Genomic DNA, 62,444 nt, shown 5'->3' with positions numbered 1-62,444 from the left:
TGCGGACGCTTTAAGCAGAATAAAATTAGATGAAATCAATGTAATTAGTGACAGAGAATCAGAAAAAGCACAAGCAGGTACAGAATATAGTAGTAGCCTTAATAGCAACCAAGTTAGCGAACATGAGGAATTAATTCCAATATCCAATGATCCCATCGATATAAAACCAATTCAATTTTTCTTCTATAGCCATAATTTACCGAGTAATATTGAGATAACTTTAGGTCAAAAGAAAATTTATGTAATACATTTAAATCGCGAAAAAGCTAAAAACGAATTAATTAACGTATTGAAAGATTACGCAGGTGAAAATCATATTTACGTATTTTGTAATGACGAAATTTATAAGCTTTTAAGTCAAATTTATTTAAATCATTTTAACAGAAATTCATTAAAAATAACACGATGCACTAAAAGAGTAGAAATAATAAAAGACCGTGAAAAACAATTAGAAATTATTATACAAAATCATGAAGGTAAAACAAACCATCGCGGAATTACAGAAACAATTGAAAGAATAAAAAGAAATTTCCATTTGAAAAATTTACAACAACAAGTAGCTAAATTCATAAATAACTGTGAAATATGTCAAAAATGTAAATACGAAAGACACCCAAACAAACCGGCATTAGAAATTACAGAAACACCTTCTAAACCATTTGAGATAATTCACATAGATATTTTCAAAATAGATAATTTTCAGTTTCTAACCTTAATAGATAAATTTTCAAAATATGCACAAGCATATAAAGTGCAAGACAGAACAGCAATTGAAATTACTCGAATGTTAATAAAATTCTTTTCAAATTTCGGTATACCAAAACGGATTATTTCTGATAATGGCACCGAATTTAAAAATAAAGTTATCGCGGAATTAATGAAATTATATCAAATAAATTTACATACTGGTACCCCAGGTCATCATGAGTCTAACGCGGACATAGAACGTTTACATTCAACGTTAAATGAACATTTTCGAATATTAAAATTAATACATCAAGATTTAAATAAAGATGAAGCTATGGACAGAGCATTATTAGCTTACAATTCATCTATTCATTCTAGTAGCAAATTTACCCCATTTGAACTTATTTTTGGCAGAACAGCTGCAAACGACCCTATAAATTTAGATTATCAGGCAAAACTATATGAAGATTACATACAACAACATAGGTTATTAAGCAAAGCATTATATGAAAGCTTATCTAACCGATTAATTCAAAACAAAGAAAAGATTACAGCTAAAGTAAACGAAAAACGTAAAAGTCAACCATTAAAAATCGGTATGACAGTATTCTGGAAAACAGCAAAAGGGAAATAAAACCAATGTCCTATATCATGGTCCCTATACCATTACAAAATTGTTAGAGCATAATAAATGCGAAATTCAACCTTTAAATCCAAAAGCCAAATTAAAAACAAAAATTGTACATTCACAAGAGCTTAAGATTCATCTTTTTCCAGATGTATCGCATCAATCGAGCGAGTCACCGATCCAAACGGAGTAATCGCGATAAATTTAGGCACAGCGTACAACACCTTAAGTACCGCTAAAATATTTATTAGAATAGATTTAAAACGAGTTTTAGAGATAAATCGTTATTTAAGTAATTATGCATTAGAATTTATTAAGGAAAATAAATCAAACAAAGATAATAATTATAGGATTAAATTACAAGTAATCATAAAATTAAAAGATACTGTTCACAATCAAATTAATACATTAATGCCAACCTCTAGAAAGAAAAGAGGGCTAGCAAACTTTTTAGGTTCAGCAATTAAATTTATTACGGGAAACTTAGATGCACAAGATGCAGAAAAATATGATAATATTATAAATGATTTAATTAAAAATGGAAATATGATAAATAAAAACTTCCAGCTAATAAATGAAACTACTAATAAAATAAATTCAAACTTCATAATTATTGAAAAACATTTAAATAATTTAATGGATTCTAATGAGAAATTGTTCACATTAGATAAAATAAATACATTAGCTGAGAATCTCCTCTCTTTTTCCAATAAATTACGTGATTTGATTGAAATAATTAATCTTGCTAAAAGGAATATTCTTCATGCTATGTTAATAGAGCCGAAAGAATTAATTAAAGCAATACAACAATTTCATTTAGATGAACAACATAAATTTCCATTTAACGTTTTAGTAGAAAACACTCTTATTATTGAAAGCTTAATTCAAATCAAAGCATATTGGTACCAAAACACATACAATTTTATTATTCAAGTTCCTATTGTGGAAACAGTTCAGTGTCAATTGTATAATTTGTACCCTATTCCAATAATAATTAAAAACAAAACTTATATGATTGAAAATAATTATAATTATATTGCTATTGGTAAAGACGATTATTTGTTAATAAATAAACAATGTAAAGAAATTATTCCAAATCAATATTTATGTACAGAACAAACAAAACAAAAATCTAAAGATCAATGTGAATTCGAATTAGTTACTCAATCAAAAATACAAAATTGTGCATTTAAAAGAATAGAATCTCAATCATTAACATTTATTGAAACTCCACAAATGTATGTTATAATTTCTAACAAAGAACAAAAATTGAGAGAACAATGTAATAAAAATGTCAAATATCATGTATTGTTAGGTACCTATATTATAAAAAAAATCAAATGATTGTAAATATCAAATTAATGAAATTATAATTCAAAATTATGAAACAATTTTAAAAGAATATCAATTTTATATTGGAATGATAAATGTTACTAATTCAGAAAAGCATAGCATTGTTAAATTAAAGGAAATAAATATAGAATTACAAGAAAAACATTTAAATTTAGAACATAACAATACAGCTCATTATGTTATATTATACTTTGTTATTGTTATTGTATTAATACTGTCAGTGATCAAATTACGAAAATATTATTTGAAAAGAAAATTATCAAGAAGCCTAAGAATAGAAGATAAATCTTCAGTCGTCCTTCAAGATAAGAAGTCCGAACTTAAGGAAGGAGGAGTTATGTGGTAGCAGGTGCCCCGTCATAAACAAATAATAATAATAAGACGTAGAATAGTATTTTTATAATGAATAACTTTCTCATATTACTTCTTTTTTGTAAACAGATAAGAAAAGAGTATAAATAAGGTTCGTTTCCGAATAATAAAAATCATTGTTAATTCAATATTCATTAAGGTAACTTCATAAGGGTCTTTTGGTGTACGCGATTACGAAACAAATAAATAAGTTATTTTTTAAAAATACAACCTCCCGGCTGTAACTCATAACTTATATATGTAAAGGAAAATGTTTAATTTAATAAAAAACTTCTTACTTGCTTGTGAATTATTTATTATTAATGGTACCGGTTTCGATTACACCTAGTCATCATCAGCCAAATCCTGTATAAATGGAAAATATAAAATAGAAGAATCACATTAAAAATTTTTTTCTTATCTAAAAAAACTTACGTCAGAAAAAGAGTTGTTAAAATTTAGAAAATGTAGATACAACACAAGTTTAAACATATTAAAATATTATTAAAATGTTAAAAATTAAAAATTAAAACTGTCACGAAATAAAATGAAAACAGAAACAAGAACAAAACGTCGGGACGAGCACTTCTTATAAAATGGAAGACTTTAACAAAGAAATACATTATCTGAACGAACCGGTTATTTATTGTATAAAGACGTGTGTGTTGTATGTATATACAAAAATTACTTAAGAACTTATTTAATAATTTGTATTTAAAATAAATGCACTAAGAAATAGTTATTAGTTTTTAAGAAGGAGTATAACGGAGTATATAATATGTCAATTTGATCATTAAGAAGGTTATTGTTTTTACATTTTTTGTGGATATCAATTTCTAATAATTCTAATAAATCCATTTTAAATCCCTTCTCACATTTATGTAATAGTTTTGTTTTATCGAAGTCAATTATATGTCCTGTTGTATGTATATGTTTGTGAACGTTTGAATTTGTTTTTGTTTTGTGTTCATGCAATCTTAAGTCCAGTCTAGTAGTATAGATTCGCCGATTCAAGAACCTCCTCCTCGAACCTGCGTTCTAGGAGGAGGTTCTTGAATCGGCAAATTTTTTGGGGGTCAGAGGAGGTTCGATGAGGAGAGGAGGTTCTTGAATCGGAGATTCTTTTGAGGGTCGGAGGAGATTCGATGAAGAGAGGAGGAGGTCAATTAACTTGAGAAGGTCATGTTATTTTGACGAAATTATTAAAAATTTATCTTTATTAAAAATTTATCTTTATTAAAAATGTATCTTTATTAAAAATGTATCTTTATTTAGGTTATGTTATTAAAAATTTATCTTTATATGTAACCTGTTTACCTAGATGAAAACAATTACTATGTTTATCCTTCGACGCTTCTCAATGAACTGGTAATGTTTTCGATATATCTCTTAACTTATTGTACACAAAGGTATACGGTTTTGGGACATGTAGGTATACAAATAAGTGAGTCATGATCTACCTGCGGGATATTTTTTAAAATTTATTGTGTAAAGGTATACGGAGCTTTAAAATATGCGAGGAGGTTCTTGAATCGGCAAATTTTTTGGGGGGATACGTTCGAGGAGGAGGTCAATTAACTTAATACTAGTAAGTGAGTCATGATCTACCTGCGAGATATTTTTTTAATTTATTATGCAGAGGTATACGGAGTTATAAATATACATGTATACAAACGCACTCGATGCATCCTCCTCCTCCCCAATAAGTTTCAGGAGCGGTGAGGGTTTATAAACGCCTGCGAAATGTGGTATTGACGTAGTTCTTTCATAACAAGTAGAAGTGTACAACATTAAATTGTAAAATGGTCGTGTGTGAGGATTGTGGAAAAAGTTTTACTCGAGTTGACAATTTAAAAAGACATCAACGATTATCTTGTATTGGCAAGAGAATCAAGCTTGACGCACCGCAAATTCCAAAAGCAGTAAAATGTGAGGCTTGCGATGATTATGTAAATAGACAATGTTACTCTGCACATTTACGAAGCAACGCACACAAGCGTAACGCTTTTGTTATAATCGATGACGGAGTGGAGAGAATAGCTGGAGCATTCGGTGACAAAATTGTCAGTTATCGAATAAGTGAAGAAGGTTTTTTTGTGGATTTGGATGAATTTTCTCATAGAATTCGAGAAAAAATACTAAATCTAATACAAAGCGCAATCGATATTCACCGAAATGTAAAATTAAATATGGAATGTTTTGGTTTGTATTTTTTACAATCAAAGGAAGACTGTGAAATAAAATCATTCAATACGAAAAATAAGGTAGTATCATTAGCGTCGGATCTGTATAAAATATATAAGGAATTTATTGATGAAATTTCATCAAAAATGTCAGAATTCCAGGAACGAGATTCAGGTAAGCGTAATGTGACATAATATACCTATATATTATAAAATAAATGTTTCAATATTTTATTTAGGATGGACTTTAATGCAAATTCTCTATATGGAGTTAAATTTAAACAAATATAATCCTATCAGAGCATCTAATTACATCGATCTACCATCACAAATAAAAGCAAAGCGTGCTGTGATAAATATACAAAACGCGGATGATGCATGTTTTGCATGGGCTGTAACATCCGCACTACATGAACCGAACGGTTTACCACAGAGGACATCTTCGTATCCGAATTACCTAGACTGCGGCTTAGACTATTCAAATATTGTTTTTCCAGTTAAATTACGAGATATACCTGTATTTGAAAAGCAGAACAAACTATCTATTAATGTATATGGAATAAATGAGTATTTTAAAGACGGTGTTATGAATTATGACATAATTACAATGTATATATGTCGACAAAAAGAAGAAAGACATATAAATTTATTATTGGTTACAAATGATTCCGGGAATAGTCACTATTGTTGGATAAAAAATCTGTCTCGATTACTATCATCGCAAGCATCGCAGAATGGTCATGAAAAGTATATTTGCGACGGATGCTTGGTATTCTTTACGTCAGAAAATAAACTTATCCGTCATCAAAGTGACGATTGCAGCAAGGTAAGGGCAATTTTACCAACAACAAATTTAAAAATAAATAAATATGGAAATGAAGAAAAGGAAAATATACTACAGTTCGAAAATTTTGAACGACAATTAAAAATACCGTTCGTGGTGTATGCAGATTTTGAAGCATTACAGAAACCGATCGCCGATGCGGAAGCAACAGAACTTAACGATGATAATTCATACTCCGTCAAATGTTTCAAACACGAACCTTATGCATTTGCATATTATATAAAATGTTCATATGACGAATCATTGTCGAAGTTTGAAATATATCGCGGATGTAATGCTGCTCAAATTTTCATGAGCAAGTTGGAACATGACGTTCTGAATATATACAAAAATTATTTAAGCCAACCAAAAGAAATGCTCCCATTACCACCTATTGATAGATTAATACATGAGATGCAGGATATCTGTCACATTTGTTCGCACAAAATAAAAGAAGGTAATAAAGTGTGCGATCATGATCACCTAACTGGGTTGTATAGAGGACCCGCACATGCTGTATGTAACATCAATTATCAATTACCAAAGTTCATACCGATATTCTTTCACAATCTTTCGAACTACGATTGTCATATGTTTGTGAAAGATATGGCATTAAAAGAAGAAGACGTGGACGTTATAGCACAGAATAAAGAAAAGTATATATCATTTTCGAAAAAAATTATCGTAGGAGAAAACATTGACAGCAAGGGAAAGCTAAGGCGGGTTCATATGAAATTGAGATTTGTGGATTCATTTAGGTTTATGGCTTTATCGCTAGAGAAGTTGGGTTCATTTTTGGAAGACAACCAATGCGTTCAAATCAGAAAATATTTTAGGAACGAAGAACAGTTTCGACTTATACGTCAGAAAGGAGTTTTTCCGTATTCCTTTGTGGATTCATTCGAAAAGCTGAATCTTACCGCTCTGCCAGATCGAAGTAGTTTTTACAATACTTTATGCGACGATAGTATAACCGAAGAAAATTATTGTCGTGCACAAACGGTGTGGAACTTATTTAACTGTCGCACTTTAGGCGAATATAGCGACATTTATTTAACGTCTGACGTTTTACTTTTGGCGGACGTATTTGAGAATTTCCGAACCATCTCGATGAAGTATTACTCTTTAGATCCATGTCATTACTTCACAGCGCCGGGCTTCGGTTGGGATGCATTATTACGAATGACAGGGGTAAAATTAGAATTATTAACGGACATAGACATGTTACACTTCTTTAAAAATGGTATTCGCGGTGGATTAAGTATGTGCACTAAACGCAGTGCGAAGGCTAACAATAAATTAATGATGGAATTTGATGAAACCAAAGACCCATCTTATATTTTGTATCTCGACGCTACGAATTTGTATGGACACGCAATGAGACGAAAATTACCGACGGGGGGATTTCGATGGCTATCAGATGAAGAGATTCAAAAGTTAGATATTTACAATACGGAAGACGATTCCGAAAAGGGTTACGTGTTCGAGGTAGATTTAGAGTATCCGGAAGCAATACATGATGAACACAACGATTTGCCATTTTGTCCAGAACGGATTGTACCCCCAGGTTCAAAAAATGCAAAGTTAATAGCAAATTTGGAAAATAAAACAAAATACATCATTCATTACGTGAATCTAAAGCAGTGTATCAAGTTCGGATTGAAACTAACGAAGATTTACAGAGTATTAGAATTTAAACAATCCAACTGGATGCGGAGCTACATCGATTTCAATTCCGATAAACGTGCGAAAGCTAAGAATGAATTTGAAAAAAATCATTACAAAGCAATGAATAACATCGTATACGGTAAGACAATGGAAAATGTGGAAAAGCGAGTGGATATAAGACTAGTTACCCACTGGGAATGTCGTCATAAGAAACCGGGCGTGGAAGCCCTAATAGCTAAACCAAATTTTAAATCTTCGAAAATATTTTGCGATAATTTGATAGCCGTTCAATTGAACGTCGCGGAAGTTCGTTATTGCAAACCGCTGTATGTGGGTTTCAGTATATTAGAGCTTTCGAAAACCGTAATGTACAGCTTCTTCTATGATTACTTAAAACTTAAATATGGAAATAACATAACACTTTTATACACCGATACTGATTCCCTAATCCTAGAAATTACTACTCCCAATGTATATGAGGATATAAAAGAAAATATTGAATTTTTTGACACGTCCAATTATCCGTTAGAGAATATACACAATATACCTCGCGGTCGATCTGTGTTGGGAAGAATGAAAGATGAATATCCAAACAGGTGCATAACGTCATTTGTTGGAACAGGAGCTAAGGCGTACTGCATCACCTTGTTGAATGATAATGTAAAGAAGGCTAAAGGAGTAAAGAAATATGTTATAGATAAACATTTAAGCGTGACCGATTATAAACGTGTGGTTGAATGTGGCGGATCGGTTCATAAAAAAATGTACATTTTTAAGTCAGAATTTCATACTATGTATACCGAATTAAAGAATAAAATTGCTCTTTCATCGTGCGATGATAAACGATACATATTACCGAACGGATGTAATACTTTGGCGTGGGGTCATTGGTTGATAAAAAGATTGAATGCGAATAAATGAATTTAATTTAAAAAAAATTGTAAAGAATAATAATAATAATGTATTTGTAATGTTCGATTGTTAATAAAGTCTTGTAAACTTTTAAATAGGTCTTTATACGTTTTAAAGAACGTTAGTTTTTGAGATCCAAGAATTATGAGACGGACCTAATCCTAACCATTTCACAAACACTTGATTTCCTTTTCGCCGTAGCACTTTTTCCACCAAGTAGACGTCAGGATATTTAACTTTTTGTAATTCCTCTCGATAAAAACCACCCATAATTTTTTCATTGGATGCATCTTTGAGCAGATATGTTGTTGGGAAAGTATTACGAACAGAATGTATTGTAAACACTTCGTTAGACCAATTGGGAGTATAGTTTTTGGTGAAGGCGTGTCGATGCTTGCTCACTCTGACGTGATCACCGACATTAAATTTTTTGGTATAAGGATCGACAATTTTTATGTAATTATATACAGTTTTTAACAGTGTCGATGCGTTTCTGTTATTTACCTCGCTAGGTTTCATTCCTATCGTCCTGTGAACTTGGTTGTTATAATCCAGAATTAATTTGGGAAGCAATTCCAACCAACGATAGTTACCTTGCATACTAAATTCTTTCCACATTTTTTCTTTTATTGTTCTATTAAACCGTTCAACAATAGAACTCTTTAAATTGGAAAATGAACTGTAGTGATTGATGTGATATCGTGACATGAGCTTTTTAAAATCCTCATTGTAAAATTCTTTTCCGTTATCCGTTTGCAGATTCTTCGGTATGTTTTTCCGCTTTTCCGATAGAATTGTTTCCATAGCTCGCGTAACTTCTTTGCCAGTTTTGTTTTTTAGTGGTACAGCCCATCCATACTTTGAGAAAGCATTAATAACTGTTAGAATATATTTAAAATTACCATTTGCTTTTGAATAAGGTATCATCTCCACTAAATCAGCTTGAAATAAGTCCGTTAAACCTTTTATAATAACACGTCTGCGTTTATACTTTTTCCTCGCGGACGCGTGCAACTCGTTTACGACGGACCTTTTAATATCGCTCATTTTCTGGATATTTCAATGAGCAGTTCTACCATAAATGGTTTCTTGAGTAAAGTGGTCTTCGTTGTGGGTTTGCAAACTATTTTATCTCCAAAGAAGAGAACATTTAACTTTTTATTTGGATCGAAGATACTCCCGTTAATAATCATTTCAACGTCTCCTTCAAATCGGTATTTCACTATTTCACCAATATATAAAAAGTTTATATATTTACTTACGTAACCTAAATTTTGAATAATGTAATAATTATCCGTTGTATCCGTAGTTCCATCTCTTAGATATCAATTTTTCTTCTTTTGGAGATAAACTTCGTTTTGGAATGGATAGTAAAGGCGCAGTGTCAAGTTTTGCGACAATATCCTGTAAGGGCCTTGCGATGGGTGCATATGCGGTTTCCGACCGAATCCTTGACTCCTCTAAGTCTTCTTTTAAAGAACGAATTTTGTCTCTCACGACTTCTCGTGCCGCGATAAGTTCTGCAGCTATCGTCTTGTTCATTGTATGATGTATGTGAAGTTACTACGAACTGTACAGCTGAAGTCGTTAGTTTTAAACTTCAATGAATTTATCAAAACCCTTACGGTAACGTCCCTTAGATACACTACAATCTAAATCAATAACTAGGATGCCGTGTCTATTCTCCCAACAAGCATCGCTAATTTCCTTTAGCCGATGAAACTCCATATCGCTCATTATGTGATCTTCAAATACGTGTTTTAAATTTGTTAAGTCTTGTTTAAATAACACCAAAAAGTTACAATTATCGCGAACTAATTGTTTTGGAATTGCACTATAACTTTGACAAATTAGAAAACAATCAATGTTTTTATGTCGACCATACGAAAAAAATTCCTTAATGACATTTTGACCTGTACAGGAAACATCGTCAAATACGACTACCGAATATTCTTTCGCATCTTCCGGTCGAATGAACTCGTCTATATTAGAAAATTCATAGTAACCGCAATCTTTTATAGGTTCAATTAAACGTCTTAAAAAATCGTACTTATTTTGGTATAACGAATTAGAGCATAAGTACAAGTTTAGGAAGCGCAACCCATTACGTGCAACTAAAAGCGATAACATAGCATTTGTTTTTCCGACACCTGAGGGTCCTACAATTAAACCTCGCTTACATTTTCCACCAAATAAATTGCTGTGTCTTGTAAAGTGTTCTTCGACCGAACCATTACTAAAATTTACTATAGGCAGTGTTAGAAGTTGCGGTAAACATTTTAATTTCTCGTCGATCATGATTCTCGTACTAAATGAATTGGATAAGACTGAATGAAAATATAGCAAAAGAAACTATATATACATATATTTAAGAAGAAGAATAATAATAATAATAATAATAATAATAAAAATAAGTATAATACCTTAACCATTTAACCTAACATAACCTAACCTAACCTAACCTAAGGAAGAGGAGGAAAAATGGTTACCACTCCTCCTCCTCTTCCTGTTCATCCCGCACTTCATACGGGGGCGGAGGCGCTGCAGGTGTCGGTGTCGGAGGTTCTATCCCAGTCGAACAATGGTGTATGTGCATGTTTTGAACATGCACCTGCCCTCTCACCACTGCCGACTCTGAGACAATACTGTTTACCTAAGAAGATTATGAAATTAAAAACGTGCAAAAAAGATTATAGATATAGCCTACCAGCTGAAACAGGGTATCTACTTTGACCTCCAAAGACGCAACTCTTCGCTCCAACGTGAGCACCCTCCCGAAGTTGTTGCTACCGGACATCTTTTTTAGCTAGGAAGGGAAGTTATTAGTATGTAAAGAAGACAAAATGAATTCTGCTTTTTTCATTTCAACGGTTAATGTTGCAACGGTGATGTCGAGTGACGTTGTTAAAGAGTGGTTAGAACTCGACGCCAGCCCTTCCCTAAACTGTGCAAGTTCTCTCAAAGAGGTCTGCAATTGAAGTACCTTTGCATGAAGGTCTTTATAAAAATTTTGATACAAAATATTAATTTCGGTCAAAATCTCCTCTTTGGTTGTTTCTACTGCTGCACACATTGCATTTGAAAAAAGGCTGGCAGGTACATCGGAAATGACTGAAGTAGCGGGAATTGTGTCCACCCTTAAGATTTGTACTTTCGGGCTTAATGAGGGAACTTCTATGGTAGGAATGTTTATGTTAGTAGGGGGAGTGGGAATCGACGAAGCTTTAGAAGAAGAAGCCTTAGAAACAAAAGCTGCATTAATAGCTTTAAGGTATGTCCGGTTTTCGGTGCAGTGTTGGGATACCGCCATTAAAGAAAGAGAGTCGTTGGACTCATCGCCGCTAGCCACTTCCGAGTGTGTCACTTCAACCTTTGACAGAGTCGCAGGTTCAACTGACACACGCTTGTGTTTGGTACTTCGCGAACGAGCACGGGTCTCCCGTCGAAGCTCTCTATACTTATCTGGCGGTAACCACACACCTGCACCCTTCTTCCGGTGTTCACGGTTCCCCGACTTTCGACGAAGTGAAAGTGAAAGGTGTTTCACATTCTTATCGTCGACTTTCGAGGAACCTGCGATGTTTGGAAGCGCCGTAGCTTGCTGCACATTAGATTCAACGTTTGGATCCATCGGCTGCTCATTAGGCTGCACGTTTGGATCCAGAGCCTTCTCAACAGTCGACATGTTCAACAGGTTTATGTCAAAACTGTTTAACAGAAAGGATTCCTGGCTGGCGAAACCCGGAGCAGTTAAATCAATTTGACTAAAACCGTCTTGAGACATCTTGATAAGAAAAGAAAATTAATTAATTTTATTTTAATAAAAAAAACATGTATACTTACATCGCTTGATGAAAAATACAGTTGCACGTTAAAATCTAACTGCAGAGGGTGCTTGTCAACAAAGTGCTGAATGATAGGATATGAATGATAAAACGTTCGAAAAAATAAAGTTATGCTTACCAATAAAAGTTAACTTGAAAAAATAGAAGGAGCTATAGGAATGAAAAACACAAGATTAAAAACAATATATGTCAAGAAAGGAGACTATACTTACCAGAAAAAAGTTGCAAAGTTGCTGAAATTACGATGTTAAAAACTGATCGGTCTAATCGAACTGATCAGCAGTAAGCTCCTGTAGGAATTGGGAAAAAAATATCAATTTAACATAACAAACAAATAAACAAGTTGTACTCACAAAAACAAAGTAGAACGAGCTGTCATGATGAAATAAAGCAAGAATATATTATATAAACATGGAAGTAGAAAAGGTTACTTACCAAATAAAACACAGCAAAAAAAAGAGAAAGCTGAATGAACAAGGATGTCTAGGAGTGGAAAAAAACAATTTTAAATATTATATAAACATGCAAAACAAATATAGTTTTACTCACCAAAAAAGAGAAAGTTGTAGAAAGAGCTGTAGTGATGGAGAGAAAATGAACGTTATATAAACATGATAATAAAGAAGGTTGTACTTACCAAAAAAACTGAAGAACACAAACACTTAAGTGACTTTCAAAGGCTGGGAGGTGCCTTCTTATAGTAGAGTAATGAAGGGGGGCGTGGGGTGGGGCGTGACAAGGGGGAGGAGTGGGGAATGGGCGGAGTTAGAGTGGGGGTACTTTTTTTCTGGCTCTAGTTTCCTGGCAACCGGGGGGGGGGGGGGGGGAATTTTAGATTTCCCCCACTCCCATCCCCACTCTTCCATCTCCACTTTGGGAGGAGCCTGAGGAGGAGCATGGGAGGAGCATAGGAGGAGCTTCAATAAACAATCCTTTTCCCTTTTTCTTTTCTTTTTTTTTTTTTTTTTTTTTTTTTTTTCTTCCTTTTTTCTTCCTTTTTTTCCCCTTTCTTTCTTCCTTTTTTTCTTCCAATTTAATACTTTTTCAATGTACAACCCAAGTCATACCAACCCAACCCAATGTATACATACCATGTATTCATTTACATTAACTATTTTTTCTTTTAAATTAAAACAACTTTTTACACTTTTTACAATCTTTTATTATTATTAATTTACAATCTATAACTGACAATGTTTATATACTAAACCATACATAAAGAACAATCCTTTCTTGCCGATGGTGGACCATCAATATGCGTTTCCCAATGAGGCAAATTATAATGTTCAAAACAGGGCAGCTTGCTTTGTAATCGCTCATCGTTTCTATACTTCAACGGTAATTTAAACCAAACCGCCGCCAAATCTAATGGCTTTACTTTATTGATATAATAATCGATTGGTAAATAACATAATTCGTAGTTTTTAATATTCGCAAAAGATAAATCAGATTCGTATCTTTCCATAATATCCCACACTTTATTAATTATAAAAGTTGAAAGTCCCAATCTGGTAACTAACCGCCAAAGACGTTCCATCTTGAACTGCTCTACCGCTACTACCCGTCTGCCTTTCTCAATTCGTTTACATATAGTTATAGATGTCTGAATACGTATGAAAATAAATAAAAAACATTCGATAAGGAGCACATACTTGGTCTCTTTTTATGATAGGGACACATCGGCGCACCAACCTCCAATTTGCATTCATTTTCCGGCAATTCTTTTACCGGTATTGTTAAAATTCTTCTTAAAAATGTAGCTTTCTCACGTCCTTTTACGTACGCTACTTTTGTCGAACGACACAAATAATAAACGATCTCATCGAAACGAGACGCAGGAACAAACCCGTCGTTCCAATCAATACAATGATGATGACTCATTAACCAATTCGCCGTATTGCGAAATTTGGTAGATAGTGAAGAAAAGCTTCGACTAGGTTGAAACACGTAATGACTTATACAATGATTACTGTCGTAAGAAGCCAGTTCCTTTGGGATAAATTCTTCATCGTTTACCGTGAAACCTTGAATGTCCAAAATAATAAAATCCCTTTGAAAAACCATAATATCCATAATATACCACTATATGCAAACGTTTCCTTCGATGTTTAGAGATACACTAAATGACGTTGCTTCAACAGTACCACTATATTAATTGCTTAACCATTTTCGTAAGAGGCGAATACACAAATGCTCTGTCATGCAGAATTAATGCGTAAGCTGTCGTACCTTCCGGAATTGGATTTTTCGTTGAATACTCGATTTTTATTTCTACTCCGCTTTTATGTATTGCTTCCTGTTGATACGTGCAATCGATTCCAATTAACGGCGCGTAAGTTTTAAATTCTTCCGGTGAAAACAAAGGTTCGCTTTCTTGATAGTAGTATGCTTGCTGAAATCTTGAATACATATCATACAAAATCGCATAGTGATTGTTATCAAAATCCACATTCAAATTATCGTACGGAAAACGTTCTCCATTCAAGAAAACGGTTACGTTCGTTAAGTTTATATTATCAAATAATGCCATGTTTCCTTTAAATATACCCTTTCGATTTGTTTGAAATCCGATGATTATAAATCTAGGCGTTTCCAATTGTGGAGCAGTTTTGACGGCCCAAGATTGCTTCGTAGTTTGAGGTAATTGAGGGTACTCGTGTATTTCCCACGATCGAAAAGGAACGTGAATGTCTACGTTTCTTTCTGATAGTTTTGTTAATGCCAACTGTTCGCGTAATCCCACCGCCACGTGAGGAACTCTCCATATAATTTTATTAATGATCAATTTCAATTTTTCGTCGTTCGGAGCGGCTGCTGGTTGAAAGATGACGTCCGTATCATCGTGTCCGCGAATTAGCACAAGTTCCTGTCGAACGTTCATCATGATCTTTCTGAAATCTTCTGCGAATCCTAGCAACGATTTTAGCGGAACGCTAAGACCGAAATTTCCATTTTTATCTAAAGCCTTTGAAACACCCGCTATATCATCTTTCCAAGGTTTTATGTGCCAACCGGCGTTCGCTAATTTCACCACCTCGTTCTGTGTAGATGAGAAATAACCCTTCATGCATGAGCTTATACCGACGTTCCGCACACCATCAACATGTACTCCGTTAATAAGATATCGAATATCGCTAAACATAAATGCAACGGGATTGTTAACCAATTGCCCCGTTGCGCTGGCATCTTTTGTTATACTTCCGTCCGCGGCTAACTTACGAACGCTACCCTCGACGTATAGATAACTCTCGCTCGGTAAAGTATAATTATCTATTTCCGGAATTGAAATTCTAATTTCGTCATTGTTATCGAACGTGGTCGATCCAAACGGTTGATGCGAATGGAATTCATAACTTACGATAGAGTGATCTGTTTTTATCTTATCCGTTACTTTTAAAATGTCCATTACTTTAACACTTCGTATCCTAACTGAACTAAATACCTTCGATTGACTGGTGATAATCGATGAATGGATCGTCTTCTACTGCCGCTACGTTGACTGATGACGCGCGCTTTATAGTTTTCTCCATTAAACAATTTTCTCGCTCTGTCTCTTCTTGACCACCGCATTCTTTTGTTTTGATATAACACTGTCATAACGTTAGTCAAATTTAAATAATTCAATTTATCGATCTCAGGTGAACTCTCACTGTTATTTCTTCTTCTCTGAAGTCTACCAAGTTTCCGTCCTGATCAAGTATACGTACTGTTAAGCTACTAATCACGTTCGTTAAAACCGGTAAATAAATAGGTAGTTGTGGTGATTCGATTATTTTAAAACCTGCCGGAACGTTTGGGAAAAAATGATATAAAACGTGCACGGGAACTCCGTTATTATACGATCCCGTCACTAAATTACAATAAATTTGTAAGGCGTTCGTTTTATTTATGTTTACTACGAAATCGGATTCCACTTCCGTATCTCTAGGTAATATTTGAGGCTTGAAGCCAAGTAACGGCCCTATAGAATTATCGCATGCAAAATTAATTCGACGGGTACTTTTTATTAAAGAATGTTGTGTGTTATTATTCCCCTTAATCCTTATTACGACACTTTTAGCGTGTCTTTTGTCTAGCTGTTCATTCACGAACTCGGCAATATCATCAATATCGTACGTTCCAACAGGTACTATTATATTGTTTTTAAAATGTCCTGTCTTATCTTCGTATTGGATTACGTTGTTGTTTTTATTAACGTTTGCTAAACTATTAAACGTTTCGAAATTCAAAAGAGCCAACTCGTAACTACCAAATTCGTTCAAATAGATCGGAGGATTAAAATTACAAGTCAATTCAGATGACTTTCCAGTCAACGTAAATGTATATGTCGTGTGTATTGCTTCTTTCTCCATTACTTCTGAACGTCTAAACGTCTCTAGACTCTAATAGGTTCTTTTATTACTTAGAAACTTCAGACACAACTGTCCGCAATTTTGATCTATTTCTCTTTGATATCGACAGTAATTATACTTTACTTGACCACCCCTACCGTCTGACAGCAAATATTGTTCAATTTCTAATGGCGGTCTTAAATCACCGTAACTGTCGAAATAGTATATGTCCTTGTCGTCTTTCTTATAGGCGACCCAATGAGTCCCTCGTCCTTTCAAGTTATCCAAGTTAACAATACCTCTTTCCTTCTTTTTAATCTTACTCGGGAGATTGTCTCTCATAAATATACCCCGAAAATGTGGAATTTTTAGTACTTTCGCAAACTTTTCCAACTCGACGTTAGTTAACGCACGACGAGGTATTCGAACTAGTTTTTTGAACTAGTGGTTATACCGCAACCTTTCTTATAGGGCTTATTGAAGTAACCTGTGCCGCCAACATTATTCCCCTTTCCTTCAATAAACAAACCGCAACCTTTCTTATATGGTTTTATATAAAATCCGCTACCTACGGCCTTTGCTTCCATAGCCTTGTTATGTCTTCGTTCTTCATCTAATTGCTCTCTAGCTGTTTTCGCGTTGTTTATAGTTCTTGCAATAGCGGCAGCACCACCGCCGATACTACCTAGGGCACCTAAAGCTGCGAACAGGGGAATTAAAGGTAAAAATCCTCCCGTTTTCGGAATTCGAATAACTCGACCTCTAGGTTCGGAAATTCTTTTTCTTATCTTTTTCAAAGCTCCGTACGCCGCTTTAACGTTTGTCAACAAATTCTTAGCACCTGATCTCGATATTGCGTTGCGAGCGAATCGAAGTGCATCTACAAAAGATATAGCTCCACCACGCTTTACACGCGTTCGGACTTTTTTTAAAGGTCGTCGACCCGTACGATTTCTTTTTCTACCTACGCCCATACCGACCGCTACTTTTGCTTTCATTAAGGCGGCAACTGCGGACGATGCCACTTTTTCTCCAAGAGTAGACTCTTTATTTCGTATTCGTTCTTTCGCTGCTTTATATAATGCTCTGTCTGCGTCGTGTCTAAATTTTAAATTTGAACTGACCGTATATGCTATATCGTGTTTCTTACACGCTTCGTCTAATGGATTCACGCCTCGATCTCCTCTCGATAATCTCTTTTCCAACTTGGTACCCGGTCCACAAAAATTATATCCTGGCAAATGAAGTTCTATCGGAAGTTTATCTATCAACTTGTTAAAAAATCCTCGACCAATTCGTTTGCCTGTCAAACGATAACTGTTACGATTAGGTTCTAACAAATTCATTTTATAATTTCACTCCTTCTTCCTTTTCTTCACAGTTAAAAACTAGAAATGAAGCTCTGCTGTTGTGCTTTAAGCTTTTATTCCTTTTAAATATTTTACAAAAACAGTTTTGCTCTTAATTTATACTTAAATCTATTAATATTATTATTATTATTCAGCTACACTTAAATCTACTAATACCTATCCTAAAAATTAATCGTTACTCAGTTAAAAACATTTCGATTACTCTACAATGCTAAAACGTTCTTGATATATGTTTAATCTATAATCTACATCTAAATATTTTTCTAATAACTTATTTACGTTTCTTATCCTAGTCTTAAATCTAATTCCGTCCAACATCTTTTCTTCCCAGTCACTTATCCTTGATTGTCTGTAAGCAAACGTCCAAGTGTGCATTCGGTACACTCTATTTTTCGATTCGCAAAACGTCACTTTTTTTTCCATTTTATTCACTTCACATCTTCATTAATGCGTGCAAATCTAAATCCAGTAATATCTTATCCATACCGTATACGAGCAGTTCTTTAGTTACGCACAAATGTTCACTTGGTGCACCGTTTGAAGCAACCAATATATTCGATTTTATATCACCTTGCATTGTTGATACCACATCGATCACGCTATCGTAATAATTTTTATATTCCATACACTTTAATACTTCTACCCTACTCGAAACTAAATCGCTAAGTTTCCACAATTCGTGTAACGAGTCGTAAGCCAGGTAAAATATTTCTGACCCCCTTTCCATTTTCAACACTTTTCGTACATTTTCTATCCATTGGCTGCTGCAGGTCACGCCGCTTACAACGAAATGTGGTGGTGTCGATAAATCACCAACAAAACTATTCATAATCAATTGTCTGCTATTAATCACATTTTTCCATTCGTCTTCGGTAAAAGTTATGCATTGTCCTTTTCCCATTAATCTTATAACCGGATCAAAATGTAGATTGGCAGACATGCCAACCGATATCCATTTCGTTCGACTTTTATTTAAATAATATGTACTCTCGGAGAATAATGGCGCTTGATTACCTTTTTGGAGATTATTTTTCACTGCTTCATTTAATACTACGTTACTTGTGAAAGGTAACTTTCCACAATTTTCTACATAATGTTGTTGATTGCTAGGAAATACGTACTCCGCTAAGTCGGAAGGCAACAAATTAATTCCATCGAATACCACATCCTTTTTTCTTTGATTATCACTTCCTAGCGACACATTTGTTGCAGTTGTCTCATTACAATTACCCTCCATTTTGATGTTTCGGGCAGGTTTTTTATTTTCACCCTTTTCAAATGAATTTACAGCAGCTCTCTTAGTTGGACATTTGGGGTTCGGTCTGGTTGCCACTAAACATCAATATTATTGTTTACATTAGTACATTATCTACTTGTATTACATTTGAATTACTTACTCGTTACGTTAAAAATCCTCTGTACTAAATGCACCAAAAATCTACACGATATTTTTAATATGTACTAAATACACAAAAACCTTACTCTGAAGCACAACACTCTGCGGTACAACTTCGACCAACGTTTGTATTTATAGCAATACATAAGGTTGCTGGTGGGGGGAGTAATATTTTACATCATTACCGAATATATCTATTATACATGTTCTAACATGTCATTATATCGTGAGACGTCAGACAAAACGCATGACAAATTTATTAAGAAGCTCTTAAAAAATATCTCGCAGGTGGATCATGACTCATCTACTACTAACAAGTTAGTTGTCCTCCTCAAACCTGTCCTCCCAAAAAATTTGCCGATTCAAGAACCTCCTCGCATATTCTTAAATACCTGTACACCTTTACATAATAAAATAAAAAATATCTCGCAGGTAAGTTATGACTCACTTGTTTGTATACCTACATGTCTCAAAACCGTATACCTTTGTGTATAATAATAAATTAAGAGATATATCGAAAACATTAACAGTTCATTGAGAAGCGTCGAAGGATAAACATAGTAATTGTTTTCATCTAGGTAAACAGGTTACATATAAATTTTTAATAACATAACCTAAATAAAGATAAATTTTTAATAAAGATAAATTTTTAATAATTTCGTCAAAATAACATGACCTTCTCAAGTTAATTGACCTCCTCCTCTCTTCATCGAATCTCCTCCGACCCTCAAAAGAATCGCCGATTCAAGAACCTCCTCTCCTCATCGAACCTCCTCTGACCCCCAAAAAATTTGCCGATTCAAGAACCTCCTCCTAGAACGCAGGTTCGAGGAGGAGGTTCTTGAATCGGCGAATCTATACTACTCAGTCTGCGTCCAGTTTGTCCGATATATATACTATTACATTCTTCACATACAATTTTATAAACACCACTTTCCTGGAGAATTTTTGTATTATTATTTAGGCGATGGTTGGATAGTAAGTTGTGTATTGTATTTTTATTGCTATAGGCCACTGTTATTTCGTATTTCGAGAATTGAAACGTATTGATAGACATCATTTCATAAAAAATATTATTCTTGCTTAGGTGGAAGGTTTTGCTCTATTCTTTTTGCGATTATCTGACCGATTAATTTGGGTGATGGTGCTACACCCAAATTAAGCCTTGGCGATCTCCAGAGGTTTTGTGTCCTTTTTTGACGTGTGGCCATTAACCTCTCCTACCCTTCTACTAACCACGCCAGATATTGTACAACTGATGCTGGCACTGACGGCTTAGCGTCCCCTCCGTGTAAGGCAGTAGTATTAATTTTGACCTGAATTTACCTGTTTGTTAGGTAACTGTAAGTAAGATTGATCAGGTGTGGGGGATATTATGAGGTGATCGTTTTATCCAATCATCAATCCAAGCAGTATCAAATGCCTTCTCTAGGTTTAGGGATACCAAGGTGGTATAGGAACGTCTGTTGGAGTTGCCGATGGTATCGGTGATGATTCGGGTGATTTCATGCGTGATGAAGTAGTGAGATTAATATCCGAATTGATGATTAAGAATGCAGTTATAAATTTGCGTGTAACTTTTCAGGCGTTCTGGTATTTTTTCTATTACTTTTGAAAGTGCTGGCAGGAGTAACTGGTGGGGTTAGAAGGAACTTTGCCTGGCTTGTGTATTGGGACTATGGTAGCGATTTGCCATGACCCGGGGAAGAGTTGAAATTTAAGAATGCGGCGAAAGATGTACATAAGTTGTACACTCGTTTTTTTGCGACGGTGATGAAGAAATATGTTTTATATACCGTCCGGGTCGGAGGCTTTGCAAGATTTTAGAGGTTTGATAATTAATTTGACTACCGGAGGGGTTATGAGAGGTGTACGAATGTGGTGATGTATTCCTGGTCGGGCATGGAGTTTGGCGTAGCTTTGTGTATATCCATGTAGTGGTAGATGAGTTCGTTATTGTTTACTAGTGCGGGAATAGGTTTAAATTTGTTTTTGATTTTCCTGACCTCGTTGAGTATGAAGTTATCGTTGGGGTTTAGAGCGAATAGTTTTTGTTTCCAAAGGTTATATTTGTGAGCTTTAAGCACTGAGTGGATATCTTGGTAGATAGAAGTTTCCTGCGGAGAGGTTATGGGTTAGTTGGAATAGTCGGCGATGGGAGTTACGGTTCTTGATGAATACCATAAGGACTGGCGGTGAACGGTAGTCGGGTTTTTTTAATTAATTTTCGTCCTCTGCGGGAGATTCGATGATGGGGGTTGGAAACCAGTCGTTGTCCAGGTAGTGTGTAGGGTTTTTTTAGGCCAGCACGAAGGCGTTGTAGGATTCGTTGTACTGATGGATTGTGGGGCTTTTTGTGTTATTATTGTTTCAACCCCAGGATACGTGTCCGGTTATACTCACTAAGGACGATGATTTTATTGTAGCGGCCTAGGAGTTGGTCTAGATCGGTTATATAAATAAAAAATACTGTAGGGTTGCTGCTGATTGACGGAAATTTTTTAATTAGGATTGCCATTTCACGGGCTCTACGGGTGTGGTCTTTGCGGTACATGACGAAACAGGGGATGAAAATGTTATCTGTTGCTATTAGCTTTGTCTCGTTAACAAGCAGGATATCTACTTTAAGACGATTAAGAAATTCGATGATTTCCATTTGGGGATGAGGCTATTGAAGTTAAATGGGACGAGGATTCAGTTTCTTGAATTGGAAAAGTTGGTCATTAGCTGTTGAGTAACTTAGTAGGCAACCGGGGAAGCGGCTTTTCGCAAACTGAGAAAGGAAGGATTTAAGGGTGTTAAGGACCGTACTTACGTTTATTTGGTTGTTAATCTGCTGCATGATATCAGCGATGTCCTGGAACTCAGAACCTGTTGGGATTAAATCCTATTGATCTTGTGGATGTCATCGTGCTCTTTGACGATATCTTCTACTTCAATTTCATTGGGGAGACAGTCGAGGACAAAAGCCTTCTCTCGTTCTCCTTTGGGGGTGTGGATATGAAACACGGTTTTTTCGCGACTCAGGAAGTTGATGAGGGTATAGATTAAGAAGCGCACTTACTTTTATCAGGTTATTGATCTGCTGCATATCAGCAATCTTCTGGAATTCAGAATCTTTTGGGAGTTAATCTTTTTGCGTCGTTATTCTGAGTCTTGCGAGAGCGACGGAGCAGTAGCGCTTAATGTCCTGGAGAGTAGGGCGGGGAATCCCAACCGGTTGATTTACCGAGGCTGGGGCTGGGGCCTATCTTTACTTATCTGCTCTCTATCAGCTTTCTTTATAGATTAACATGAGTTTGGTTACGACTCAGTTATAAGATATCATGTTTTGTTTCAGATAGTTGTTGAATACTTCTTTCAATATTATTATCATATGGTTTCCTCCTGCTTTTATTTCCTCATTCCTTATCTCATTCTAAGCCTCCAGTTTTGTCTTCCTTCAGTATTGATATTACATTACTTATTTCTTCCATTATTATGTCTATTTATTCTCCTCTGTTTTAGTTTCTACAAGGCGTCATAAAAGTCCGGGAGCCTACATTTGTGAATTTGTCCGGGAGTAGCTCCCTACTCGCCATATTGGAACTTCCTCGAATTTACCGTGTGTCGGTCCTGTTGGTCGATTGAAAAGTTTTTTTTTCGACTGACCCTCCAACCAGACAGTTTCAGGTAGATGGGGCAAACAACGACATTTTAGTCGTTGTGCGTCGAAAACCTAAGAAACAAGGCTATTTCACCCGAACATATGTGTAGTAACAAAAACAAATTGTTAATTCTTTCATACATTTTATCGGATTAATGTTATGTCAGTATGTCGGCTGTGAAAATAGAAAAGGATAGGATTGATATTACCGGTGGTGCTGCGAGAATGTATGATTAAAATGGTTGATGAAAATAGTGATTTTTCGGTAAGTTTTACACTTTTCCATACTTTTTTTTAATTTGTAACGCCTTATTTAAGTTTTTTCCCATCGATTAACAAAAATTGTCGATTTTTAAGCGACACGACGATTCTTGAATTATACCTTTTTTATTTACCTTATATTTCACTAAAAAAAAAGTAAGTGCAAATGTTCTTCAACTTTCATGAGAATAGTGTGTACCGATTTTATTGTTAACGTGTTACGTATAAGAATGAACGAACGAAAACCCTACTCTTAGTAGATTCTTCGATATTTGAATATAACAAACAACATTGTGTTTTTTAATGGTAGTAAGTTATAATATGTAGTTAAGATAAGTTCGTTCCAACCAAACAACCGTACAAATTTGACCTATTCCTGTACGCGTACACGACTAATTCACGACTTTATTTTGCGCAATACTATACCAATCCACTATCTACAACACAATGTATTTAACAGAACACACGAGTTTCATCTTCCATCTTCCATTTCATCTTCGTACTTCCACTTCTTTGTGATACTATCCGCAGAATCGTCACTTTTAACACGCCTTTTAGCCTTTGCCTTTCTGTAGCAATCTTTTAAATCACTCCATTTTTTTACAATATTGAATTGAAAAAGACAATATTGGACATGTTGATTCATTCGTTAGTTTGGCATTTAGCTACCGATTAAGGGAGTCAACAGTTCGAAACATTGTTTATGAAGTTTGTACTGAAATTTGCTCGAAATTTCACTCCATTGTTATGCTATCACCAACAACGATACAGTGCCGAAACATAGAAAAAGATTTTTGTACGAAATGGAACTACTCAAACTGTATAGGTGCTTTGGATGGGAAGCATGTTTTGACGGAAACCCATCAAACAGTGGGTCAACTTATTTTAATGATAAAAAAGTATTCGGTGTTATCCTGATGGTGCTAGTCGATGCTGACTTAAGATTTATTACCATCGATGTTGAGGCTTATGGTAAGAACAGTAATGGAGAAGTTCTCAAAAATTCAGCACTAGGAAGAGCTTTAAATGGTGGTACATTGAATGAACCTTGACCAAAAAAGTTGTCTGGAAGTAATATTTTAATGCGTCATGTAATTGTAGGAGATGAAGCTTTTCCTCTAACTACAAATCTCATGCGTCCATATACTGGACTACAATTCCGAAAAAATAACAAGAAAAAAATTTACAATTACCTACATAGCAGAGCTAGACGATGTAGCGAAAATACCTATGGTCTACTTTCTAAAAAGTTTAGGATATTTTTCAAAAAATTATACGTTACTTCTGAACACCTCAACAAAATAATTATAGCAGCTACTTGCTTGCACAAGTTTTTAAGAAATGATAAATGTTCGTGGCAACCTGATGAACTACAGCAAACAGAAGTATCAGAAGGTTTAGAAGTTTAACCGTATTAGAAATATGCGAGACAATTTATACTCGTGATACGATGAATGTTCTAGATAAATTCTCAGAATATTTCAATACCTACGCCTGAAGGACTTGTTCCTTGGAGAAATGAACGGATTCAGAGAGGTCGAAGATAACTCCAATAATATGTATTATTATATAAAAAATGTAGTCGTATTATAACAATAAATAAGGTTACAATGCAATATTAGGTACTTACCCGGTATTTTCATTTCACGAGAAATTTCTTCTCACGCGTTTTCTTTCATTTCTTGATTGTGATAAAAATTATCACGTATCAAATATAACCTTAAAATGAACAGACAGGATTTGCGGAAACCTATAGAGACATGAAGTTTGGCATAAATATTATTCAAACATTAACAAAAACGCTGTATAAGCCGAGTTCGAAGTATCCACCCTTCGCCTTCACATAGGGCCACTGACGCTTGAGGGTCGCAGTCAGTGTGACAGAGAAGTACTCAACATCGAGATCATCCCATGCCTTCTACAGTGCGCGCTTCAGATTGTCGAGATGAGTCGACACACAGGTTACCGTGTGGTCGGTAAATTCCAGGAGGTTCCAATATGGCGAGTAGGGAGCTACTCCCGGACAAATTCACAAATTTAGGCTCCCGAACTTTAACATTCAGATCCACACGGGCCAAGCAGGTAGGTGGTAAATGAAGACGTTTTAGGGCCGGTTCTTCAGTCGCTAGATAAACTCCAGTTAAGTAAATCTCGATATAACTTGAAAAGTCAATTCTCGTCAGTTTAAAGATCGATATATCGAGAACCGTCCGATGAAAAAAAATGCGGTTAGCTTTGTTGTATTCACTGAACATTTCTACGTAACATATGTGAATTTGAAAATTTTCGACTCAGCGGTTTTCCTAAAATCGCGAGTTAAATGAAAAAAGTAACCTATTTTTGATGGTGCCGGCAACTTTGTCCACTTTGCGATTTTTTTTCTCAAAAACTATCCGACGAAAAGTTCAAATTTGAACAGGTGGTACCCTGATGTGTTCTTAATGATGTGCATATTTAATTTTTTCGATATCCCATATAGTTTCGCCGAAAATCGCGGTTTAGTAAGATGCGGTATAGTCGAAAACGGATGGTTGGATTTTAACGCGGTTTTAACCAAAATATGGTAAATAATTGTGTTTGTCGAATCCTGTTATTGGATTTTCAAAGTTTTGTCTCCATAATTTTTTTAGAACAATTTACGCGAGCTATAAATTAAAAAGAAACAGAAATAAGCCATGCGGGGTGAGAGGAGTTCCATTCAGCTGGAAAAAGTGGTGCTGGTTGTGTTCCAGACTGGCTTCGACGTGGCGTACTGGAATCTGAAGGGATTCCGGTAGTTCCGTCTCAGAATGTATCATAACAGACGCTCAAGACGCATTTCGCGCCCTGGAATATTTTTCGTATAATTATTTGGTATATTTTTGTAATATTTATTTATTTCATTTTACCTTCGCGCGTATTTTTTTCAATATCTTACAATATATTACATGGTATATGCGTGAATGGTAAAGGTAAAGTGAAATAAACAAATACTACAGAAAAATACAAATACAGTAGATTCCGCTTAATCGGACCACATTTGTTCGAACGCGATTTGGTCAAAATAAGTGGCTGACCCCTTTATCCATACTATACGCAAAATGTTGGTTTTACATCAAACTATAAATAACTAAATAAGTGCACAAATTGATAAGTAGATAATTAGTATTACCAGTTGAATACTCTGATAATAATTAATAATAATTTTATTTATTAAAATATAAACGAAGGTAAGATTCTTAAGACAAAACTAATAAAACAAGAAATATTATTGCAGTCTACTAAAATGTTAGTGATCTAATTTTCTATATTCGTCTAGTGTTGTTTGACGAATAGATTTTGAAGCATTTTTGTAGATAAAGTCTTCGCATAAATTTAGCGAGGCAATAGGACTTTCTGACAGCCATCTTGCAGGAAATACCGCCGCAATTTACTGACACTATATTTTGCCTCTTTATGAGTGATTGTATGGACTTCCATATCATCTGTCGCCTCATCTGTTTCTTCAACGACTTCTACAACTGACTTATCTGCGAATTCTCTAATAATCTCGTCTTCATAATTACTTTCGTCTTGATTGACACACTCAAGCGCATCGTCAATATATCGTCACTGTCAGCAATTTTATCATCTTCTCGAGTGTCATCGTTATTGTCAGAATACAATTTAAATCCGCAATGCCCAAAACAATTACGTATTGTATCGCTCTTGACTTCACTCCAACTGTCAGCTATAAAGTGAATAGCTGGAAAATATTTATCTTTGCGCTTACTTCTGTTGAGGTTGACGACAACGATAATATGTTTTCCTCTATCTTGTCGATTATGTAGGTTGTTAATTTTTACGACACAATATTTTAAGATTCTTAATAACTCCCATATTCAAGGGCTGCGTTATTGCCGTCGTATTAGGTGGTAAGAACTGAATTCTTATGTTTTGTAGATCATTCACTGGAGGGTGTGCTGCGCAATTATCGACCATTAAAATGATCTTTCTTTATTTTTTTGGTCAATTCTTTATCCCAAGTTTCTAGGTAACGCTTAAAAATCTCCGCGGTTATCCAAACATTTCGGTTGGATTCGTATTGTACAGGTAAAGAAATCCATCCTTAATCTTTTAAAGCAACGCGGCTTTGCTGCTTTACCAATTACTAATAGTTTCCGTTTATCAGTACCGGACATGTTGGAACAACATAACACTGTTACTCGATCTAACGCTTTTTATGACCAGCTAATATTGTATGTTTGTACACAAGAAAACCATCAGGTGTTGCACGACAAAACAAACCTATTTCATCAGAGTTATAGATGTTATCCGGATCATATAATCTTAAGAGGTTTGGTAAATCTTCTTTCCATTTTTCTGCCGTCTCAACATTAGAACTGTTCTTTTCGCCGTGCGCCTTTTTACATTTAATTCCATGTCTGACCTTCCATCGAGATAACCACCCATCAGTTGCTTTAAAATTCTCATGACCTGGTAGCCTTTTAGCAAAATTGTCTGCTTTTTCTTTTAGTATTGTACCACTCATTCTGAACCTCGACTAATAACCGTTGCGAACCATCGGTTAAGCGCTTCGTCTATGTGAGGAGTTTTACCTCCATGCTTTCGTTTTCGTGAGGAATTTTTATTTGTAGTTTGCCATTAATCACCAATCTTATTTTTTTTCCTTCATCAACCGTAAAAGAGTTGATTTTGGCACTCCAGTTATCTGACACAACTCTCGTTGGATGATATTAGGCGGTTGATTTTTAATTTTATTTAATATTTCTATTTTTGTGCTAATGTTAGGGGTCTTGACGTGGCATTTTTTCCACACACTCCCTTTTAGTCTTTAAAAAGATTCTACTGATGTGTGAACGACTTAAAGTAATCGTACTGACTTCACTTTCCACTACTCGTGCACATTAACACATACAAACTTGTCCCTTCACTAACAGAATGGTGGGGACAAGTAAAACCGTGCGCTCCGATTAAGCGGAATGTTGGACCGATTAAGTGGATCAACTTATAAGAGTAATTGATTTTGTTTTTGGCGATTTGGTCCATATAAACGGCTGGTCCGTTTATCCAGTGGTCCAATAAAGCGGCATCTACTGTATATAATATATTGATACGTTCTGATGCAAGGTCTACCGGAATCCCTTCAGACTAGACTTCAGTACGCCACGTCGAAGCCAGCCTGGAACATACACCAGCACCATCTTTTCCAACTGAACGGAACCCCTCTCTCCCCGCATGGCTTATTTCTGTTTCTTTTTAATTTATAGCTCGCGTAAATTATTCTAAAAAAATTAAAGAGACAAAACTTTGAAAAACCCATAACAGGATTCGACAAACACAATTATTTACCACATTTTGGTTAAAACCGCGTTAAAATCCAACCAGCCGTTTTCGACTATACCGCATCTTACTAAACCGCGATTTTCCGCGAAACTATATGGAATATCGAAAAAATTAAATATGCACATCATTAAGAACACATCAGGATACCACCTGTTCAAATTTGAATTTTTTTCGTCGGATAGTTTTTGAGAAAAAAAATCGCGAAATGGACAAAGTTACCGGCACCGTCAAAAATCGACTACTTTTTCATTTAACTTGCGATTTTAGGAAAACCGCGGAGTCGAAAATTTTCAAATTCACCTATGTCACATAGAAATGTTCAGTGAATACAACAAAGCTAACCGCAATTTTTTTCATCGGACGGTTCTCGATATATCGATCTTTAAACTGAAGAAAATTGACTTTTCAAGTTATACCGAGATTTATTTAACCGGAGTTTATCTAGCGACTGAAGAACCGGTCCTTAGTCATTGTACGTAGAAAACCAAAGGAACAAGGGTACTTTAACCCGAAAATATGCGTTATAGTATCAAAAAGTTTCATTTTTACTTACTGGTGTTATTGGTGTTGTGTGCGTGCATGTGGAAAAAACAATTAATAGGACCAATGTTAAATCGAAAATACATTGTTAGCGTTGTTGTTGACGTCACATGACATTTTTCGGTAAATTTATCAGTTTTCGTTGATTTTTAAGTGACAAGATATTTGGAAAAGTCAATAAAAAAATTGACTGTAATTAAATGATTTTCTAGTGTTACAACAGTACCTTTGATTCGTATTAATATTTTGATATTACACGTCATGTTTAAAATGTATATACATACATAATATATCATATATTATTTGATATTGAATTATGTTGATACATTTACACAACCGCAGATATCGATATTTCATTATTCCACTATATTTTTTGTGGCGCTGAGAAGGGCCGTTTTGTTAATATGGAGTGGCCAAGTTGTAATTAAATTAAGGTTTTTTTCTCGGTCTTCTTAGGTAACAAAACAGCTTGAATGTTCGGAAGTACACCTCCTTGAGCAATCGTCACTCTGGATAGTAATTTATTTAATTCTTCGTCGTTACGTATTGCGACTTGTAAATGTCTAAGGATGATACGGGTCTTTTTGTTGTCTCTCGCAGCGTTACCGGCCAACTGGAGAACTTCGGCTGCCAAATACTCCATTACGGCCGCCAAATATACGGGAGCTCCAACTCCTACGCGTTCCGCGTAATTGATCTTCCTCAACAATCGGTTAATACGACCAACAGGAAATTGTAATCTTGCACGACTGGATCTGGACTTTGCTTTCCCTTTAACTTTACCACTTTTTCCTCGCCCGACATGGCTTAGTTGACTTGATAACGAGCCGAAAACTTCAACAAAATGTTTCAATGCAAACGATAGCGTTGTTGATAACGTTTCAATACAGAGCGGAACGCAGGTTCTTCAAATATATACAGGGTGTTTCAGGTTTTTGTAGCAGGACTTTAACAGTCGATAGATCATTTAAGACAGCGTTTCTCAACCTGTGGTACGCGTACCCCCAGGGGGAAACCCCCACGTGAAATGGTCTCAAGGGGTACGCGTAAAAAAAGATGTAATGGCGGACTAAGTAAAGAGAAAAGATAAAAAGCTGTTGTAATAAATGGCATTTCCATCCAAATAACATTTAATTATGACAAATCAAAATAAGTAATTGTTTTCTGAATGATGCCGAGTATTTTTATTACACAAAACGACAATAACTTAAAACCTACTTTATTTAAATTTTGAACCATTACCATAAAATTATAATTTGAAAAACTACTTGCGCCGCCATCTAACAATGGGTAGCCTAAGCGGTGGATGAACAATTATTACAGTATTTATCCTGGTGTGTTAGGAAGGGTCCCCGAACTGTCTCTGTATTTTTATTATCGTAATATTCTTTTGAATCAGTTCCCAGTTTGCTCTCAAAGTGAAGAGTGCTCTACTTACTTTTCTAATTATTGTAACTTGTTTTTTTAAACATGGATCAATGGTTAAAATTTGGCACTCTTAAAAAAAGAAAAATTACTGGTTTGGTAAGTGATCCTCCATCATCGAGTACCAGTCCTTGTGAGGAGCAACCTAAGGAGAAGTTGCCGCGTGTCAGCCAAATTAAGCTTCCAGTTCCAGTTCTCCAACCGACAAAAGTAAGAAAATATAGTGAAGAGTATTTGTCCTATGGATTTTCATTCACAATTATTGATAGCATCCCTAGACCTGAGCGTGTTGTTTGTGGGGAAGTACTATCTAACGGTAGTATGAAACCTTCATTACTTAGTCGCCATTTGCAAACCAAACACGTAGATTTCAAAGATAAAGGTCTGGCCTTTTTTAAGCGTTTGCTCGAAAATAAAAATAAGTCGAATATAGACACGTACTTAACTTCTGGTTGTACCAATGAAGATGCTGTTGAGGCCTCCTATCGCATCAGTTACCGTATCGCCAGAAATGGTAAAAATCACACGATTGGTGAAAATTTGATTTTGTCCAGCTTTAAAGACGCAGTTGTTTGCATGTTCGGTAATGAGTATGTTCAGAAAATTAATGCTATTCCTCTCTCCAATGATACTGTGTCTCGTAGAATCAAGGAAATTTCTGCTAATATGGAGGAGACGTTGATAAAGGAAATCAATCACAGTCAATATTTTTCCATTCAGGTTGATGAGAGTACTGATGTAGCACAATTTGCTGTTTTGATGGTTATTGCAAGATACTTGAAAGGAAATGAATTTGTAGAAGGACATTTGCTTTGTCATCTTCTTTCCGAACGCACGACAGGTGCAGATATTTTTCATGCCATTGATTCCTACTTTACTAGAAAGGGAATAAAGTGGTCAAAATGTTGTGGATTATGTACTGACGGTGGTAAATCTATGTCAGGTTGTTATTCTGGTCTCCTGGGATGTGTCAAAGCAGTAGCTCCTTTAGTACAGTGGACACATTGTTGCATTCATCGACAAGCTCTTGCATCAAAGTGCCTTCCTACTAGTATGAAAGATGTTTTGGACGATTCAGTAAAAGTGGTCAATTTCATCAAATCCCACCACACGAATTCAAGGTTATTCTCTTCATTATGTCAAGAAATGGGTAGTATTCACAAAACCCTACTCCTTCATACTGAGGTTCGATGGCTATCTCGGGGTAAAGTTCTTACACGTTTGAACTTAGGCATGAAGTCAAAGTGTTCCTTGAGAACCACCCTTTCCGACTTTCATTTAAATTTGATGATCATGAATGGCTTCAAAGCCTTGCATACATGTCCGATATCTTTTCGAAATTAAACCAGCTAAATTTGTCTCTTCAAAACAGTGCAGTAACTGTATTCCAAGTTACAGACAAAATTGAGTCTTCGTTAGAAAACTAGAATTTTGGAAATTATGTATTGAGAAAAACCAATCTGAAGTTTTTGAAACATTACACGATTTTCTCTCTGAAACGGATGCTCATGTATCTCTAGAAATTAAGAAGCAAATTATACAACATCTGAATGGACTGAAGGCTGCTTTCGACAAATATTTCCCCAAACGTAGAACAGACGATTACTGGATTTGGTACCCTTTCACTGAAAGGCTTTCAGTGAAAAGTATTTCGAGTGTGCATCTCTATCACTTCAAGAAAAAGTTAACTTGATCGAACTGAAAATGGATTCTTCACTTAAGCAAGAATTTGAAAAGAAATCCCTCATTTCATTCTGGGCTGACTTGAAAGAAGAATATCCTGAATTATTTAACAAAGCAATAACTATTTTGTTACCGTTCACAAGCACCGTACTAGTGGAGAGAGCTTTTTTGTCCTATACTTGTTTAAAAAATAAGTACAGGAACAGACTTGCCAGTGTAAGTTCGAACCTGAGACTATATTTATCATCTTCCGATCCAGATTTCAAATTACTGAGTGCTGCCAAACAGCCTCAAGGTTCTCATTAACGTGCATCTTACATATTTACATTTTTTAGTTTAACTAAATGTGTATAATTAGTATATAATATGCATTATTTTGTAACAACTGGTAGAAATAAAAATATTTCAGTGTTATAGACTTATAGAGTTATTACTGTACCTATATGTACATATTAGTAATTATAATATGCATATCATGGAGAAGGGGTACGTGGAGCACTGATGATAGGTCAGGGGGTACGCGAGTAAAAAAAGGTTGAGAAACGCTACTGTAAGGTGTTAGATTTACCTCCTTCGAGGATATTTTTAACTAAAACAAGATTAGTTTAACTATGTATAAAGAGTTCAGAATATCCGTAAAGGTGTCCTTTCAACAACATAAAATCAGTTAATTAACAATTATCATTAGTCGCATTCCTCCACCTTATGTATAACCTATAACTACGTTTTAGGAGGAATTTAACTACACTTGGCAATTTATATTTGTTAAATTTCTAACTCCGTAAAATTAGTCTCCGAAACAGATGGTCGCGAGGGAACTTCCAGATTTAGTAGTGAAAAAGAGTTAAATTTAGGTCCATGTTTTTAACAGTGTATGTGACAGCATAGTGTTATCGCACTTAAATTTTGCGGATTGCTTGTATTATCCGTTTTTGTCTTGTGTACTTAAGTCTAAAATTCAAAAAGTTCAAAACTCCTGTATATAAGACTATTGTTTGGGTTGAAGCGAAGGGACCATGTAAGTCAGAGTTGCCAGATGAAAATTTTGTTTTTCACCAGAGGTCGCTTTAAAAAATCACCAGATTTCACCAGATCGTCTGACCTTGACTACGCCTCCACTTAAAAAAGACAAATTTCCCTACCTCGGTACACAAATAATTATTATTGTACTTTTTCAGATTTTCTGTTTACAATTAATAATAAATTTGCGATACCTAGAATATTTATAATACTGGGTTTAATACTACAACGCAATTACAATAAAACAAATTGTTCATAAATAGCTTTTATTTAAAATATGAATATAAGTTAACAAAATAAAACTCAAAGTAAGTTAACAACAATATGTTAACAGCACAAAACTCAAATACAAATGAAATCGCATACATAAACTACTTGTCTGTGTACATTAACGAAGAATGTTTTTTAAAACACCATCTGTAACCTCAAAATTAAAACACGACTGATTCCAGATATGTATTCCAGATGTTTCAATGGAAAGCCTATTTCTAATTTTCGTTTTGTCTAAATTAATTGTACTGAAAAGCGCTCAACACAAGCACTGCTGTGTGGTAAAACCAACAGTGCACTAACAAATTTATGCAGTTCTGAACAAAGCTGTGTACCGTCACCTTTCTGAAGATTACAAACTTTTTTCCAAAATTGCAAAGTTTCTAGACTGCTATCTATTTCAGCACTACTCTGAAGCAATCTCCATTCTCTATCTAAATTATTGATATCTACAACTAAATGAGGGAAAAAAGTTGTTACGGGTCCCAATGAATTTACTAACAGTTTACTACTTACATTGTAAGTAGTAAACTGTCGGAAATCGGCTGGATGGACATGCAGTCGCGACGTTTGGCGCACTCGGCATTGTTGTTTCGCAATGCGGTCACCAAGGAGAAACCTGCATATTTGTATGATAAAATTACCTTCCGCTCGGACGTGCACAATCTTAATATAAGATTTAAACGTACGATAGCGCTGCCCATACACAGAACTGAATTCTTTAAAAACAGTTTTACCTATCAAATTAGTAAAATATTTAATGATATTATTATGAATGTTGGAGTGTGCTCGTCTGAGTGGCAGTTTAAGAGGCGATTAAGGACAGTGTTAATACAGGGACACGGGAATCTGTAGAAGTAGGAGGGGGCGACATATTTCATATTTTTCTTTTGTTTGCATCTTATGCATATTATTATTATTGTTATTATTATTAAAATGTTTTAAAAATTTTTGAAATAAATTACAAAACCTTTAACTATAAAATGTAGACTCAGCAAATTAATTAATATGTAATACTTTAAATTGATTACTCTTTTGTAAGCATCAGAATTGTACAAACCTTTGGGTGAAATACATTTACATGTAGTTGGGAAGAAGCTCTTTTATTAAAAACCTAGAAACCTTCAACGATATCCTTCACTATCAATTCGACGAACAGCTCTTTGTCAATAGATGTTGTCATTTCAAAAAGCTCCCACTTAGTAGTAATTAATATATTATATATAAGTTTTTTTACCATGGCTAAGAGAATGTTTTTGCAAATATTCACAGAAATAGTACCAGTAGCTTTCCATATACATATAGACATAGCTCGTCGTGGCAAACCCTGTACATATGTTTTGTCATTAAAAAGTCCAGCTCACAATAAAAAGTTGTCCTCTTTTCCATAGTAATTTTGAAAATTACCTACAAGAAATAAAATAATAAAAAACAATTTTTTCGAACACAGTACTTAGCGACCGTCAAAACGATAGTTTTTTGTCAACAGGACGTAATAGTTATTTATATTACAAGTGGGCTAGAAACATAATTACATAATTATTAGAGTCTTTTAAGTCTTTTATCTACGACTGCTTGGATAAGTCATCATTACCGCACTCATTTGAGGTGATTTGAGTTACGTAATGAAGTTCATTACCGCACTGGTTTCATTACGTAACGCATTTTTAGCCTAATCAGAACAGACTTAATTTATTGAATTAAGTATATCACACGTGGGCTAGAGCATAATTACAGTACTCGTGTGATTACACGATTCGGTCTACGACCTCGTCGTGCAATTCTCCACACTCGTACAGTAATTAAGTTTCTAGCCCACTTGTAATATAAATAACTATTACGTTCAGCATGTGTACTGCTACGACAATCAAGGAATTTGATACTATTAATTGTTAATTTATTTTTATGAACAAAATAATCAAATTCTCGAACGATTCACGAACTTTCGTTCTCAAATGCAAAAATTTCATTTCGCTATCTTGTATCAAAAATAACTATTTAAATCATCATTTCGTTCATTTTTAAATCGCATTTACGACTAACAGTAATTGATTTGTATCTATATAGACAAACAAATTATCTGCAATTTAACCAATAGCTTGAAACCCGATTAAATAAAATTTTGCATAATTACGCCGTTTATTTTGTTTTTACATGAATTCGTGTATAAATTATTTAAATATCCAAACCTTTGCTTCATTCAGTGTCAAGTTATTGTTAGAGTTCTCTAACATTAAACAAAACAGTGACAATAATTTAAAACATGCTTAAAGATGGAGTTATATGTTTACCAAATGAAAATCAATCGGCACGAATTAAGGAGGAATTGGGTGAAACTATCGAAAGACTCAAAAATCGTGTTCAATTAATTAATGAATGGTTAAAACATCAAAATCATTTACCGAACGAAATCGGTGAGTACTTTTTTTTTACTTTAACCTAATCCTATAAACAAAAATTACAGATGAAAAATTACTTGAAAACTTTATCCGTTTATGCAAATTCGACGTCGGAAAAATCAAGAAAAAATTAGACCTTTATTTTATTTCCAGAGAAAAGTTTAAATTGTTTTACGAAAACCGCGAAATGACTCGAGAGTATTTACAAAAAATTTATATTTCAAAGTAAGATTTTATTTAAATTTATTTTTTAATTAATATCAATTTTTTTTGTGAAGATTTTTGTGTTATTTACCAAATTTAACGGAAAAGGGTTACAGAGTGTTTATAACTCAACCAGAAGATGTCGACGATTTAAATTTCAATTCAGTCCTAAAATACGGAACGATTCTATGTAACAAATTAACTTATTAATAACATTTAAAGTAATATTTCTCTTTACAGTCGACTATTTATTACACGAAGATTTAAGTTCCGGTGTTATAGCAATCCACGATCTTAAAAACGTAACCGCTTCTTTAATGACTAAAGTAGATTTAGTTTCTGTGCGTAATTATATTAAAATGTACTTCGATGTGTTACCATTTCGGATAAGAAATGTACACATTTTAAATGCACACCCAGTAGTAACACCATTTATAGTCATTTTAAAAGCGATTTTATCGCCAAAGTTAAAAGAGAGAGTAAGTTTTCGTTTTTAAATAATACAATATAACATTCTGCTTTCCTAGCTTATGATCCATAAAAATATTGACGATTTGTACAAGGAGGTCCCCAAAGATCTTCTTCCTCGTGATATTGGAGGAACAAATAGGACAATGGAGGAATTATCGGCGAATTGGGAAATATTAACCACCGAAAACTCAACGTTTAAATCAAAATTGGATGCAATTAAACTGTATGGGCCTGTACCAAATCGAGAGGATTATTTTAAAAGCGAATATGGTGTTGATGGTAGCTTTCGACGATTAGCAATAGATTGAATTTAGAACTGTAGTATTAAATATTTATTGATGATTTAAAAAATGCCGATTTATTGCGATATCCATACATACTGTTCACAGGGAAGTTAAAATCTTGTAATAATAAAAAATTATGTTAATAAAAATGGTTTATATATAATGCAATTCTAATCAAATATTGTATACAACAAATTTTGATTGTATGTATATTTATTGGGATAACCTAAACATGTTGATTTATACCGGGTGAGGCATTTAAATTGAGAATTGTGTTGTAGTGTAATAATAACAAATTGTTAAGTAGGTTAAGATAGTTAATAGTAAGCACTAAATGACGCATGTTAGGTATTGTGTAGCACGTCGTGTAACTTAAGTGTTGTCAATAAATGCAGTAATTAAGAGAAGCTATTATGCGTTTATTCTAACCCGGAGATCCCATCATTTTACACCATCATCACCAACCATTACATGGCGACCCTGCCAGGAGCTTGCCCCTGAGCTTTAAGAATATTATAAGATTGAAAATGGGAAAACATCATAGCAGAGAGTCGAATACAAACCAGGAATTAACCGAAAATGGTGCAGTTAATGCAAACTTCTTGGTGCAAAAAAATAAAATTAAGATGGATGATGATGTTACTGTAATATTCTATATAATGTTCATTATGATGGTGATTACTTTCGTGTTACGCCTGGTGAAAGCTTATACACACCATGTAAAAAGAAGAACCTTAAGAAGAGCCGCATCCAGAGCTGAAGTTTAACGCTCTTCACATCCCCACGTCCCTATTCAATTATCATCGAAGGAAAGTTGTGCAGTGGAAGATAAAGTGCAATAAAAGCAATTAAAGGTTATTAGTGAAAGTTATCCTTATGTCAACCAAGAAGTGGACAGAGTTAGAAGAAGAGTTATTGTTATTTCATAAGAACTTAAAGAAAGATTCAGTTGAAAGAAGAACTAATATAGAATTACTCAATCGAAAGGTAGGAAAACTAAATCAATTGGAAAATAAATTTATTGCTTTAAGGAAAGAGTTTAGTAGTAGTGCTCATGATTCAGTTTTAGTTCAAGAAGTTAAAATATATGTAGATAAAATTGTTAAACTTATAGATAATATTAGGGCAACATTAGAAGATAGATTAGAATATTGTCAAAATCAGATAAAAGGATCAGAACCAAACAATTTTAAAATGTCGGAAAAGTTTGATCTTAGAACCGTAGCGTGTATGCTACCTGTTATGGACGGTACTGAAGCCGTAACGAAACGCCTCATAGAAGCTATTGAGCTTTACGATTCACTTTTAGATGCTGCAGCCAAAGTTTTGTTAACGACTTACGTTAACGCCAAGTGCAAAAATTAGATTAAAAACCGCGTATCCCTCTAATACAGATTTAGTTAGAGATATAAGCAGTTATTGTTTAACTAAACAGTCTGCCAGTTCTTTGTCACATAAATTAAATACTTCCAGACAGGCCGGAAAGTCAATAGATGAGTTTGGCAAAGAGGTGGAGGATTTATTGGTTAATCTTACTATTAGTCAGGCTGATGGCGACGTAGAAACAATGAAAGTTTTAACCACCGTTAATGAAAATATTGCTATTAGTGCTTTTGCAGCAGGTTTACATAATAGTGAACTCCGTGCCATAGTAAAAGCGAGAAATTATTCGTCATTGGGTGACGCTATAAGAGGAGCAAAAGACGAAGAGCCGTCAAGATCCTCAAATGTCTTTTACATGCGTGGACGAGGTAATTTTCGTTCAACGAATCGACGACAGTCGCAAAGTCATTTCAATCCAAGATCAAATACTCAATTTAGAAGTAATTATAATAACGATAATAATAATAATAGAGGTAGAAATAATTATTATTACAACAATAGTCGTGGTAAAACTCCAAATCAAAATTTTAGAGAGAATTCATTTAGTCGAAGGAGAAATTTTAATAATATTCAAAACCGCTCTAACGATCGTTCAAATGGAGGTCGTATAGGCTACCTCTGCTGAAACAAATCAGTCAGAACAGCATCCATTAGCAACCACGGATGATAGGTTTTTTCGTGTCTGATAGAAACATTTTAGTCTCAGATGTTAATAAAAATTTAAATGAATTAAGTTTTATTAGTTTGGGGTATAATGGTATAAATCTTTTATTTTTATTAGATACAGGGGCATCGGTTAGTATTATTTTTAAGGAATATTTATCTGGTCAAGAGCAAATAAAAAATAACAATATGAAAATAAAAGGATTAGCGGGATCAACAAACTCTGAAGGAATTGTAAACTTGCCTTTGGAGGTGTCTTGTTTTTCGTTAAGTCATGATTTTTTTATTATTGAGTCGTTTGACAGTAGTATGCAAGGAATATTGGGATTAGGTTTTATTCAAAAGTATTTCGGAATTATCGATTACGAAACATATGAATTAAAGTTAAATGTAAACGATGACATCCTTTGTTTGCCAATTCAGTCAACACAGCAAAGTTACACAAAAATTCCAGCACGATGTGAAATAGTGCGATATTGCTCAATTGACTCAAATGAAGAATGCGTTGTTTTGGCTGAGGAGGTGTGTAAAGGTGTTTTCGTAGCAAGCAGTTTATGTCAAATTCCAAATTAATTTTTATGAAATTGCTGAATACTAGAGAAGACGATGTTGTATTAAAAAATTTTAAACCAAAAGTAGACCATCTTAAATATTATGAAATTTGTCAATTTGCTAAAAATGATACCCATAATGTAGAGCGAGCCGATAAACTTCTAGATTTAATTCGGACAACTCACTTAAATGAGGAAGAAAAGAATTCTGTGCAACGTATTTGCGCTAAACATTCAGATATTTTTCACTTGGAGGGTGACAAATTGAATACATCAAATATTTATAAACAATCAATCCGGTTACATGAAAAGGTGTTACTTTCATATGTCAAACCTTACAGATTGCCAAACGCGCAAAAGCAGGAAGTTCAACATCAAGTACCTAATATGCTGACTCAAGGAATTATTGAGGAAGCATCATCAGAGTGGTCATCACCCTTATTAATTGTTCCAAAGAAAGTTGATCAAAATGGTAATAGAAAATGGAGAGTTGTTATTGATTATAGATTGTTAAATCAGAAAATTCAAGACGATAAGTTTCCTTTGCCATCAATAACAGAAATTTTAGATTCTCTTTCAGGAGCAATTTATTTCTCTCATTTAGATCTTGCTCAAGGTTATTACCAGATCGAGTTAGATCCTAACAGTCGACCCTATACCGCGTTTACAACTGATCGCGTACAATATCAGATGACTCGTCTCCCCATGGGATTTAAACTAAGTCCAAATGCATTTTCGCGTGCTATGACAATAGCAATGGCTGGTTGAAATTATGAAAATTATTTCATTTATTTAGATGATTTAATTGTTTTTGGAAATAATTTAAATAAACATAATTTAAACTTTAATTATGTAAAAGTGTTCAATAGATTACGTAAGGTAAAATTATAATTAAATCCGAACAAGTGTGAATTCTTGAAAAAGGAAATTCTGTATTTAGGTCATACCATTTCGGCTAGTGGTGTGGCACGCGATAAGGAAAAAATAATTGCCATTCAAAAATATCCAATTCCGAAAAATTCCGATGATGTAAAAGATTTGTAGCTTTTGCAAATTATTACAGAAAATTTATTAAGAATTTTGCTCATATAACCATACCTTTAAATAAGTTAACAAGAAAAAAGAAAATATTTTTTCTTTAAAAACCGATGCGTCGGGTTATCCAATTGGTGCAGTGTTATCAAATGGTGATGATAAACCCATTGCATATGCCAGTAGATCTTTAAATAAAGCCAAGCGTAACAATTATACTATCGAAAAAGAACTTTTGGCCATTGTTTGGGCAGTTAAATTTTTTCGTCCACACTTGTACTCACGAAAATTCGTTTTATATACAGATCATAAACCACTGGTGTACCTGTTTGGGATGACAAACCCATCCAGTAGACTTACCAAATTTCGTCTGGTTCTAGAAGAATATGATTTTACTATTAAATACATTAAGGGTAAAGATAATGTTGCTGCAGATGCATTATCAAGAATAGAAATCACTTCTGAAGAACTCAAAAAAATTAATGTGAATATGACTCAGGCGATATATGCTATTACTAGAGCACAATCGACAAAAATTAATACCGATGTAGACACAAAAAACGTACCGCTCTCTCGGCTTGATCACCCAGGAGTAGTGGAACTTATTAAACGTCCAAAAAAATTTTGTCTTTTACGAATAATTTCAGAGAAAGAATTTATGAAAGAAACAAAGAATCGTACGATAAATTTAAATAAAAAGCGCGTGGTATACCAAAAAGAAGAAAATATTATGTATTTACTAAAAAATTCTCGATCATCGTCAGCACTCGAAGCGTCGGTGAGAGAATTATTAATTGCATGCAAAGAAAATAATGTTAAAGAATTAACAATTATAAAAGACGATAAGCGCGCAGAAATTCGTGAAATATTACGGAATTCCAAAGAATTAAACAAAAACGATATAAAACTCACTGTAGTAAAAATCTGTTTGAAATATACGACAAAGAGAAACAACAAATCATTTTAAACGATTACCACATGTTACCCACAGGAGGACATGCTGGAATAAATAGAATGTTTAATAATATAAAGAAAACATACTTTTGGTCAGGACTGAGGAAAGATATCGAAGCATTTGTTAAAAAATGTGACGATTGTCAAAAATTCAAACGCTCAAAACATAATATCGAGCCAATGAGTATCACAACCAAGCTTCCACATCCTTTCAAAAAATTCACTTAGATCTTATAGGTCCATTATCAATGGATGAATGTGAAAACAAGTATGCGTTAACACTACAATGTGATTTAACTAAATACGTTGAGTGTTATCCGTTAAAAAATAAAGAAGCTGTAACGGTTGCTAAAGCACTGGTAGATAATTTCATATTACGATATGGTATTCCAACTGAAATTTTATCAGATCAAGGTACAGAATTTATTGCTTCTACGTTAAAAGATGCCTGTAAATTTCTTCAGATAAAGCAGTTATTTTCTACGGCGTATCATCATCAAACGCTAGGTTCTTTAGAAAATTCGCATAAGTCGTTAGGGGCATTTATTCGTATTCAAATTGCAAAATATCCGAATACGTGGAGTCATTGGTTACCGTATTGGTGTTTTTCATACAATAACAGTGTTCATACAGAAACGCAATTCACCCCGTATGAATTAGTTTTCGCAAAATCAGCATTACTACCATCAAACACAAAAAATTGTGTCGATCCTGTTTATAATTATGACAATTACCCAATACAGTTGAAATATAGACTTCAACAAGCTTGGGCAGATGCAGAACAAAATTTGAATGCATCTAAATATAATCGAAAAATAAAATACGACCAAAAAAGTAATCCATTAGATTATAAGGTAGGAGATAAGGTTTTATTACGAAATGAAGCTGTTCAAAGTATGAATCATTGTATAATGGTCCGTATAAAATTGTAAAAGTTAGTTCACCAAATGTAGTAATTAATATTAATGGTAAATGTATTGAAGTACATAAAAACAGAATAAAATTGTATAACAAATAAATAAAAAAAAAAAATTAGTTTATAAGAAAAAATTTTTTTTCAAGCGGTTAGGAGGAATTGTTAAGTAGGTTAAGATATCGCTCAGAAAGGTCATCGCTCGGAAAGAGAGTACACTCAAGCTACTGAAAGGTGACACGTCGTGTAACTTAAGTGTTGTCAATAAATGCAGTAATTAAGAGAAGCTACTATGCGTTTATTCTAACCCGGAGATCCCATCATTTTACACCATCATCACCAACCATTACAGTGTTGCAGAAGCGTCATCTAGGTCTTTCAATTGTTAAGTAAGCTTTTTTAATTGGATACATATACAGGGTCGTTCAGATTTTAATCGGGAAACTTTACTGGGACATAATAGTTGCCAAACAACCCATATCAGTCAAAATTTCCCTTAGCTACAAATTTATTAGTTAGGTTTAATTAATAATCAATATTTTATAAAAAGTCGGTTTGCGGTTGCACGCGTTTTCGTCGGCTCCGTAAGTTTGAGTGGTTTTTTTTGGATTGTTGGTGCGTATTTGGATTATTTCTGATAACAATCGATATTTTATCTTGCGGTGAGTAGGGTGTTTCGCTTTTCGTAACCGTGGAACGGACGTATGTGAAGTTAGCCCCCAATTAGATAGGATTTTACATGTATAGTATTTTGATTATAACTATAGTCGTGCCGTCGAATCTGTGCAGTGGTAAATCACCGTGACAGGTATTTACAAAAAAAGGGCTGATCGGTTCCTTCTTTATGTAACCGCCTATTCCCACCAGGGTCTATAAGGCGCAGCTACACTATACGAGAATAAACCATCCATTACAGTCAGATAAGAATTTGAAAAAATTAATGTATTATTTGCAAAACAAATATAGTTAAAAGGTTTATTTATTAATTTTATCCTGAATTAATTATTAATTTAGGATAAAACGATGAATAATTTTAATTAGGTTAAACTCAGGAAACCAATTAAGATAGTTAATAGCAAACAAATGCAGGGCTTTCTTTGTTAATTTTACCTGGAAATTTGCAGGTTAAACTCAGAAAACCAATTAAGATAGTTAATAATAAACAAGTGTAGGGCTTTCTTTGCTAATTTTACCTGGCAATTTGTAGGTTAAACTCAGAAAACCAATTAAGATTGTTAACAACAAACAAGTGAAAGGTTTTCTTTGTTAATTTTACCTGGAAATTTGTAGGTCTATCCAAGAGCAACAATTGATATTGCTAACAACAAAGATATAATATATACAAATATTTACAATATTTACAAATAAACCAATTACTCTTAAAAAACTAAACTCTTAAAACAAAGAGACGGAAACAAATCACACTTAAACAGTAATATAGTTATATTAATATAATACAAGAGTTAAGCAACTCTATTGTCAATCTAAGAATACTACAATAAATACTACTGCAATAAATATGAATTTATTAAAAAAAAAAACAACACTTACAAATATCTTCGTCATACGAAGTTGACGTTGCGTTTTCTTTAACAAGATGCAGTAGCTCACTTTTTAACATGACTTGAAGACCGCATATCGAAGGTAAGATAAATAAGGCACGCATTGCGTTCGCTCAGTGCAGAAGGGCCGTTAGGACCTCCTGGGGTTTAACGCCCAAAATATCCCTGTGGATGTACACTGCAGTGATATGTCCAATGTTAACTTACGGCACCGTAAACTGGTGGCCAAGAGTTAGAAATAAAACGATTGTTTTGAAACTACAAAAATTGCAACGTCTGGCTTGTCTCTACGTTACTGGCTCGATGATAACCACTCGAACAACAGCAATGGAGAATGTACCGTGCCTTCCTTCTCTTAATTATCACGTAGAGGAGGTGGTGATAGCAACAATGATCCGGCTGCGAGCGGTTAACGATAAATGACTCTATAAATCGACTAGCCAGCTATGGGAGGAGGCATGTAGCAAACAGCCGCTGTTGAATGGCAGGGTAGATACGATTCCAATGCGTTTTATCTTCGAACGACCGTATGAAATAAAGGTAGGACAACAATCCATGCCTGACGAGACTGTCCTCCAATTATGGGTGGACGGATTCTCTCGATCTTTAATTACGGTGATGTATTATATGGCCCTTGTATTGATAATATTCACAAGGTAAGAATTCAAAGAGTTCAGAATGCGTGCTTACGTTTTATTTATGGCATTAGGAAATATGCGAGTATCTCATACACCTTAAAATGGGTGGGCTGGTTGAATATGTCACGTCGTAGGGCTCTTCACTCTGCTTGCCTCTACCATAAGGTTCTGACTACCAAATGTCCACCATATTTATACAACAAAATTCAATTTCGAACAGACGTTCATAATATTAATATTAGGCACAGACATACGTTAACAATACCCCAGCATCGACTGGAAATTTTTAAAAGATCTTTCACGTATTGCGTGCCTAATTTGTTGAATAACTGTCCACTTTCGGTCTTGCAGGAATCTGAGCGGGTTTTCAGGGTGATATATAGGTCTGAGTTATTGAATGAGCAGAATTGTGATGACATATGAATCAATTTTTTTTTTTTTTTTTTGTTTTTTCTCTTTTTTCTTTCTTTTATTGTTTTTTCGTGTTTCTTCTCCTTTCCTTGTCTTAGCTCTTCTTATTTACTAGAAAGCTAGTCTTACTATTATGTATAATTGGTATTAATTTTAAGTTTTTGGTAACAACTAGTCTTTCTATTTCCGTTTGCCGTCATGAAGTTTAAGTTTATTTATACAAAATGTAGAAAAAGGACCAATGAAAAACAGCTGACCCACTGGGAATGCTGACGTGGTCCTTTTTAACTCATGGCATTTCATTTTGGTTTTATTTTAGTTTTTAAGTATTTTGTTATTGGGGTTTATAATGGTGCTATGGGTTAATAAACATTATTATTATTATTATTAAATTACGATCGCTGGACAAAGGGTCATTCGGAAAATAAGCTTCATGACATGATGGACAAACTGGCAAGGAAAGCTGCAGGCGATCCTCCGTGATCGCCAGAACCATTCATTACCCCAACAATAAGGTCTTTAATAGAGCTTCAAAAAGAGGAAACACGTAAGAAGTTTGTAAACTACTGGGACAGGACACCAGGATGTCGCCAAGCCAAGGAGGCTCTGATGTACCCTGGTCCTAAACGAACAGATTTATTTATGAGGCTGTCCAGGGAGAACCTACGTTTGGTCATAGGTCTAATCAGTGGACACTGGCATCTACAGAAGCACTTACTGAACATAGGAATAAGTAACACCGACATCTGCAGAGGATGCGGCGAGGAGGAATCGGCGGAACACATTCTATGCGACTGCATGGCCCTCCGAGCATTAAGGTTATACATTTTTGAAGATATCCAGATTCGCATGAGTGGAATCAGGGCAGCACAACCAGGAGAAATTCTAGCCTTTGCCTCCAAGGTTCAGCCTGCATTCCCGCGAATCCAGAATCCAGGTTATGTTGGAACGTGTCTGAAAAGACTAATTTTTATTAAACAGCCTTGAAATTATTACTAGGTGCAAAGCGATGGTTTATGTAGCAAATTAAAGCTAAAAGGTTCTATTTTGTGATTAGATTAAAAAATGTAGTGTTTAATAAGTGAAACTTTGGGAAAAAGTAACTCGAAGCAAAAATTGCATATCTTTGTTATGTTGGAACGTGTCCGAAAAAGAAGAATTTTTATTAAACTGCCTTGAAATTATAACTAGGTGCAAAGCGATGGTTTATGTCGCAAATTAAAGCTAAAAGACTCTATTTTATGACTTGATTAAAAAAATGTAGTGTACAATAAGAGTTTTAATTGTTAGTTATTTAAAGGTCTTTTATCTTGTAATAATAATCTATTTATTTCTTCTGCTTGTTTTATACAACATTTAATAATGAACTCTCTTATCAATAATATTCGTCGCGCTATTTTATTTTTTCTATCAACAACTATTGTCTTTTATTTTTTAAATACTATCTACGATCAAAGATGTTTTTACATTGTCATTTAATCATTTCTAATTTTAACACCCCTCCTTAATGATTACTCCACTCTCTTAATTTAATAAACTATCCTTAACTTAAACAAACTTTATAATTGAACAATATTAATATTTAACATAAATATAAACCTAATCTGTTACGATTTAACTCAAAATCATACTTATTTGTCCCTTTTGTCAATATATCAGCTAATTGATTTTTAGAACTCACATGTTCAACAACTACTTCACCTTTATCTAAATGGTTACGTATAAAATGATATTCTAGGTCAATGTTTCAGGATTTTTTATAATTGAAATGCATGCTTGATTATCTTCGAATATTTTGATATAATCATAATTTATATTTAGTTCTTTTAATAATTTTCGCAACCACAAGCATTCCTGTACGGCTGAGCATAAAGCAATCAATTCTGATTCTGCAGTAGACATTACTATGCTATTTTGTTTCCTTGTTACCCACAGTATAGTGCTTCCAAATATTTGTATCAAATATCCTGTAATTGATTTTCTGTCATACTCATCACTTGCCCAATCTGAATCCACATAACATTTAAATGGTAATTCCTCAACATTTCTTTTGTATGTTAATTTAATATCTACTGTTCCTTTTAAATATCGCATCAATCTCTTCATATGTGTCCAAACATAACTTTGATATTTATCCTGATATCTTGTAAAATAATTCAAAGCAAAACTTATATCAGGTCTTGATCCTAACATCAAATATATCAAACATATCAAACATCCTATTAATTCTCTGACAGGTCGTTTTGAATGTTCATGTTCTTTAACTTCTATTTTCAATTTGGGATCTATAGGTTCAAAATGCTCAAAATTAAAACGCTTTAAAATTTTTAACAAATAATTTCTTTGACTAATTTTCAATATTCCCTTCTTTATATCGTAATCTATCTCTAAGCCTAAGAAGTATTTCAAATTGCCTTTATCTTTTAATTCAAATTCATTCGTCAGTTCTTTTATACACTTTTCAACATTATCTATTTTATTTCCAGCCAAAATTATGTCATCAACAAGTAAAATTAAAAATATAATATCTGCAGAATTGCCTTTAGTATATAAACAATATTCATTAATTGATCTGGTAAATCCAATTTTTATCAAAAAATCATTAATTCTCTTATTCCAACATTTCGCAGTTTGTTTAAGACTATATAGAGATTTATTTAACTTTAGAACATTTCCTCTTTTACATGTTACTTTTTTTTGGTGGATATATATAAATATTTTCTCTTAATTCTCCATTTAAAAACGCTGTTTTTATATCTAACTGTCTAAATACAAATCCATATTGATTTCCAATTGTTAGTATTGTTCTTATCGATGACATCCTTGCTACAGGTGAATAAATTTCTTCATAATCAAATGATTTTCTTTGGCCACAACCTTTGACTACAAGTCTAGCTTTATATTGTTCTTCTATATTTGCTTCCATTGGTTTTTTAGTGTATACCCATTTTGCTCTCAAAATTTGTGCATTTTTAGGTTTTTCTATTTCTTTCCACGTATCTGTCTTTTCTATTGAATCAATTTCTCTTTCCATTGCTTTTAACCAATAATACTTGTCTTCACATTTTTCTATGTCTTCATACTCCTTTGGAACTTCCTCTACATAATTCATTGCATCATATGCCATATATATCTTCATAATCTTTTTGCCATGCTGGTAATCTTTTTTCTCTTTTACTCCTTTTTGTATTACTTTCTTCTCCACTATCATTTCTTATTTCATCTTCAACTGATACATTTTCTTTTTCCACTTCAGTACTTTCATTTAACTCGTCTGCTAACGTCTCCTCGTTCCCTCCGTTTTTATTATTATGTTCATTTATGTTTATTCTTACAATATCTTTATTGCAAGGAAAACAATTTTCATTAACTTTGATATCTCTTGCTATTTCTAATTTATTTTCTTTTATGTTCCATAATCTATATCCGTTTTGTACAAATCCTACAGTTATACATTTTTCTACCTTTGAATCAAACTTATCTCTCTTTCCTTTGGGAATGTGACTTAGCGCTAGAGTCCCGAATACTCTAATATTGCTTAAGTTTTGTTTGTTACCATACCATATTTCTGCAGGTGTAACTTTAACTTTTAATGACTCTGTTGGACATCTGTTTAGAATGTAAGTTACATATAACAATGCTTCATTCCATAATTGTTTCGGTACTTTAGAATCATACATTATTGTTCTAGCTCTTTCAGCCAATGTTCTGTTCATTCTTTCTGCACCTCCATTATGTTCTGGTATATACAGGGTGATTCATTAGCTCTATGACAAACTTTGGCAGATGAAAGGTGATGCGATTCTAAGGAAAAAATGTTATATGAATATGGGTCCGATTCATTTTGGTTAAAGAGTTACAAGCCTTTGAAAATTTTACACAGTTTAATAGGTAAATGAAAATGTAACATAAAAAATAAGTTTAAAAATTACAAAAATTGTTCGAAACGTAACAACGTAAATGTAACAAATGTAACGAAGTAAAGATTTGCAACAATAATTATGAAACACAAATACAGAGTTGGCTGTGATAACAAAACTGAGTTCTTTACGTCAAACATTTCAATTTACTCTATTCTGTGTGTTTCAAAGTTTATAATTGTCAGAGTTTTGATCGAAAACGAAAATGCATGTATTTACGACTGAAGAATATGCAGATATTATTTTTGTATACGGGCTTTGTAACGGAAACGCTCGGCAAGCAGCAAGAGAATACCTTCGTAGGTTTCCAAATAGACATCAACCTGCCCATACAGTGTTTAGTGCATCATTTCGCAGACTGAGAGAAACAGGTAACCCCGCTCCACTACATTCCGTTCGTCCCCATGATGTGAATGTACAAAATGAAGAACGTGTTATTGATTTAGTACTTGACGACCCTTCAATTAGTACTCGGCGTATAGCGAGCATGTTACAAATATCCCAAAGTTTTGTATGGCGTGTATTGAATCGAGAAATGTTACATCCGTTTCATCGCCAAAATGTTCAAGCATTACATTCTGGAGATACTGAGCAACGCTTAGCATTTTGCCACTGGATTATTCAGCAACATGCTCAAAATAATAACTTCATTTCCCAAGTTCTGTGGTCTGATGAAGCGTGTTTCACTAGGGACGGCATAAATAATTATCATAACGAACATGTGTGGTCCTTGCAAAATCCACATGCAATTAGACCAGGAAGATTTCAGCAACGGTTTAGTGTAAACGTTTGGGGTGGCATTTTTAACAATTCTTTGCTACCTGTATGGGTGATAAATGAACGCTTAAATTCAAATGTGTACAGAAATCTCTTGGGACATAACCTTTTCGATTTTATCGACGACGCACCACTTAACATCGTTCAAAATATGTGGTTTCATATTTCAGAAGAAGTCATCGCTTGGTTACATGAACATTTTCCAAACAAATGGATTGGCAATGGAGGTCCAGTAGTCTGGCCACCACGATCCCCAGATCTAAATCCGCTGGATTATTATTTCTGGGGACACATGAAGCAGCTTGTGTACCATGTAGAAATTACTACCCGTCAGTAACTACTGGACAGAATTCAAGATGCAGCTAATAGCATACGGAATGATCCAAATATCATACGTCGTGTGATAGAATCTTTACTTCGTCGATGTGAGGCGTGCATTCAAGCTGAAGGCGGACATTTCGAACAATTTTTAAACTTATTTTTTAAACTTATTTTTTATGTTACATTTTCATTTGCCTATTAAACTGTGTAAAATTTTCAAAGGCTTGTAACTCTTTAACCAAAATGAATCGGACCCATATTCATATAACATTTTTTCTTAGAATCGCATCACCTTTCATCTGCCAAAGTTTGCCATAGAGCTAATGAATCACCTGTATAGTATTGTATAATCTAATATTATTTCTTCATTTTTGCAAAACAATTTAAAATCTTTAGAAATACATTCCCCTCCGTTATCACACCGAAGTTTAAATATTCTCATTCCAAACATTGACAGTCATTTGAAAATATTCTTTAAATTTATCAAACACCTCTCCTTTATGTTTTATCATATAAATTGTTGTAAAATGTGAATAGTCGTCAATAAAAGTTACAAAATATCAGCTATGACCATCACTCGATTCTGGTGTTATAGGACCACAAACATCCGTATGTATTATCTCTAACAATCGTTTACTTTTAGCTCGTGTTCTAAATGGTAGTCTAGACATCCTGCCCGCAATACAAGGTTCACAGAAATTTATTTCTTCTATTGGTATTTTGTCATTTATCCCATTCACATAATTTCCTTTTATTAATTTACTTAAACCTAAATACTTTAAGTGCGCAAATCTACGATACCATTTTATAAACTCATTATTATCATTTTGAGTATTATAACATTCACCCTTTATTATTTCAAAATTTATTTTGTATAATTTTTTTCGTTCACCTATGCCTATCAATCTATTATTTTTATATAACTTTGCTTCAGCATTTTCAAAAATTATTTTCATACCACCAGATTCTAATTTTTTAACAGGTAATAAATTTTGTCTTAAATTAGGAACATATAAAACATTCTTAATGTTACACAAAATTTTTTCGTTATTTATAATACTTTATATATTATTATTATATTTATATACTGATATATTTCCTATCCCTACCGCATCCAAACTATTATTATTTTTCGCCACTGCTATTCTAATTGGATTTTTTAACATTAATAGATTTTTAAATACCTGCCTATCATTGACTATATGATCAGTGCAACCTGAATCTATAACGAATTTTAAATCCGTCCCACTTGCTTGCTTATTTGTATCCAATTCTTCCATAAAGCATACGCTTTTGTGGAAATAGTTCAATAAAACTCACCACGGTTCATAAAAAGCTTACTTATTTACTTTTTAATAACACAACAAAGTAACTTTATAAAAGAAACAACAGAAAATAAAACGTTTAATAAAGTAAGGGTGCGATGCGCTTCGAACAACGTTACACCTCGCTGGTTCGAGTCGCATCGGTTATCGGTTGTCGCTGCGCCGATATGTTCCACGCAACCAGGGATTCTCCTAGTTTCGTTTAATTCGTTCTAAAATTCTCCACAACTTTTGTCAGGAACACTATAATCAGCTTCCCCTGTTATTCTTTTCTTCATTATTGACATAATTACTTCTCGGTTGATTACCATAACCTCGTCCTCTTGAGTACCTTCCAGGTGTTTGAACCTCTTGCCTCAGAACTGCCCCTTCCTTTATTACACCAACAATTCTTTTTAAAATGTCCCCGTTTACCACATTTGTAACATGATTTATCAGTCATAAATGCCAGGTGGTTAGTGCCTGTACTGTTCTCAAAATTATTTTTATTATTTATTATTTTTTGTTTTTCACATTCCAATAACAGTTTTGATTTCACAAAATCATATTTTAATTCCTCAGATGATAAATTTTCAATAACCGTAGCAATTGTTGCAAACGATTGAGGTAATGCCATTAATAAATTACAAATTACATCTTCATCTTTCAATTCCGCTCCACTTGATTTTAATTGTCTTAAAACTTCTTCAAATTCATTTATAAATTTATTCAGGTACTCGCCTTCTTTCAATTTTATTGCCAACATTTTCTTCTTGAGAAACATTTGCCCTGGCAGACCTTTCTTTTGCAAACATTCCTCCAATGCTTTCCACATCTCATTTGCTGTTTTTTTTTCTCGTAAATGTTCCAACTGGCTATCCGCTACACATTGCACAATCAGCGACTTCGCTTTGCTGTCGCTTTTCTTGATAGATAACTTTTCTGTTTCATCCATCTTAGACTGATCAATCAGGTTTTACCATTTGTAGAACTCCTTGTTAATCTAATATCATTTCCATCTGGAACTTCCAATTATAATAGTTTTCTACATTTAATTGTTCTATTTGGGACGTCTAGCTAGTCGACTGCATTATGTTTTATTATTTTTTTTTATTTTTAAGGTTACGTAAATTTATTTTTTTTAAATTTATCTACTGAAGTCTGGGCCCATAACTTTTTAATTGTTAGTTATTTAAAGGTCTTTTATCTTGTAATAATAATCTATTTATTTCTTCTGCTTCAATAATCAATCAATAATATTCGTCGCGCTATTTTATTTTTTTTATCAACAACTACTGTCTTTTGTTTTTTAAATAAATAAATCATTACTAATTTTAACATAAGAGAAGCTTCTGGAAAAAATAACTCAAAGCAAAAATTGCAAATCTTGGTTATGTTGGAACGTGTCCGAAAAAGAAGAATTTCCTTAAATCGCCTTGAAATTATTACTAGGTGCAAAGCGATGGTTTATGTCGCAAATTAAAGCTAAAAGACTCCATTTTATGACTAGATTAAAAAAACGTTGTGTTTGGTAAGAGAATAATATTAAATAATTATTCGTGAGACAATCTTTTTTATAAAAAGAAACAATTTTATTTCATACTAATATTTCGATCGTTTTTTTCGATCTACATACGGTATGTTTATTTCAATATAGTAGTCACCTTTCACGTTTTATTTTTCATAAACTTTTTATATCTCCAATTATTGTTATACACGTTTTATGGTTTCATTTATATTATTTCCTTAAGAAACATAATTTTTATACTCTGATGAAGATCTCACGAATAATTATATAATATTATTATCAATTACGATCGATTAATTTCTTTTATTTATTTTTTGGTAAGAGAAACTACTGGAAAAAAATATCTCGAAGCAAAAATTACAAATCTTGGTTATTTTGGAAAGTGTACGAAAAAGAAATATTTTTATTAAATCGCTTTGAAATTATTACTAAATGCAAAGTGATGGTTTATGTCGCAAATTAAAGCTAAAAGACTGTATTTTATGATTAGATTAAAAAAATTTATTATTAAAAATTTTGTGTTTAATAAGAAAAATTCCTGGAAAAAAAATCTCGAAGAAAAAATTGCAAATCTAATGGCCTTGAGGAAAATGAAAGATTAAAGATTAAAGTTTTAGTGCGTTTGTTTCTTCATTAAATTAAAATTGGTGCAATGTTTATTAATAACTCCGTTAACTTCTTATCGCAAAATTTATTTTGAATAATTATTTTTTTTACACTATCACGAAAATTAGGTCAATACTCGTGTTCACTCGCAATTTCTTTCAGTGTTTTCGGAGAAGAGGCATCATGAAAGTTGTATTCCATCAATTTGTATCAATATATTGCTTCATCAAAGTGAGTATTAAATTTATTTTAATTTTTGTTTAAATTCGCGGTCAAAGTTTATACTATTATCACTACTACACAATTATATTTTAGAATTTGCTAGGAATACCGCCGGGATTTCTTAAAAAAGAATCTGGTTTCGTTGGGTTATTAATACAAACATGTCTTGTAACATTATCGATTATAACCATGACGGTTTTGAACGTTTTTATGTTAATTATACAGTGTTTTTTGTGGGGGATGGATTTGTGGTTAACTTGTAAACTCGGCAACAATTACGGAGGTCGATTACAAGGATTAGATGGTTATTTTGAATCCACGGAGGAAAAAATAGGCGTTGCATGCATGATAATTTTGAATCACAACGAAGATGATTTCACCCTTAAAAAGCGCGTTCAAGAAATGTTTAAAACTGTACATAACAGTTCTTATAAGTTATCCTGTACCGTGGAAAGATGTTTGGGGTACGCCTATTACCTAAAGAATCAATTAACTTCGGAGGATTGCTTCAACATTAATAATGTTAGTAATAAAGAATGTTTAAGTAGGGAAGAATTGTTTGAATATATCGAAAATAAATACATGATTAATCTTTGTAACCAAAAAAGATTGTGGTACGGTGAAATATTTACTCAGCCAATTTTGTGGGACAAAGAAAATAAATCGCAAAAGCAAACAGCGATTTTATTCGTATTTAGACATTGTTTAGGCGATGGCCCTTCTCTTCTAGGATTATTAAATAACGTTATGGTGCATAAAGAGCAACCTGAACCTATGCAACTTAATGCGAGGAATAAAACAGTTCCCACCTTCACCTTGGATTATACTTATTTTTATCGCAACCCATTAAGTAATCAAATAGATGAACCCGCGTTTCAAACTCCACATAATAAACGTCACGTTGTTTTTTATTTAGAAGATAAAATAAAATATATTCCTATAATAAAAAAACTTAAAAATAAGCTCCAAGTTGGATTTGGTGAAATATTAATGGCTGGTTTAACAGCTAGCTTAGCAAATATTTTAGCGAAAAGAGGTAAGGTTATGGATAAATGTACAACGAGTATTATACTTAAACCAATCGACGAAGACATAATTAACGGAACTTATGATCACAATAATATAACTAATAAATCAACGGGAATCTTTATCAATGCCCTTGTGAGTATGCAGAAAGGATCGTCTATGTTGGATCGGATCAAATCGATTAAAATTGAAGTCGAAAAATCGAAACGTTCTGTTGATAGCTTAGTAAGTATTTTTCTTATATATAAATTTAATTAAAAAAAATTGTATTTAAGGCGATTCAAACATTTTCAAAGTTATTACATTTAATACCAACGTCCTTGATTAAATATATCGGGGCAATTACTTCGAACATAACAGCAGGGCTGAGTAATATTGGAGGATTACAAACAGTGTCATTGGCTGGGTGTGACATAAAAGCAGTAATGATGTTTACTCCGTTTCTGCAAAACATTGGTATTAAAATAAAATGTTAAAATGCTAATTTGAATTTTAACCGGAACATATTCGATTAGGTTTTAGATTACACGTATTCTCGTATGAAAACCGTCTTCAATTGGCTCTAAGTTTGAAGGAGAATATGGTGCGAAGTAGAGAGGAGGCGCAGGAGATTATTGATAATATCTTTGTATATGTTGATAAATTAAGTGAAGAATTAAATATATGATAGATTTGTTTAAAATTTTAAAATAAATAATGGAAAATTTGAAACAAACTAACTTCGTATTACTGCGATATGCAATGTTGATATTTTAAAACAAAATCATTAATAAAAATTCTTTATAACATAATTCTAATCAAATATTTTTATTTTAAATAAATATTATATGAAAGGATTTAAAAAAAAATATTAATTTGAATTCAAATACCGAATTACTGCGAAATACAATGATACGTACCGTTCACAGGGAAATTAAAATGTTATTAATAAAAATGATATAAGTACGAAGGCTTTCACGGCCGGTGTTAATTAAACTAAAACTAGAACTAACACTAGCACTATCACTAGAACTAACACTAGACCTAGAACTAGAAACTTTCGGGTTAATGGTCTATTTACACACATCAGTGACGCGTCAGTTCCGGCATTCGTGCATCAGGGTATCAGTGGTAAATGATATAGTCGCCTTTATTTTATACGAACACGTCCACAAACGTCCAGCACAGTAACGATTTTGACTGTCAGGAGGATTTGCATCAGTGTTTGGACAAATCAGTGTTAGAAAACACTAACGTGTTTTTGTATGCACATGTTTGGTGTAAACGAAAACTTAATTGAGATGGTGAGAGATTATCCGATTTTGTACGATATGTCTCACGCAAAGTACAATGACGATAATTACAAAAATGGTGGAAGGAAATCGCAAAACAACTAACCTGATTCGTTATTATATGTTCGTCTATTATAAATTCTGAATTTTTGTGTGAAAATGCCAAATGCGTTTTCAACAATCCTTCTGTCACAACATAAACGATAATTGAAAATGCGTTTAGGACCATCGAAATATTGTCCGGGATATGGTCACATTAAATAAGTTTTCAGGGGAAAGACCTCGTCCTCTACAATTACAACTGGAGCTTTAGTAGCTCTATTTGGCAAAGCAGCATTTTGTGGAACCGACAAACTGTTTTGTTGAGGTGATTTAGCAAACGGAAATTGTAGTTTGCATCAACAAGTGCCAACAAAACAATAGAAAACGTCTTCTTATAATTACAGAATAACGAATCGCTATTATGGGGAGCCTGTGTAGTACTACTAACTGTTCTTCGTCTAACGCTCCTAAACAGTTAGGAAAATTCCAAAACTTATAAAAGTATATCTATATATATCTATTTCATTCAGCAATATATTTAAACAATTCTCTGACATACGAAAATATCTAAAAAAACTTTGTTGCATCATCCACTAATTCCTTATACAAAGTTGCAAGTTCTCCTGTCAGTGCCTCTCTTTTTCCATGCTTTATGCATTCACTTTCGCTTCTTTTTTTGACGTTTCGGATGCCATGTTGCAACCTTCTTCAGAAACAAGTTCGAAGGAATTTTAATAATGGAATTTTCTCTTTTGGGATTGGGTTTAAAAAACCTTCTTGCTTTCCTTATTTTTTTTCAGCTAGGATACATCTAACGCAGTTTTTAATACATTGTTCAATTTTCGATTTAAGTTTTGGAATCCACAAATCACGTAAACTCATATCTTCAGTTTTTCTGGTGGAAAAGTGCCCGTTACCCTCGTGTGTTCTCCTTATTATTTACATTGGCATCTTATTTGGTACAACAATCAAATCTGTTCCCTGTACACTTTTATACAATATTCCGTACTTCAACTGGTAGTTTTCATGCGATTGATTATTTTCTAACAATTTTATCACTGCCTACATACTCATACTCATACTCATCATCAGCTTGATCTGGTTTCCCCTGCTCGATTAATTTGGAATTAATAGTAACAGTTAAAATATTCCTTGAACAAGCATCACAATGCGCTATTTTCGTACTTGGTCTATGTTCAATTTCATCTTGAAACTCTCCCAAAAATATAGCCCATCTCGCTAGCTTAGGTGACAAATCATTTTTCCTGCACAATCAGTTACTATTTTAAACTTGAGTCACTGTAGATAGATCCTGAACTTCTTCAAGATTGTTATCACAGTTAATGTTTCAAGTTCGTCACTGCAATAATTCTGTTCTACCAGAGTTGTTTTCTTATTCATGTAGTAAATAGGGGTGCATTTTGCCGTCTTCACCTTTTTGCGAAAGTACTACTCCATAACCAAGTATTGACGCATCCGTGTGTAATTCCGTTATAGCTTCGGTAAATTACCAACATCCACTGTTAGACAATAAATTTTTCAACGTTGCAATATATGCATAATCCTTAAGAAATTTACGGAAATACCCCGTTAAGTCAAGAAAACTCTGTATCTGTTGAACAGTTGTAGGTTTTAAAAATCTTTGGACAGCTAACATTTTCTCTTCTGATGGTCTGATAAGGTTATACTCAATATAATGTCCGTTAATGGGTGAGGTCTGTTTTCATCAGTTGACATTTTTTCTAATTTATTTGTAAGCCATAACGTTCTGCCGTTTTTATTACACAGCTTAGTCGATCCAAACCTTGCTTTCCATCGCATGCCACCATTATAACATTATCTAATTAAGTTAGTACCTCCCCTTCTCTGATGTGTGTCCAGAAGAAATCATTGATAAACCGCTGAAAGAGGGCTGGGGAATTGCACAGTCCAAAAGGAGACTTTCTATTTCCTACTTTCTCGGTCCAGAGGTACGTAGAAAAATCCATTTTTCAGGTCAAGCGTGCTAACCGCTCGAGCATCCTTTAGTTTATCCAGCTGGTCCTCTTAATGATAAAGGATACCTGTCCTTAACAATTTTATCATTGAGTCTTCTAAAATCAATACATATTCGGGTTTCCCCACATTTCATGAACGCAACGTTTGCGACTAGCTACGCTTTCTGTATATTTTTAATCTTCGTTTTTTCCTTCTTTTCCCCTTGATGTTGCTATTTCGTCTAATCTTTTCAAGATTACAGGTGGTAGAGATAAAATATCCTTCCTTCTCTGCAATTGTTCTTCTAGTAGCTCTCTACCTAATTGTTGAAGAAAGAGACGACGAGCTGGAACTTCATGGCCGTTTTCTAAATATATTACTTGCGAATTCATGCCTGCAATATTCAGCAGTGAAAAGAATACCACCATTGGCCATCTTCTGGTATTTCTTGATACATTATATAGCGAACACATTTTGTCTAGTATGTCCACACGCACTTTAGTTTGATTGTAGTAGGTGATCATTTCTGGCTTTTTCTTTGAACCGGTGTCCGCATCGATAGCTCCATCAAAATGCATACTTGAGATAACTAAAACGTTTCTTAGTTTACTTTTGTTTTTCGGGATGTAGGATACAAGTGTGCCTTCCTTTCAATAAGCAAAAATGCTTGAATGAACCTCTCTATTTTTAATATTTTTTAGATCTACAGGTATTTGCCATTTGTTTTTTTTTCAAAGTGCCAACGTAAGTCTGTATTTTTCTGACGAGGTTTGCAATAAACAGACATCACTGAACCAATTATATATGACATTGCGTCCAGATTGTTTGATAGGTTGGATCATTCTTTCAACAACATCCAAACTCTTATTGCTAAAGGGCATGTGGCCCCTCTGGTTGTTTCCCTACATATACTTCTAAATTACAGCAATAATACAGGTTTAAATCAACAAGGGCAAAAATCTTGATTCCATACTTAGCTGGCTTCGTAGGTATGTACTACTGTATACTGTATAAAAGAGCAACGTCCTCTCAAAGCCTCAATTTTTTCATGGAATGTAATATTTTCCCCAACTGAATAACAAGATTGACAATTAGTCAAATAAATCTCGGACTGGTGCGAGACGGTCAATTTCAAGCCGTTCTCTTCGTGTGTTTCGGTTATCAAATCAGAAACAACGAAGCAAAAATCGAAATCTTCTTAGACTCATTGTTAGTCTGAAAATTTCAACTCCAAAACCTTCCATAGATCTTCTACATTTATTCTTCCCCCTTTGTGCGTTCCCGCAATATATAACAAACCAATAAATACTTTTATTTCGGTTAAATCAGTTTTATTTGCATCTCGAGTACGACAGAAAGAGTCTTTCATCACAGATTTCATCGATAAACTGATTTGTGTATTCCACGATCATTTCTAGAATTTCTTTACTGAAAAGACAATTCCAGGTATCAAAAATAGTTTGCTTATTCTTTGCAAGTCTGATTACGTCTGGCAAACTGGTTAACAAGTTCTGCTTAGGTGTCCTCCTTGCTAGGGAAAATGATGCTTTTTTCCATTCAAAAGATTCAATCTCTTTCCCTTTTTTTCTAACTCCCTTGAAAATTATGTCTTCACATTCATCATCAGCACTTACAGGTTCGTCATTTTGCTTGGTATCTGAATTGCTTGCTCTTTGTTCAATTACTTCTTCTTCAGCTATGTCCTCTTCATCACCCACTTCATACAGGCGTAACTTCGAAAACCTCCCTACGAATTGCTTCAATATCTTTTTCGTTATTAATATTGTACGTCTTTTTGATCGACGCCATCGTAAACCTAAAATTTATGATCACTTCTTTACAAGTTCAAAAAAATTGTATTTAAAAAACATCCATTGTATTTTACATTCCTTTTGACATTATATAGAAGGAATTTACTTACAGACTAAGTCGCGCCAGATCTTATTAGCGAATTGTTCACAATTTTACACGACACTACAAACTCGTAAGAACGTGGAAAATGCACTGATAGGATCCTCTATAGAGATCATGAAGGTAACAGGAGTGGGAACCGTACAGGTTCCAAGATGCAGCAGTTAATCCAGGGAAACAGTCTACGTCATCTCTTAGATGACACGCGACTATTGGAGTGTTAAGATGATTTTAGTTTGAAGCTCAGTATCAAATAGGTAGGTACTTTATTTTCCACAGGATCATAATCTCTCTTTAAAGGTAATATTTGCTCTGCAATGTCCTTTTCCTTAACATGATCCAAATTTAAATCGCAATAAATTTGAAATATATTCGCTTCTTCGTCATTTTCCGAGTCTCCTAATTTTTCTTCATCAATTTCAACTTTCTTTACTAAAATTACTCGGGCTTCCTTAAACAAAACACCTCCCAAAATTACTGGAATTCTTAAAGCACTATTTTGAACAACAAGCATTTTTGTTTTATATTCATCGCCATTAATCTTCACACATGTCGTACAGCTTCCAAATGATCTAGTTCTTATAGTCCCCAATCCAAGCAGTACAACTCCCAAAATTTGTAGGAACTGGACGTAGTGGGAGACAATAAAACATACACAGCAAATCAATACTTTTTTCTTTACTAACTTAACCTCAAAATACACTACTTTGGCCAAAAACGAATGTCTCTCCCTCACCGCTAGTTACTCACTCCTCGTACCTCCACCCCACTCTCACATACAACACTTCATAACCTGTATTTAGAGGAATTTGATCCTACGTATATATTTTCTATCTTCTAACTGGAAATTAGTTCTTCCTCGACTACGCCATGTTATAATAGTGAGTCACACAATTATGAATATATTTGTAGCATGCTGTGCACACGACATGTATAAACAAAAACCACTTTACCATATAAAATTATTATTATTTTAAAATTATTATCATTCAAAATAATAATCAATCTATTGTGTCAATTATATTGTGGACAACATATATACCCACAATTTGGTGACCCCGAAGATTGAACCTGCCCCCGACGAATTTTTGAACCTACAGATCATCTCTTAAGAGGCTACTTTACCATACAGCTCGGCAAATTACAAAAAACATACATTATTTATGAAAATATTTGGATGAAATTTTGTACATAGCTTCTTCTAACAATTTTACATAACGCATGGTGAAAATTTTTAAAATTTTCCAAAAAAATTGTTTTTTTTCCTCAATATTATAGAATTTGGTCGTTCTTTTTTAGCTTGCATGATAGTATACTTGAAAATAGTAATATTTTTCAAATAAATTTTTTCAGAATTTTTAGTTATAAAGGAATAGTTTGTAATTTGCTAAAATTGCAAAAAGATTCCCGCGAAGTATTACCACCGCGTTAGTCCCGCTTCCTGCCGACTGAGCGGCGCTGACATCGACTCTCTTCATCGAAGCTCCTTGTTTTATCTATTACTTTTTTAATGTGGTAGAGAAAATAATCATTTCCAAAAGTACGTTTTGAATATTATTTTCCGTGATTTTCTGCTAATGATTGTGTAATTTAACTAAATTTTTGAGTTTATAGTCAATAGTCAAAACTTTGTGTAAAGTTTTTATAAACAATAGGAAAGTATGTTCATCTAAAAACTACTATAAGATAGCAATAAGCAATAAGATAGCATAAGATGCAAAACCAAATACTGATGGTGGAGAATAATCCATTCAACTGCAACAAAACTCGCATTAAATTTATTAATGAGTCAAAAGAAGGGCTTAGCAGCTCATTTCTTTTATGTTTTATGTGCGGGATAAAAAAGAAGCTTTACACTGAAGAAAGCAAAGAGTCTATTGAGATAAACTCTGCCGTTGTTTCTGTTATCTGTTGGTACCGGATATACACAGACTGAAGAATTATTGTTATGTGTGGATATACCATTTATGTTAACAAAAACACTCCAAAAATATCAAGAAACCGTAAGTGACAAAATCATGGATTAAGCATGGCAGTCTATGAAGAACGCAGGTGAAGAAGAATTTAAGTTAGTTACAGCTTCCGGGGAAGTAAATAATGACTGAATTCCTATGATAACCTTAATTGCAGATGCTTGGTGTAAACGCTAAACGCGTGGATCCAAGAAAGGTAACTGTGCCTAACTGCATCGAGATTTGGTGATGTATGTAAGATGAGCAATGACACCTCTTGCTTAAATAAAGTTAAATCAATCTTGCACTCGAAATTTGCTAGAAACAATAACACTAAACATTGCCAAGACTATTTGCTACTCTATTCATTCGTAAGATATACGGATTCTTAGTTGCAAGTCCAAA

The 62,444-nt window shown here is 33.8% G+C and overlaps 7 protein-coding genes across 7 annotated transcripts; 4 read left to right on the top strand and 3 right to left on the bottom strand.

Annotated features, from left to right (window-relative positions):
• Positions 1–4,535: 4,535 nt before the first annotated feature.
• LOC139432286 (uncharacterized) lies at positions 4,536–8,700 on the top strand. Its single transcript, XM_071200774.1, has 2 exons — positions 4,536–5,377; positions 5,442–8,700. The coding sequence occupies exons 1-2, from the start codon at positions 4,822–4,824 to the stop codon at positions 8,612–8,614; spliced, it is 3,729 nt and encodes a 1,242-aa protein (XP_071056875.1). The 5' UTR covers positions 4,536–4,821; the 3' UTR covers positions 8,615–8,700.
• A 2,298-nt stretch (positions 8,701–10,998) lies between these two features.
• LOC139432285 (uncharacterized) lies at positions 10,999–12,574 on the bottom strand. The gene is made up of 3 exons (XM_071200773.1): positions 12,449–12,574; positions 11,313–12,389; positions 10,999–11,258 (listed from the first exon to the last, which is right to left on the bottom strand). Exon 2 carries the CDS (start codon positions 12,387–12,389, stop codon positions 11,412–11,414), a length of 978 nt encoding a protein of 325 aa, XP_071056874.1. The 5' UTR covers positions 12,449–12,574; the 3' UTR covers positions 10,999–11,258; positions 11,313–11,411.
• Positions 12,575–18,497: 5,923 nt separating this feature from the next.
• LOC139432287 (uncharacterized) lies at positions 18,498–19,653 on the bottom strand. The gene is made up of 2 exons (XM_071200775.1): positions 19,549–19,653; positions 18,498–19,483 (listed from the first exon to the last, which is right to left on the bottom strand). Coding segments are annotated over exons 1-2 (900 nt in total). The 5' UTR covers positions 19,550–19,653; the 3' UTR covers positions 18,498–18,584.
• Positions 19,654–27,643: 7,990 nt separating this feature from the next.
• Positions 27,644–27,964, bottom strand: LOC139432295 (tigger transposable element-derived protein 6-like). The gene has a single exon (XM_071200788.1). It carries the CDS (start codon positions 27,962–27,964, stop codon positions 27,644–27,646), a length of 321 nt encoding a protein of 106 aa, XP_071056889.1.
• A 2,825-nt stretch (positions 27,965–30,789) lies between these two features.
• Positions 30,790–33,275, top strand: LOC111420321 (zinc finger BED domain-containing protein 5-like). The gene is made up of 2 exons (XM_071200787.1): positions 30,790–31,821; positions 33,219–33,275. Exons 1-2 carry the CDS (start codon positions 30,790–30,792, stop codon positions 33,273–33,275), a joined length of 1,089 nt encoding a protein of 362 aa, XP_071056888.1.
• A 2,635-nt stretch (positions 33,276–35,910) lies between these two features.
• Positions 35,911–37,172, top strand: LOC111420344 (retinol-binding protein pinta-like). Its single transcript, XM_023053318.2, has 5 exons — positions 35,911–36,131; positions 36,182–36,341; positions 36,395–36,510; positions 36,561–36,799; positions 36,848–37,172. The coding sequence occupies exons 1-5, from the start codon at positions 35,981–35,983 to the stop codon at positions 37,097–37,099; spliced, it is 918 nt and encodes a 305-aa protein (XP_022909086.2). The 5' UTR covers positions 35,911–35,980; the 3' UTR covers positions 37,100–37,172.
• Positions 37,173–53,529: 16,357 nt separating this feature from the next.
• LOC111420343 (uncharacterized) lies at positions 53,530–55,677 on the top strand. The gene is made up of 4 exons (XM_023053317.2): positions 53,530–53,869; positions 53,954–55,111; positions 55,162–55,342; positions 55,402–55,677. The coding sequence occupies exons 1-4, from the start codon at positions 53,822–53,824 to the stop codon at positions 55,551–55,553; spliced, it is 1,539 nt and encodes a 512-aa protein (XP_022909085.2). The 5' UTR covers positions 53,530–53,821; the 3' UTR covers positions 55,554–55,677.
• Positions 55,678–62,444: the final 6,767 nt, after the last annotated feature.

This window comes from Onthophagus taurus, unplaced genomic scaffold (genome assembly GCF_036711975.1).
Source record: "Onthophagus taurus isolate NC unplaced genomic scaffold, IU_Otau_3.0 ScKx7SY_14, whole genome shotgun sequence".
Classification (NCBI taxonomy): Eukaryota; Metazoa; Arthropoda; class Insecta; order Coleoptera; family Scarabaeidae; genus Onthophagus; species Onthophagus taurus.
The sequence above is the reverse complement of the archived record's forward strand: the minus strand, read 5'-3'. Positions and strand labels throughout refer to the sequence as shown.

What these genes read in the sequence shown, in the direction of transcription:
- LOC139432286 (XM_071200774.1), top strand. Translation starts at nt 4,822, where the DNA reads ATGGTCGTGTGTGAGGATTGTGGAAAAAGTTTTACTCGAGTTGACAAT. An exon ending in ATTCCAGGAACGAGATTCAG is followed by an intron (nt 5,378 to 5,441) that starts GTAAGCGTAATG and finishes TATTTTATTTAG; the next exon opens with GATGGACTTTAATGCAAATT.
- LOC139432285 (XM_071200773.1), bottom strand. Translation starts at nt 12,389, where the DNA reads ATGTCTCAAGACGGTTTTAGTCAAATTGATTTAACTGCTCCGGGTTTC.
- LOC139432295 (XM_071200788.1), bottom strand. Translation starts at nt 27,964, where the DNA reads ATGAGTGGTACAATACTAAAAGAAAAAGCAGACAATTTTGCTAAAAGG.
- LOC111420321 (XM_071200787.1), top strand. Translation starts at nt 30,790, where the DNA reads ATGGATCAATGGTTAAAATTTGGCACTCTTAAAAAAAGAAAAATTACT. An exon ending in AAGATGTTTTGGACGATTCA is followed by an intron (nt 31,822 to 33,218) that starts GTAAAAGTGGTC and finishes CCGTAAAATTAG; the next exon opens with TCTCCGAAACAGATGGTCGC.
- LOC111420344 (XM_023053318.2), top strand. Translation starts at nt 35,981, where the DNA reads ATGCTTAAAGATGGAGTTATATGTTTACCAAATGAAAATCAATCGGCA. An exon ending in CAAAAAATTTATATTTCAAA is followed by an intron (nt 36,342 to 36,394) that starts GTAAGATTTTAT and finishes TTTTTTGTGAAG; the next exon opens with ATTTTTGTGTTATTTACCAA. An exon ending in AAAATACGGAACGATTCTAT is followed by an intron (nt 36,511 to 36,560) that starts GTAACAAATTAA and finishes TTCTCTTTACAG; the next exon opens with TCGACTATTTATTACACGAA.
- LOC111420343 (XM_023053317.2), top strand. Translation starts at nt 53,822, where the DNA reads ATGAAAGTTGTATTCCATCAATTTGTATCAATATATTGCTTCATCAAA. An exon ending in AACGTTCTGTTGATAGCTTA is followed by an intron (nt 55,112 to 55,161) that starts GTAAGTATTTTT and finishes ATTGTATTTAAG; the next exon opens with GCGATTCAAACATTTTCAAA. An exon ending in TCCGTTTCTGCAAAACATTG is followed by an intron (nt 55,343 to 55,401) that starts GTATTAAAATAA and finishes ATATTCGATTAG; the next exon opens with GTTTTAGATTACACGTATTC.